Below are 71,376 nucleotides of genomic sequence, written 5' to 3'. Positions count from 1 at the left end.
TGTGTTGGTGCGCTTTTGCCCGGTGTTTTCCCGCCAATTGTATTATGGAACAAACATTTGCACGTAGCCTACTGCCTGTGCTCATTGCTGCGCTTATAACGTGAATAAATAAATTTATCAACATTTTAAGCTAATCGTTCAGATCTATTGCATCAGCCTTATTGCTTTTATCGTCCCACAACTGTCCCAGAGTCTGTTTGGAATAGGCCATTTCTTTCTCGCACAAAACGACAAGCTGACCAATAGAATGTCAACTTTTCTACTATAGGGGATATTAGATTGACATAGGCTAGTGATTTTGCTGTTCGTTACTCGTCTTGTTGGCTGAGGAAAAGTACATGTGGCAGTTATTCTATCATCAAAGTGCGCATCGGAATTCGGTAAGAAGGACACACACCGTTGCATCCTTGAGTTGCATGTTCTGTTAAGATGAATAACCATAATGTAAATGTGATTTCTGTCATTCTGAGCACCGTGGGTGCGACCCTAATTGGGTTATGGGTCCAGTAAATTCCTCAAATGCCCATTAAATTAAAATGCTGCCGGAAACCCTGATATGATATATAAATACTAGGGCTGCCTAACGTAATTGCAACATTTACAATGAGTAGGCTATACATACAGCTGCACGGACTCCGCTTCATGTAGACATGAGTTATATTAGCTATGATTTCATAACTCCAAAGACTACGCTTATTATTTAAAATCGATGCCTTTGTTTCATTGCAGAAAAGAAAGTTGCTAGTTACTAGTAATGGTGTGGGTGAACATATGGTTTATTAAATTAGTCAGTATATATTTCATACCAGTGACCTATTTATCTTTTAGTTAATTTCATGTCTATTTTGCCATTTCAGAGATGCAGTCGCAGGTAAATCACAACTTCCACCCAGAGAGTGAGGTGAACATCAACAAGCTGGTGAACATCAAGCTGACTGCATCCTACACATACCTCTCCCTGGTATGATCTATATAATATGTATATACAAAATATTAAGAACACCTGCTCTTTCCATGACAGACTGACCAGGTGAATCCAGGTGAAAGCGATGATCCCTTATTGATGTCACTGGCTATTTTCTCCTCTGTGCTCCTGCATGTTATAAAAACATGTGATCTGTTGATGTTACTGACCTGTTTTTATCCAATGTGTATTTCATGTTTTATTTCTCTGTTCTCTCCTAGGGGATGTATTTCGACAGGGACGACGTGGCTTTGCCCAGCTTCTCTAGTTTTTTCCTGGAGTGCTCTGTGAAGGAGAGGGTGCAAGCAGAGAAATTGCTGGAATACCAGAATATGAGAGGTGGTCGCGTTCTCCTTCAGACCATCGCTGTAAGTCACTATTTCTCCCCGGTTAACTACAAAACATGCTCACTCCTATTTTGCTTTTAAGGCCTTTGTACCTGAGACTGGCAGCTGAATTTACTGTCCTGGAATTGCCCTCTCCCTCACTATCATAATTTACCCATGTATAGGGCCCTAAAAAATCAGTTAAATGTTTGGCCTGATTCAGTTTTTTCCCAAATTCCGCTTTTCTCCATTTTTGTTTTCCCAGGACCATTTTTTCAATTTTTGTTTTCAAGTTTGATCTCAAAATCAAAAAATGTTTTATAGAACATCCAGTTTTGTTGTTTTTCTAAGTCTACAACAATGCTTAAATCACATCAGGAGACCACTTTTGAGATCTGAGAAAAATGTAAGAAATGTAGTTACCCAGGTAGGCATTGGCCTTGCTCTGGCACCCCAATGGTGGAACAAGCTCCCTCACGACGCTAGGACAGCGGAGTCACTCACCACCTTCCGGAGACACTTGAAACCCCACCTCTTTAAGGAATACCTGGGATAGGATAAAGTAATCCTTCTACCCCCCCCCCCAAAAAAAAAAAAAAATCACAAAAAATAAACATTTTGTAAAGTGGTTATCCCACTGGCTATAAGGTGAATGCACCAATTTGTAAGTCGCTCTGGATAAGAGCGTCTGCTAAATGACGTAAATGCAATGCCCACCAGCCAGAGACCATTGTTTGGTTACCAGTGTTTCTGTAGTGCTCATGTGATTGCAGGGTTTGCAGAACAAATGACCACGGGATTAATGAAAATAATCATGATATCCTTCTGCCAGGTAGGCATTGGCAACTTTGTAGTTAACATTTAATTGATAAGGTTTTTGGGAAAGCCTTTCCATCCACCAGCAGACAATTAGCGTTATCGCTAATGGCTATGAAAAGCGTAGACTAGGCATATGCTCGCACCGCACACAACACACAGAATCACATGCTTTCTGTTCATGTCTTATTAACCGAATGAGTCCCACCGTGACGCTGGCACGATTTTGACTTCTAACCCCTTTTAAACATCTTCTGCATCCATTGGTACCAACCATTAGTTCGTGTAAATAACGGGGGCTGAGCTAGAGCGGTGTTTGTAAAACAAGGGTGGATCCCGAAGGGGCCCAGGGCCAGGTATTTTTACAAAAACGTCTACAGAGTCCGAATGGTTTATTCTTTTAGTAGTTTGTAGCTATCTATGAAAAACTGAGACTGTCACAAACACGCACATGTAACATGTTTTGCTCTGACGTTCACAAGCTACACAAGAAACGTTAGAAGATCATAGGAAATCCAAGGACATAGTGTCTATAATACTGTAATAAGCTCACTTAGTTGCTGTCACAAACTCCACACAGTTGTCACTGACTAGTTGGATATTCATTTTCCAGTGAGCAAACAATTTCAATACATACAGCACTCATATAAATTCATTTTTTTCGTGTTTTTGCTTTGGCGGACCTTGTTTTTTTAAATTGACATTTGTCAATTAAAACTCATGAATGCAAATGTTTGTCATTGTTTTGTGTTCTACTTGTAGCCCAGGTTGTCCTGAAAATAAATGTTAAAACACTTCATTGTGAGGCTCCCGAGTGGCGCAGTGGTCTAAGGCACTGCATCTTGGTGCTTGAGGCGTCACTACAGACCCCCTGGTTCGATTCCAGGCTGTATCACAACCGGCCGTGATTGGGAGTCCCATAGGGCGGCGCACAATTGGCCCAGCGTCGTCCGGGTTTGGCCGGTGTAGGCCGTCATTGTAAATAACTTTTTTCTTAACTGACTTGCCTAGTTAAATAAAGGTAAAATAAAAAATATACCGGTATAAGGGCTGGACATGCAAATAAATGAAAGTCAGATAAATCAAAAGCCAATTTTGCTGGGGTCTAGGGACTGATAGGGTTAACTTGGGCAAATTTAATGAATTATTATATATACATTTAGTTGATTTCCTACTAAGTTCAATACATTTTTGAATATTGTCGAATTCCCTCAATGCAAATTTCACGCTCTAATGTTCCAAGCCCTCTTCTTATCAGGGGAGCCATTTCCAGTGCGTTGTCAGGCATTGCCAACAGGGAGATCTCGTTAAATATGGATAGAATTCGTTAAAATTACTAAATGGCATTCACAGAATTTAAACGCTACAGCAATGCTCTTGTGAAAATTTAGAAATTTGAAAACTAGTGTTTCAGCATGTATTATAACCACTACAAAGATGATGCTAGATAGCTAGCTTCTTCAAAAGACTTGACTGGTTAGCTAGCTAGCAGCAGAGCCTTCTGGCTAATATCATAGACTTTGTCTAACATTGTTTTACAAAGAAATAGGTCTATGTACTTGTCATGTTAGTTGAAGCTAACATTAGTTTACAAAATGATTGTTTGCTAAGGTGTATATTCGGTTGGCTTTGCTATCTAGCAAGCTGAGATCTTATTGCTCAAGTTGGTAATCCCGTTGTTTTGAAAACCGCTTGCTAGCCCTCGTCCAGTACATAACATGCAAATATCTAATGTTATCCTAGCTAGCTTAGTGTTACTTCTCTGTAGGGCTTTTCCTGACCCAAAAATATATTGGTTGTACGAAAGTAGTCTGTTCTTTCGACCAATCGATTGGTCTACATTTTAAAACGTGTATTTTTCCATATACAGTGCATTCGGAAAGTATTCAGACCCCTTCCCTTTTTCCACATTTTGTTACGTTAAAGCCTTATTCTAAAATGGATTCAATCAAAATGTCCTCAATCTACACACAATACCCCATAATGACAAAGCCAAAACCGTTTTTTAGAAATGTGTGCAAATGTATAAAAATAAATAAATACCTTATTAACATAATTATTCAGACCCTTTGCTATGAGACTCGAAATTTAGTTCAGGTGCATCCTGTTTCCAATTATCATCCTTGAGATGTTTCTACAACTTGAAGTCCACCTGTGGTAAATTAAATTGATTGGACATGATTTGGAAAGGCACACACCTGTCTATATAAGGTCCCACAGTTGACAGTACATGTCAGAACAAAAACCAAACCATGAGGTCGAAGGAATTGTCCGTAGAGCTCCGAGACAGGATTGTGTTGAGGCACAGATCTGGGGAAGGGTTTCAAAACATTTCTGCAGCATTGAAGGTCCCCAAGAACACAGTGGCCTCCATCATTCTTAAATGGAAGAAGTTTGAACCACCAAGACTCTTCCTATAGCTGTCCGCCCGGCCAAACTGAGCAATCGGGGGAGAAGGGCCTTGGTCAGGGAGGTGACCAAGAACCCGATGGTCACTGACAGAGCTCCAGGGTTCCTCTGTGGCGATGGGAGAATCTTTCAAAAGGACAACCATCTTTGCAGCATTTTACCAATCAGGCCTTTATGGTAGATTGGCCAGACGGAAGCCACTCCTCAGTAAAAGGCACATGACAGCCCACTTGGAGTTTGCCAAAAGGCAGCTAAAGGACTCTCAGACCATGAGAAACAAGATTCTTTGGTCTGATGAAACCAAGATTGAACTCTTTGGCCTGAATGCAAAGCGTCACATCTGGAGGAAACCTGGCACCATCCCTACGGTGAAGCATGGTGGTGGCAGAATCATGTTGTGGGGATGTTTTTCAGCAGCAGGGACTGGGAGACTAGTCAGGATCTAGGGAAAGATGAACGGAGCAAAGTATAGAGAGATCCTTGATGAAAACCTGCTCAAGAGCGCTCAGGACCTCAGACTGGGGCAAAGGTTCACCTTCTAACAGGACAATGACCCTAAGCACACAGCCAAGACAACACAGGAGTGGCTTCGGGACAAGTCTCTGAATGTCCTTGAGTGGCCCAGCCAGAGCCCGGACTTGAACCTGATCGAACACCTCTGGAGAGACCTGAAAATAGCTGTGCAGCGACTGGATTTCTGCATGTATGTCAATACCACAGGAGTCCTCTTACATTTTGGGAACTTTAGTCCTGTTGATCAGTGCATCCCGAATGGAGGCAGCAAACAAGGTACCAGGCCAGCTGGGATTTACAACCTGATAGCAATATTTTTGGGACTATCAAGAAATGTATTGAGCTGCATCCATCTATTCTGCCAACAATGCCTTAATGTATGTAATGGAATGTTGAGTCAAATATAACCTATTTTTAAAACCTCTTAAAAAGTGGAATGGAATGTGGGAGGCGCTAGAATGCATTGACTGTATTCCGTTTTAATGTTTGGATTCCGTTATTCCGTCAGCGTGTTCCTCAACGCGGATTTGTCAGGGCCCCTACATGCAGTTGTGATACCCAAGTCACTGTGCCTGTTTGACTACATTGCAGGAGAACTGTGAAGAATCACTAATATACAAATAACTTTGCTTGATGCATCCCAAATAACTACTCTGTGATCTAGATTAGCGGTTCTGGGCCTTGCCTTGCTCAAACTGATTCCTTGAAATGCGCTGTCTGTCTCTCTGTTTCAGAAACCCAGCAGGGAGGACTGGCGAAGTGGCCTGGAGGCCATCACCTTCTCCCTGGAGTTTCAGAAAACCCTCAACACGTCCCTCCTCGAGGTGCACCGTGGTGCCAATACTCACACTGACCCCCCATGTAAGTCCATGATAATTATCCCATTGTGATTAACTGCTGTGCATATTTTAATGGATGTTTACAGTGTTATTAGATCAGATGTATATGATAGCTATGTATAACTGAAGCTCATAACAGCTATGTTGGTCTGTTAGTGATTTGAACAGATCAAATATGGAGAAGGAGGAACAGATCGAATGTTGAAGGAATACCTGCAGGATGCATCTACCACTATGATATCAATGCTGTGCTGTGTCTGTTGCAACCGGGCATTACAATACAATCTTACTTTTAATTTACTTCCTCATTAGCTGTCTGACTTCCTAGAGCAGCACTTCCTGTCCGACAGCCACGACACCATCAAGAAGCTGGGCGACCATCTGGGCAGCCTGACCCGCCTCACTTCCTCTGAGACCCATGGCTCCATGGGAGAATACCTGTTTGACAAACACACCCTGTAAGACCCACAGCAAGAAGAGAGCACAGCTTTCAAACAGGGACTGGAGTCTTGTGCTGGGCAGAACGTCCTTTCTAACTGTGCATGCATTTCCGTTACAAGTAGCACTAAAGTGTGATTTAGCAACAGAACCACATACCTCTTTTACAGTACGTACAGAGAACAATGCAAGATAATGGAACAGTTGAATACCTCAATAACACCCGTTTACCACTTCTGATGTGAACAGTGGTTACCACTGACAAAAGGTGTAATGGGTTCGCACTAAAAAAAAAATCACATAATTTAGAACATCAAATAGTACGCTTTATTTTCACTGCATCAGGGATAGCGTACACAGACGTTTCGGCTTTACATCCTTAAGTGTGTAGGTACAGTTTTCTTTTAATTCAAAACAGCATTTTTAAAGAACAAACGATGTGCAGCAGGTGCTTCTAATCAGGGTTGCCACTCATCTGCCAATCAGGGATGTGGCTTTTCTGGCCTACTTGTATACAAATGAGTCACAAAGAAATACAGAATTATAGGGTATGGGAGCGGGCATGAAGGGCAACTCACAAATCAACCGCCCCAGGTGTCTGTTCACCTAAACAACCCTGGTGCTATAAGTCAACTTGGTTTCTGCCGTAGTTGATCAAGCATTCCAGCAATATATATGCTTCATTGTGTTGTGCATTCCTACATATTTATGAATCAATGCTGTGTTACACCTAGTTTCATTTTTAAAAAGCAGCATATCATTAAATATGTTCTGAAGGATTTAATCTAGTTTAATTTGAATAAAAGTAACACTACTGGTATAGATGGCGTTGTCTTATTTTGGGGGGTCCTGGTATTCCTGGGTCACTGTCGAGCGAAGGTTTGTTTTACTTGCGACTGCCATACAGCCTGTGGTAGATTGTTATAAAAAAATGTTTAAGTATAACCGCAAAGAAAATATACACTACCAGTCAAAAGTTTGGACACACTTACTCATTCAAGGGTTTTTCTTTATTTTTACAATTTTTGACATTAGAGAATAATAGTGAAGACATCAAAACTATGAAATAACACATGGAATCATGTAGTAACCAAAAAAGTGTTAAACAAATCAAAATATATTTGAGATTCTTCAAATAGCCTCCCTTTGCCTTGATGACAGCTTTGCACACTCTTGGCATTCTCTCAACCAGCTTCATGAGGTAGTCACCTGGAATGCATTTCAATTAACAGGTGTGCCTTCTTAAAAGTTAATTTGTGGAATTTATTTCCTTCTTAATGCGTTTGAGCCAATCAGTTGTGTTGTGACAAGGTAGGGGTGGTATACAGAAGATAGCCCTATTTGGTAAAATACCAAGTCCATATTAGGGCAAGAACAGCTCAAATAAGCAAAGAGAAACGTCCATCATTACTTTAAGACATGAAGGGCAGTCAATATGGAACATTTCGATTTCAGTCACAAAAACCATCAAGCGCTATGATGAAACTGGCTGTCATGAGGACCGCCACAGGAATGGAAGACCGAGAGTTACCTCTGCTGCAGAGGATAAGTTCATTAGAGTTACCAGCCTCAGAAATCGCAGCCCAAATAAATGCTTCACAGATTTCAAGTAACAGACACATCTCAACATCAACTGTTCAGAGGAGACTGTGTGAATCAGGCCTTCATGGTCGAGTTGCTGCAAAGAAACCACTACTAAAGGACACCAATAATAGGAAAAGACTTGCTTGGGCCAAGAAACACGAGCAATGGACATTAGACCGGTGGAGAGATTTTTGGTTCCAACCGCCGTGTCTTTGTGAGACGTGGTGTGGGTGAACGGATGATCTCTGCATGTGTATTTCCTATCGTGAAGCATGGAGGAGGTGGTGTTATGGTGTGGGGGTGCTTTGCTGGTGACACTGTGATTCATTTAGAATTCAAGGCACACTTAACCAGCATGGCTACCACAGCATTCTGCAGTGATACGCCATCCCATCTGGTTTGGGCTTAGTGGGACTATCATTTGTTTTTCAACAGGACATTGACCCAACACACCTCCAGGCTGTGTGAGGGCTAGTGTAAGGGCTATTTTACCAAGAAGGAGAGTGATGGAGTGCTGCATCAGATGACCTGGCCTGCACAATCCCCCGACCTCTATCCCAATTGAGATGGTTTGGGATGAGTCGGAACGCAGAGTGAAGAAAAAGCAGCCAACAAGTGCTAATATATGTGGGAACTCCTTCAAGACTGTTGGAAAAGCATTCCAAGTGAAGCTGGTTGAGAGAATGGCAAGAGTGCCAACACTTTTTTGGTTACGACATGATTCCATATGTGTTATTTCATAGTTTTGATGTCTTCACTATTATTCTACAATGTAGAAAATAGTAAAAATAAAGAAAAACCCTGGAATGAATAGGTTTGTCCAAACATTTGACTGGTACTGTAGGTCTGGAAAATCGTGAGTCAAAACCTATTCAGCACAATTTTTGACAAGAAGATCACCTTAAGTTCCACCTATGCACTAATCTCGTTCCCAGCTAATTCTGCCCAAATGCCCGAAAGGTCTGGTGGACCAACGTGTCAAACTTGGCCTTCGTTAGCCAATAAAAAGATTGTGAGGATCTACCCGACGCATAGGCAGTGAGGGGATTCTATTAATGCCCCCGGTGAACAGAGTTAGCGTTGATTGTATTCTATTTCGAACCGGGCTGCCTCCCGGGCGTGAGTCAAGTGCCTGTTCTGGCTGACAGCAGTCGTCCCAAAACAAAAGTGACGTAGGAATCTGTGTTTTCACATGCAAAAGTGATCGCTTTCTGCCTCCCTAATGAAAACTATTTTGAAAATTCAAACATGTTTTATGGAAAAGAGATGTTTCTGAATGATGCACCATGCTGCATTGTTGACGATGGTCTTGTCCCTTGCATCAACCAATGGTTGCGTGCCACATAATCGACTGTGCCGTCGGGCACCACATTGCTATAACATGTTGTTAGCTGATACGTAAAATACAAATCCAAACGTTGTAACATCTGGCATGCGTCAGCAACGTCTGAGCAGGGGAACACGACCAATATGAACGAGCGGCGCTCATTACAGTTCGATTTGAGCAGGGCGCGCCTCCCTCATTGGCTTCGCCTGGTCACGTGACAGGCCATAGCCCGGTTCAACCCAGGGCAGCTTAATAGAACTCCGTCATTGGCTTAATCTACCAACCAATCATCTCCCACAACACCTTCCCCCTAAAACACAATTACACGGGGAGGAGACATCAGTGTGAAATGAGCGTTAATTTACATACACTGCATTTCGTATGCCAGTTTAATACGCCATGCAAGTGACTCGGCAAGTAGCCTTGTAGTTGAACTTTTGTAGGCTTTTAATGGCAAAAACTTAATAAAAGGCATCTGGCAGAAGTAAATTCAAACACAAACATAATTGTGTATATCTTATGAGGGCATTTTCATGAATTTGAAATAATCTTGAAGCCCATTCAAAAGACCAGGGACATAAACACTGAAATATGACGTAGGAGCGTATAACTTGCATGGCGTATTGTCATGACAAGCCATATGTTTTTTTGCGTAGAGCTTCCTATTGGTCATTTCTGATATTTTCCAAGTGGGGAACTGAGCTCATTTTCCTACAACGAGTTTTCAAGTCAGAAATGACCCTCCCCCGTACATGTCTTGTGCACCTCTGTTTACGTTCCTCCTGTATGCCCGTTGTGAGGGAGCACCTCGTCTGTCGTATTTTCGGCACAGTATTGGCTCTCTCCCGAAATAAACTCCCAAGTCTCGCCACTACTTTTGTAGTGCCTTGTTAAAAGTGTGCAACACTTTTCACAGACTGATTTAGCGAGATCATCCACCTCAGCGATGGGACCAGTTATCTCCTTTAGTGCCCTATAGTATAATCGTATCAGGCCGACGTCTTGGCAACAATAAAGAGATGGCGTTTGTACTTCTTATGGGATAGTTTTCACCAAAAGGGTGACACACATCGACCACAGATTTTACAGGTGTATCAGGCTTTTTTCTTCTCGGGAAGCCATTAGCTAGCTGGAAGGTATTGTTTTTTTCTCCCTTTGAGGTCAGGAGGAATGTTTTTGCTAGCACACAACAAGTTCTTGCCCAGGTCCTGCCTCCATTTGGAGCCACGCCTCGCATTCGTGTGATTAGCTCAAATTAAATGATGGCCAATAGGGCTCCGACGGGCCGCGCCCATCTTCCCACAGTTATGGTTCCGTAACTGACACCCCACTCAGTTTTAGCATACACATTTCTGCAACATGCTGGTAGGGTCGATTTTTCTAGGAGGTATTTGTCTGTCTGAAAAACAGCACAGCTAACTAGACAGTCTGGCTGTTGACAAGGTCGTAACTTCAGGTTCAGGCTAGCTTGCGCGGTCGAGGAAGGTTGTGTTTGGAGAAGGTTACAAGAGTAGGTGGGATAAATCGTTGAAAAACAAACAAACTTTACTCTGTGGCGGTGGTTCGGCACGGCTGTGCTGTGAATGGGTCAGAGATGGTAGGATATAGTGATGGAGAAGAAAGTGAAGCAAGTATGGAACATAGCGGTACAAATAAAGGAGGGAGTAAGAAAGAGAAAAAGAAAGCGGGAGAGAACGGGAGTAGGGGTATGAAGGGGAGCGAGAGGTCTATGGAGGCAGAAAAGGAAGTTTGAGGAGCGCAACTTAGCTTCCAACGCTAGCGGAAGTTCGGAGGTAGAATGTGCAGAGGAAGGGCAAGATAAGATGCAAGGGGAGCATGGAGGTGAGGAGGAGCATAAAGTGATTCTGAAGTTTAGGGAGGAAGGTGGAGTTGGGGCGATGAGTCCGATTAGGTTGACGGCTGTGATAAAATAGTTGATTGGGGAAGTTGTCAATGCTAAAGTGTTAAGAGATGGGAGCTTGTTGGTGTTCTGTAAGGACATGGCGCAGAGGGAAAAAGCTCTGAGTGAAGCAAATAGGGAAGTGTAAGGTCGAGCAGCTGGACTGATCAAGCAGGGAATCAGTGGATTAAAGGGGTGATAACAGGATGGTCTGTGAGTGTTAGCACTAAAGAGGTAAGGGACAATTTGAGAGGAGGCGTTCTAGTGAATGTACAAAGATTGCAAGCAACAAGGGGTGGAGTTAGGGTAGATAGCACGTCTATTCTGTTACATTTCAAGGACCGGGTACAGCCAAATAAAGTAACAATAGGATATATTAGTTATTATGTGAGGGCTTATGTACAGAAGCCTTTAAGATGTTATAAATGCCAGAGGTTTGGGCATGTGGCACCAGTCTGTAAAGAGAAAAGAGGTGTGCCAGGTGTGGAGGGGAGCATGAGTATGGGAAGTGTGGAGATGGTGTACAACCAAAGTGCTTCAACTGTGGGGGTGCTCATAGTGTGGCATATAGTGTGTGTGAGGCTATGAAGCAGGCAGTGGAGGTGCAACAAGTGAGAGTGGAGAGAAGGGTGTCATATGCTGAGGCAGTGAGGTTGGTCCAGGTCCAGGGAGATACAGGTTCAAGGGAGAGATGGGTAGGAGCATCTAGACCGGGGATTACGGGGCAGGTGGGCAGCGATATGGTATAGAAAGAAAAGAGAAAGCTGGTGACGTTCAAAGCAGGAACTATCAGTAGCACTGATAAAGTAGTCTAAAACAGAGGATTAAGCTAATAGTGAAAGCTGCTGGGAGACATTTGAGTATGACAGGGTTGACATGGGAAGAGGTTCGTGATGACCTCAATCAGCCGATGGTGGAGTCATGTACAGTTGAAGTCGGAAGTTTACATACACCTTAGCCAAATACATTTAAACTAAGTTTTTCACAATTCCTGACATTTAATCCTAGTGAAAATACCCTGTTTTAGGTCAGTTAGGATCACCACTTTATTTTAAGAATGTGAAATGTCAGAATAATACTAGAGAGTGATTTATTTAAGCTTTTATTTATTTCATCACATTTCCAGTGGGTCAGAAGTTTACATACACTCAATTAGTATTTGGTAGCATTGCCTTTAAATTGTTTAACTTGGGTCAAACGTTTCGGGTAGCCTTCCACAAGCTTCCCACAATAAGTTGGGTGAATTTTGGCACATTCCTCCTGGCAGAGCTGGTGTAACTGAGTAAGGTTTGAAGGCCTCCTTGATCGCACACGCTTTTTCAGTTCTGCCCACAAATTTGCTATAGGTTTGAGGTCATGGCTTTATGATGGCCACTCCAATACCTTGACATTGTTGTCCTTAAGCCATTTTGCCACAACATTGGAAGTATGCTTGGGGTCACTGTCCATTTGGAAGACCCATTTGCGACCAAGCTTTAACTTCCTGACTGATGTCTTGAGATGTTGCTTCATATATCCACATAATTTTCCTTCCTCATGATGCCATCTATTCTGTGAAGTGCACCAGTCCCTCCTGCAGCAAAGCACCCCCACAGCATGATGCTGCCACCCCCGTGTTTCACGGTTGGGATGGTGTTCTTCTGCTTGCAAGCAACCCCCTTTTTTCCTCCAAACATAACGATGGTCATTATGGCAAACAGTTATATTTTTGTTTCATCAGACCAGAGGACATTTCTCCAAAAAGTACGATCTTTGTCCCAATGTGCAGTTGCAAACCGTAGTCTGGCTTTTTTATGGCGGTTTTAAGGCAGTGGCTTCTTCCTTGCTGAGCGGCCTTTCAGGTTATGTCGATATAGGACTTGTTTTACTGTGGATATAGATACTTTAGTACCTGTTTCCTCCAGCATCTTCACAAGGTCCTTTGCTGTTGTTCTGAGATTGATTTGCACTTTTCGCACCAAAGTACGTTCATCTCTAGGAGACTGAACGCGTCTCCTTCCTGAGCGTATGACGGCTGCATGGTCCCATGGTGTTTATACTTGCATACTATTGTTTGTACAGATGAACGTGGTACCTTCAGGCATTTGGAAATTGCTCCCAAGGATGAACCAGACTTGGTTCTGAACCAGACTTGTGGAGGTCGACGGATAGTTCTCCTTACTATGGCCTGGGCCTGCTTATACTGAATCAGATGTTGGAAGTTATGCGTCCTTTTCAGTACTCTAAATGCCCTGTTCCTACTCCTCACCATTGCCCCACATTCCTCCATCCACCATGGGACTGCTTTCCTCCTCCTCCCTGAACTCTTAGGTATAGCCTCAGTAGCTGCCCCCACTAACGCTGTTCTCACCCAGTTATTCATACTATCCACATCCCCTCTTATATCCACCCAAGCCATCACCTGCTCACTCAGCTCCTGAAACTGATCCCACTTTGCCCTTCCAAACACCCACCTGCCTACTCCATCCACTGACACCTCCTCCTCCCTCCAGCATACTGTGCATACTATGGGGTAATGATCACTCCCTACTTTCGACTCCTCTCATACCTCCCACACACATTTCCTGCCATCGCACTAGATACCAAAGTGAGGTCCAGGGCAGACTCTTTCCCTGTGGCTACATCAATCCTGGTCCCTCTGCCATCATTCAGGCACACCAGATCTTTATTTTCTATCAAATTTTTCATCACTTGGCCATTTCCATCCACCCATTTCCACCCCCAAAGCGTGTTGTGGGTGTTAAAATACCCACACCACATTACCTTACTTCTTTCCTGGCCCTCCACCCTCTCCAGCACTTCCATGTCCAATATCTGACACGGATTATAGTAGTTCACAACCACTAGCACCCCTCCTCTCAGCCACACCTCCACCATCACATATTCCTGTTCAATACCTTTGCCTATCATCTTGTAGGGAATTCCTTGCTTTATGAAGGTGGCACACCCCCCCTACCCCTATATCTCGGTCCCTACAAACCACTACATATCCCTGTATGATAAACTCCACAGTCGGTTTGAGCCATGTTTCCTGCACACAAATCACATCAGGCTTAGCTAGCATATCAACAATGAACTGCTTGAACTCCTGCCCATTAGCCAACATGCTTCAAGCATTCCATTGTAGAACTACCACCATAACTAAGATCCAGTAATACAGTTGAAGTCGGAAGTTTACATACACTTAGGTTGGAGTCATTAAAACACACCTTTCAACCACTCCACAAATGTATTGTTAACAAACTATAGTTTTACATTTACATTTACATTTTAGTCATTTAGCAGACGCTCTTATCCAGAGCGACTTACAGTTAGTGAGTGCATACATTATTTTTTTATACTGGTCCCCCATGGGAATCAAACCCACAACCCTGGCATTGCAAACGCCATGCTCTACCAACTGAGCTACACCCCTGCCGGCCATTCCCTCCCTTACCCTGGACGACGCTGGGCCAATTGTGCGCCGCCCCATTGGTCTCCCGGTCGCGGCCGGTTACGACAGAGCCTGGATTCGAACCAGGATCTCTAGTGACACAGCTTACACTGCGCTGCAGTGCCTTAGACCACTGCGCCACTCGGGGACTTTTGGCAAGTCGGTTAAGACATCTACTTTGTACATGACACAAGTAATTTTTCCAACAATTGTTTACAGACAGATTATTTCACTTATAATTCACTGTATCACAATTCCAGTGGGTCAGAAGTTTACATACACTAAGTTGACTGTGCCTTTAAACAGCTTGGGAAATTCCAGAAAATGATGTAATGGCTTTAGAAGCTTCTGATAGGCTAATTGACATCATTTGAGTCAATTGGAGGTGTACCTGTGGATGTATTTCAAGGCCTACCTTCAAACTCAGTGCCTCTTTGCTTGACATCATTGGAAAATCAAAAGAAATCAGCCAAGACCTCAGGAAAAAAATTGTAGACCTCCACATGTCTGGTTCATCCTTCGGAGCAATTTCCAAACGCCTGAAGGTACCACATTCATCTGTACAAACAATAGTACGCAAGTATAAACACCATGGGACCACGCAGCCGTCATACCGCTCAGGAAGGAGACGCGTTCTGTCTCCTAGAGATGAGAGGAGAAATGTCCTCTGGTCTGATGAAACAAAAATATAACTGTTTGGCCATAATGACCATCGTTATGTTTGGAGGAAAAAGGTGGTGCTTGCAAGCCGAAGAACACCATCCCAACCGTGAAGCACAGGGGTGGCAGCATCATTCTGTGGGGGTGCTTTGCTGTAGGAGGGACTGGTGCACTTCACAGAATAGATGGCCTCATGAGGAATGAAAATTATGTGGATATATTGAAGCAACATCTCAAGACATCAGTCAGGAAGTTAAAGCTTGGTCGCAAATGGCTCTTCCAAATGGACAATGACCCCAAGCATACGTCCAATGTTGTGGCAAAATGGCTTAAGGACAACAAAGTCAAGGTATTGGAGTGGCCATCACAAAGCCTTGACCTCAATCCTATAGAACATTTGATGGGCAGAACTGAAAAAGTATGTGCGAGCAAGGAGGCCTACAAACCTGACTCAGTTACACCAGCTCTGTCAGGAGGAATGTGCCAAAATTCACCCAACTTATTGTGGGAAGCTTGTGGAAGGCTACCCGAAACGTTTGACCCAAGTTAAACAATTTAAAGGCAATGCTACCAAAGACTAATTGAGTGTATGTAAACTTCTGACCCACTGGGAATGTGATGAAAGAAATAAAAGCTTAAATAAATCATTCTCTCTACTATTATTCTGACATTTCACATTCTTAAAATAACGTGGTGATCCTAACTGACCTAAGACAGGGAATTTGTACTAGGATTAAATGTCAGGAAATGTGAAAAACTGAGTTTAAATGTATTTGGCTAAGGTGTATGTAAACTTCTGACTTCAACTGTATGTAAGATTATGGAACGTATGATTACGGAAAGGCTAATTTACTTCCTGGAGAGCAGAGGGCTAGTATCGTCACATCAGAGTGAGTTCAGGAAGGGTAGGGTAGGGGAACTATGGATCCAGTAATCTGCTTAGAAGCAGAGGTCAGGAAGGCTCAGGTGAACAAGGAGACTGTTGTAGCTGTCTTTTTTATGTGGAGAAGGCGTATGATAGGATGTGGAAGGAGGGGTTGTTAATCAAGCTTGATAATATGGGGGTAGGAGGAAGAACGTACAACTTCCTGTTTGGAAGGTCTATCCAGGTGAGGGTGGGGAAGTCTTTATCAGGCAGCTACTTGGTGGATAACGATACACCACAGGGGAGCGTGATTAGTCCTTTGTTGTTCTCAATCATGATCAATGATGTTTACTCTCATGTACTGCCGGATATAGGGAGGTCGTTATTTGCAGATGATGGGGCCTTATGGAAGAGGGGAAGAAATGTGCCATACATAGTCAGGAAGGTACAGGAAGCAATTGATGAGGTAGAGCAGTGGCCATTAATGTGGGGATTCAGGTTCTCTGTAGAGAAAACTCAAACAGTGTTCTTTACCAGGAGGAAGGTGGGAGATTAGGTATGCTTGAGGTTATATGGGAGAAACTTGGAGAGGGTGTGGGCCTTCAGGTTCCTTGGGGTATGCTTTGACACTAGACTGACCTGGGCAGAACACATTGAGAGTGGTGGGAAAGTGTAAGAAGGTGGTAAATGTGATGCGCTGTCTGACTTGGAAGGAGTGGGGGGCTGGGCGTTCCTCATTGAAGACCATGTATGTTGCATTGATCTCATCTGTAATAGACTATGGCAGTATAGCATATTGTTCGGCAGCCCGGACCTCACTGGAAAGGCTAGATGTCATACAGGGGCAAGGACTCAGAATATGTAGTGGGGCGTTTTGGACATCCCCAGTGGCTGCATTACAGGTGGAGATGGGGGATATGCCATTGCAGATTAGGAGACAGCAGCTGGCAATGAATTATTGGGTCAACCTACAAGGACATGGGGTGTCTCATCCTGCGAAAGGGATTCTACAGGCATGCTGGGAACATGAGCGAAAGAACACAAGCTTTGGGTGGGTGGGTAATACCCAGGCGAAGGAGATGGGACTGTATGGAAGGGAGTTTAGTCCAACGGTAGTTATTCCTGTAAATCCACCATGGCTACTCCCGCCTCCAGAAGTGTTGGAGAGACTACAGAAAGATAGGGAGGGTGTTGATCCAGCTGATTTCTTTAAGAGACATCTGGAAACTGTGTATCAGGATTTTGTGGCCATTTACACAGATGGTTCAAAGATCCAAGGACAGGACGTACTGGGTCAGCATTTGAAGTGCAGTAATGTGGAGTGGAAGTCAGGAAACGTATTACAGATCATCTGGCTGTATATACGGCAGAGCTGATGGCCATACTGTTGGCATTGCAGTGGGTGGAGGAAGTCAAACAAGACAGGGTAGTTATTTCCTCTGATTCATGTGCAGAGTTAATGAGTCTCCAGTCCTTTAGCTCACGTAGCAGACAATACCTGCTTTATGATGAGCTACAAACCCATGGCAGGATTAAACAGATGGGTATTCAGATAAGATTTACTTGGGTCCCAGCCCATGTGGGGGTGGAGGGGAACGAGGCAGTAGATGAACAGGCTAAACGAGCACTTAGTAGTGGGGATGTTGAAGTTTCAATGAGCAAGGCAGAGGCAAAAATATTGATATATACAGTGATGGCAGGAGCAGTGGAATAGAGATAATAAGGGAAGGCATTTATTTCAAGTACAGAGGAAAGTCAGGGAGGACGGCAGGAAGGGACAGAAGATCCAAAATCCAAGATGGCATAGCAGTGCGTCGTGTATTATGTTGTGTCCTCGTGTAAATAGCCAGTTTTTTTGTTGTCTTTTTTCATATATATTTCTCTCTCACTTTCCATCCTTAACTAAATATACTTTCCTGCAACCCGCCTCACCCAATGTGGAACAGATTCTATTATTTCTTCATACCTTTTATCAAGAACCCACGGCTGAAACTAGCCAGCTAACTAGCTACTTGCTATTAGCTATTGCTATTAGCCACCGTTAGCGGTCTTCACCACTGTCCGTGGCCTGCACTACCTACCAGCCAGCTTTAGCCTGGACAATTATCGGCCAGTCTGCACAGCGTGCTATCGACCCAGAGCATTTAGGATTTTCTGCCGGAATCACTGAATCTAGAATCTCCAGTTGAAAATAGCTAGCCAGCTAACTAGATAACTAGCTACTTGCTATTAGCCACTGTTGGCGGTTTTCACCCAGAACATCAGATTTTCTGCCGGAATAACTGAATCACTGGACATCAACTAGCTCACCGGATCGCAACTAGCTAGCCGCAACCGAATGGATGTTGCTGTAGGCTAATCACCACTGCCCCCGAAGCAAGCACCAGTTAGCCTTGAGCTAGCCTCGAGCCAGGCCCATATCCCGGCTATCTACCTCTTTGTCTACCGGACGGGAGTAGCCAGCTAACTAGCTACTTGCTATTAGCTACCGTTAGCGGTTTTTCCCCATTGTCCGTGGCCTGCACTACCTACCAGCCAGCTCTAGCCTGGACTATTATCGGCCAGTCTGCACTGTCTGCACAGCGCGTTATCGACCCAGAACATATCGGATTTTCTGCCGGAATCACTGAATCACTGGACCTTTAACACTGGATCATCGCAACTAGCTAGCTGCAACCAAATGGATGTTGTTGTTGGCTAATCAGCCTTGAGCTAGCCTCGAGTCAGGCACATCTCCCGGCTATCTACCTCTCTGTCAACCGGACGGGACCTCCTAGAGTCGACACGGAGCCCCGCGGATCCATCACGACTGGTCTGCCGACGTAATCGTCTGTGGTTTCAACAGGCTTCCCGTTGCGACGACCACGAAGATCCATCTGCTAGCCCCAGACCGCTAGCACACGCAAACAACAGCCGTACTTCCTGCTCGCTGTGCTGTAGCACCAATTCGAACTGCTCTCGGACTCACATATTGCTGTTCACTGGACCTTATGATCACTCAGCTGCACAGCTGATGCCTGCTGGACTGTTCCTTTACACGGTACCCTGTCCTGTTTATCTGTTTAGCCTCAGCCCAAACTTTCATCGCCATTACCAGTTGTTGTCTTAGCTCTCTCTAATAACACCTGTGATTGCTTTATGCCTCTCTCCTATGTCAATATGCCTTGCCTATTGCTGTTCCAGTTAGTTCTTATTATAAAATTTCACTGTAGAACCCCAAGTCCCTCTCAAACTGCCTCAAATAGCTCCTTTGTTCCACCCCCCATACACACCGAGACCGGCTCAATCAGTGCCTCCAGTGATGCTATCTCTTTCAATGTTGCCCATCGCTTAGGTTTACCTCCACTGTACTCATATCCTTCCATATTATAAAAGCGTCTGCTAAATGGCTTATTATTATTATTATTATATCCCTGAATCTATTCTACAATGCCCGGAAATCTGCCCCCTTTATTCTCTGTACCCAACGCACTAGAAGACCAGTTCTTAAAGCCTTTAGCCGTATCCTTATTCTAGTCCTCCTCTGTTCCTCTGGTGATGTAGAGGCTAACCCAGGCCCTGCAGCCCCCAGTATCACTCCTACTCCCCAGGAGCTATCATTTGTTGACTTCTGTAACCATAAAAGCCTTAGTTTTCTGCACGTTAACATCAGAAGCCTCCTTCCTAACTTTTAGTTATTCACTGCGTTAGCACACTCCGCCAACCCTGATGTTCTAGCAGTGTATGAATCCTGGCTTAGGAAGGCCACCAAAAATTCAGAAATGTCCATACCCAACTACAACTTTTTCCGTCTAGATAGAACTGCCAAAGGGGGTGGAGTTGCAATCTACTGTAGAGAGCCTGCAGAGCTCTATCATACTATCCAGGTCTGTGCCCAAACAGTTTGAGCTCCTACTTCTAAAAATCCACCTTTCCAGAAATAAGTCTCTCACTGTTGCCGCTTGCTACAGCCCCCCCTCAGCCCCAGCTGTGCCCTGGACACCATATGTGAATTGATTGCTCCCCATCTATCCTCAGATTTCGTACTGCTTGGTGACCTAAACTGGGATATGCTTAACACCCCGGCCATCCACAATCCAAACTAGATGCCCTCAATCTCACACAAATTATCAAGGAACCTACCAGGTACAACCCTAAATCCGTAAACATGGGCACCCTCATAGATATCATCCTGACTAACTTACCCTCTAAATACACCTCCGCTGTCTTCAACTAGGATCTCAGCGATCACTGCCTTATTGCCTGTGTCCGTAACGGGTCCGAGGTCAAACGACCACCCCTCATCACTGTCAAACGCTCCCTAAAACACTTTAGAGAGCAGGCCTTCCTCATTGACCTGGCCCAGGTATCCTGGATGGATATCGATCTCATTCCGTCAGTAGAGGATGCCTGGTTGTTCTTTAAAAGTGCTTTCCTCTCAATCTTAAATAAGCATGCCCCATTCAAAAAATTCAGAACTAAGAACAGATATAGCCCCTGGTTCTCCTCAGACTTGACTGCCCTTGACCAGCACAAAAACATCCTGTGGCGTACTGCATTAGCATCGAATAGCCCCCGCGATATGCAACTTTTCAGGGAAGTTAGGAACCAATTTACACAAGCAGTTAGGAAAGCAAAGGCTAGCTTTTTCAAACAGAAATGTGCATCCTGTAGCACTAACTCCAAAAAGTTTTGGGACACTGTAAAGTCCATGGAGAATAAGAGCACCTCCTCCCAGCTGCCCACTGCAATGAGGCTGGGAAACACTATCACCACCGATAAATCTACAATAATCAAGAATTTCAACAAGCATTTTGCTACGGCTGGCCATGCTTTCCACCTGGCTACCACTACCCCAGCCACCAGCTCTGCACATTCCGCTGCAACTTGCCCATGCCCCCCCGCTTCTCCTTCACACAAATTCAGACAGCTGATGTTCTGAAAGAGCTGCAAAATCTGGACCCCTACAAATCATCTGGGCTAGACAATCTGGACCCTTTCTTTCTAAAAATAGCTGCCGAAATTGTCGCAACCCCTATTACTAGCCTGTTCAACATCTCTTTCGGAACGTCTGAGATCCCCAGAGATTGGAAAGCTGCCGCGGTCATCCCCCTCTTCAAAGGGGGGTGACACTCTAGATCCAAACTGTTACAGACCTATATCCATCCTGCCCTGCCTTTCGAAAGTATTTGAAAGCCAAGTTAACCAACAGATCACTGACCATTTTGAATAACACCGTACCTTCTCCGCTATGCAATCCGGTTTCCGAGCTGGTCATGCGTGCACCTCAGCCACGCTCAAGGTCCTAAACGATATTATAACCGCGATCGATAATAGACAGGACTGTGCAGCCGTCTTCATCGACCTGGCCAAGGCATTCGACTCTGTCAACCACCGCATTCTTATTGGCAGACTAAATAGCCTTGCTTTCTCAAATGACTGCCTCGCCTGGTTCACCAACTACTTCTCAGATAGAGTTCAATGTGTCAAATCGGAGGGCCTGTTGTCTGGACCTATGACAGTCTATGGGGGTGCCACAGGGTTCAATTCTTGGGCCAACTCTTTTCTCCGTGTATATCAATGATGTCGCTCTTGCTGCTGGTGACTTTCAGATCCACCTCTACGCAGACGACACCATTTTGTATACATCTGGCCATTCATTGGACACTGTGTTAACAAACCTCCAAACGAGCTTCAATGCCATACAACACTCCTTCCGTAGCCTCCAACTGCTCTTAAACACTAGTAAAACTAAATGCATGCTCTTCAATCGAACGCTGCTGGCACCCGCCCACCCGACTAGAATCACTACTCTCCACGGGTCTGACCTAGAGTATGTGGACAACTACAAATACCTAGGTGTCTGGTTAGACTGTAAACTCTCCTTCCAGACTCACATTAAGCATCTCCAATCCAAAGTTAAATATAGAATCTGCTTCCTATTTCGCAAAACAAAGCCTCCTTCACTCATGCTGCCAAACATGCCCTCGTAAAACTGACTATCTTACCGATCCTTGACTTCGGCGATGTCATTTACAAAATAGCCTCCAACACTCTACTCAGCAAATTGGATGTAGTCTATCACAGTGCCATCCGTTTTGTCACCAAAGCCCCATATACTACCCACCACTGTGACCTGTACGCTCTTGTTGGCTGGTCCTCACTACATATTCGTCGCCAAACCCACTGGCTCCAGGCCATCTATAAATCACTGCTAGGCAAATCCCTGCCTTATCTTAGCTCATTGGTCACCATAGCAACACCCACCCGTAGTATGCGCTCCAGCGGGTATATCTCACTGGTCATCCCCAAAGCCAACACCACCTTTGGCCGCCATTCCTTCCAGTTCTCTGCTGCCAATGACTGGAACGAACTGCAAAAATCTCTGAAGCTGGAGACTCTTATCTCCCTCACTAACTTTAAGTGTCAGTTGTCAGAGCACCTTACTGATCACTGCACCTGTACACAGCCCATCTGAAATTAGCCCACCCAACTACCTCATCCCCATATTGTTATTTGCTCATTTGCACCCCAGTATCTCTATTTGCACATCATCTCTTGCACATCTATCATTCCAGTGTTAATACTAATTGTAATAATTTTTCACTATGGCCTATTTATTGCCTTACCTCCATAACTTGCTACATTTGCACACACTGTATATTTATTTTCTGTTGTATTTTTGACTTTGTTTTGTTTTACCCCATATGTAACTCTGTGTTGTTTTTATCGCACTGCTTTGCTTTATCTTGGCCAGGTCGTAGTTGTAAATGAGAACTTGTTCTCAACTGGCTTACCTGGTTAAATAAAGGTGAAATAAAAAATAAATAAAAAGAAGAGAGGAGGCTATTTTTACAAGATTAAGGGTGGGACACAGCCAGTTGAATAAAACATTAAATGTGATAGGAAAGCATCCAACAGGAAAGTGTGATTATTGTCAGGAAACAGAGACCGTGGAGCATGTATTGCTACAGTGTGGGCAGTATCAGAGGGAAAGAGAGAGGATGAGATCTAGTATGAGGGAGAAGGGGATACAGGCAATTAGTTTAAAGAGTATATTGAGTAAAACGTCATTAGATATAGTCTCAAATATTTTGTTATTTTTTAAGAGAAACGGGGCTGGCAGGTAGGATTTAGTTTCTCCCTGTCTCTGGCCCACACTCCAGTACAGTAGGTGGCGGTAATGCACCATAACGTTGGATGCCAACCGCCGATAAACCTCACTGAAGACAAAGAAGAACACGCTGGTAATCGGAGGCTGCATCCCAATATGGCGACCGGGGTGTGTCGTAAGGAAAGTAGTAGGCGTGTGGAAAGGAGTGGGTGTGTCGAAAGCGCTCTGCTGTAGGTTAGGCAGTTTTTATTGAGTGGTGTTGTTTTTCTTCAATTTCTTACCTGGCAACTACCGTACATTGAGCTACCATACCGCGAGAGTTTGTACTTCTGTTTTTAAGCGAGAGGATGAATCTTGAGTCAAATTTCACTGTTAGTTTTACACAAATAATTGTACATTTTCTGTTATAAAACTGACGATTGTTTGTTTTGATTAAAAGTATTTATGATGGGTGTACTGTTGCTTCATGCGTTGTATGCGTATGCTTACTGTGACTGTCACCCTGATATTGGCTACTAGGTAGCTATTTCCCACGCCGTTGCCGGACAGTAGTGCTTGTCAAGCGTGAGCGAAGGGCACAGTGTCCTGGTGTTGTTGCCTTTCATGCCCTCCCCATTGAGTAGTAGACTGTATGGATCAAGGTGACTATCACCTTGGTTACCAATATTAGTTATTTATTGTGTAGGCTGCTATCCTACTTGAAATAAAATCATGTGAGAGAAAAATAAATGGCCACGTTAGCTACCGCCAGCGACACGACCCTGATACCCAGTAAGAAGCACTTCAAGTCGGCAGGCACGTCTATACAACACCAGTGCACTGGTCACCGGCTTATTTCGTCGTGCAGCCCAATCAGCCACGCCAAACTGTCTTGAGTGGCAACAAACCTGCCCAATTGTCTGATTCGCTTTCCATACACCCACTCCTTTCGACACACCCACTCGCCCATACTCCAGTTGCCATATTGGGCTGCAGCTACCCACTTGGAGAATCGTGGTTCCAAACATTGAATAGGTACAAAGATCTCCGGGGTGAACCATTCATTCAAAAGATTAGAAATGGATTTTAAAAAACTGTGAAAGATTTAAAAAGAGTCAAGGGTACAAGACTGTGGGCAAAAAAACTACTCATCCCATACAGCAGGGTTCTTCAATTCCGGTCCTGGAGGGCCGAAACACCTCTGTTTTTCATCCTCTCATTCTAATCAGGGGCTAATTCAGACCTGGGACACCAGGTGAGTGCAATTAACTACCAGGTAGAAATAAAAAACAGAAGTGTTTCGGCCCTCCAGGACCAGAATTGAAGAACCCTGCCGTACAGCATTGCAGTCTGTATTGTCCAATCACAGAGCAGATACAAGTCACGTAACCACTGGACTAGTTCCTTTGAAATTTTGAGAAACATGGTGGTTGGTGGTTAGGCGAGGTGTTGCATTTCCAATTTCTGTCAGCTAGCTAATTAAGTAATAATGCCTGAGAAGCCGGTGTTTGGAGGATATATTGCCACGGGTGTTGTTAGGCCCGAGACGAACAACACAGCCATGGTCCAGTATTTTGTCCCAGACTGTAACCACAGACATGTCACAGGGGCTATAAAGCTGAAGCATCCGTTTAGAACGTTTTCTCACCACAGAATATGGTAGTCGAGGGTAGTGGGAGAGGATGGAACTAGGTGAAACTGTGCCGACATTCTGCTAATTTTCTCAACAATGAAACATCTGATCTCAATATATGTTTCTGTTCCCAAAACTAGAATCTGTTACGAACACAGTGCATTAAGTTTTATAGACTTGCTGCCTTGCCAAAGTAAAATAAAATACAAGAAAAACATTGTTTAGAAGGAGTGCAAGGTCGAATTGCGTTTCAGAGAGGAGGCGTTCCCTAACAGAAATATGCTACAACGTGCCAATAGGATCTTGCTAGCTCATGCTTGGCTTTGCCCACCTCCATGCTTGTTAAGCCCACTATGCTTAATTTGCTCCCACTGTAAACGACACTGATTAACTATCTTGGGTTAGTTATAAATATCTTTGCTGTAACCATCGCTCCGGAGTCCATGACTGCACTGCATTTTACAGTTTTTACACGTTTAGTGTAGCCAATATCAGGGTGACACAGTAAGCACACGCATACAAGCAAATGTTCACCCAACATTATTATTACTTAATTCCAAACTCTTGCGGTAGTTCCGTGTCATGGTAACTTGTCGCTTAGAACCGAACTAGAGAGGAAGAGGCAAAGCGAGAGGTTTTAGTCCACCCAAAATCTGTCCACGCCCAGCAAAAAATGTAATTGATAATTTGCTACCTGAGGCTTATTTGATCGAATAGAAGTTTTGTAATAGTTAGGTTGTTACAAATGAAGAAGAAGAAAATTGACTTCTTTAAAATGGAGATAGCCTCAATGGCGCTGCCTATGCGGTCACATACTCTTTAATGGAACAGATACAAAGATGAGTCCTCTATCTATGTCTATGGCCTGTTGTTCACACACTTATCTGCCCTCTCATTGGACCTGATCTCGCCTCCTCCCGCCTGCCTTCCATCTTTGAGGACATGTATTTCCATTGTTAGAGCGGCCACTCGAATATCTTGTCAATATAATAGACAATCTTTGACCGAACAGACCATAGACTGGTCTGTTTCTGTGGCGGCAGAAACGCTAAGGCTCATGGTTAGTGTAGTTCTTGGTGCTCCTTGAAACCAGGAACGTATGGTAAAAACAAGCAGTGGCGATTTTATCATGTAAATCTTGGTGGGGCAAACTCAAATCATTTTTTAAAATGCATGCCAGCAAAGCCACTATACAACACCTGATAACCAGGTAGCGAATCGCATTTCTGCATGTCTGGCAGACATATCAGTGTGGATGTCGGATCACCACCTCAAGCTGAACCTCGGCAAGACGGAGCTGCTCTTCCTCCCATGATCTCGCCATCACGGTTGACAACTCCATTGTGTCCTCCTCCCAGAGTGCAAAGAACCTTGGCGTGACCCTGGACAACACCCTGTCGTTCTCCGCTAACATCAAAGCGGTGACCCAATCCTGCAGGTTCATGCTCTAGAGGCTTACCTAGAAAGACTCACACCTGTAATTGCTGCCAAAGGTGATTATAACATGTATTGACTCAGGGGTGTGAATACTTATGCAAATTAGATATTTCTGTATGTTGTGTAGATGGGTGAGAAAAAATATATTTAATCCATTTTGAATTCAGGCTGTAACACAACAAAATGTGGATTAAGTCAAGGGGTATGAATACATTCTGAAGGCACTGTATCTGCACATATGTGACGTATTACGCAATTCTCTGGGAACACTTTTGGCTCGTGAGTGCTACTTTCAGAACTACTGGCAAAAAAGTATACAAAAGTACAGAAGAATCTCTAATGTTTAACTATTTTTTTTTCTCTGAAAAATATAGTATTTTATAAATTAAATAATGTTGCATATTGCATTTACAACACAACAGTACAACAACAAATCAAAATACCCCCAAAATAACTTGAAACATATGTTTTAAATGCAATATATTTTTATTACTATTCTAAAGAAATTAAATTACAAACAGAAAATGGAAGTATTCAAAGGTGGCAGTCTCCATGTGATCTCATTTGGAGATGTAATATCTGCAGCTTTTATTCAATATCACTTGGTTTAAGAAGTAGTCCTCAGTCTTAATTGACGCAAACCTCAGTGAGCCCAGACTGTGTGTAGCAGGGCTTCTCGGTTGCCTCGTAGTTGGATGCCTCAGCATTGTCAGATACAACTTTGGCTAGCTTGGTGTCGAATGGGTTCAATGCCACCTGGATGGCAGGCTCAGAGTCAGGCACAAGGAAGTTATCTGGGATGCTAGGCAGAGGCGGCTCACACTCTCTCAGGCTGACAGCACTCTTTCCAGGTCTCTTTTCCGACTCAGATTTGTCCTTAGTGGAGATGAACTCCTTTGACTTCTGCAACTCTTTTGCAGAATCGTCAGAAATGGGGGCACACTGTGGTGTGGATGATGCTTGTTTCAAACCAAACCGTGAAGAGATGCTCTCCCGAACTCTGGATGCCAGTGTCTGTGGTTCAGCGGTGGCTGGTTCCCTTTTCTTCAACCTGGCAGTGGCAATAGCATCAGATCGCCTTCTAGCCTCCTTGGAGATTCTCACAGCATCATAGAGAACCACTATTACGATGAAGCCATAGAAAACGAGCCCCAAAATCAGGTTCACCTTCACAAGTGGCTCGGAGTAAGAAGGGTCAGTCAATATGTTGACTCTGGGTTTGATCTTCAGGGTGCTCTTCTGAGCTTTTGGAGCTGGAGCCTGAAGATTTTCTTTGAAGACGTTGTTGTCACCTTGCAATGCTTTTTGCTTGTAATCCTGTAGATAAGGAATAAGTTTCTCCACAATCATCTGTGGGACTTTAGCTTTACCTGGGAAAGTATCATCTTTCATCCTCTGAAGTTGTTCCAGCATCTGGTCCACTTGCACCATTTTGGTCCATTTTGCAACATTGGGGATGTCCTGAACAGGGTGGTCCTTCACTGGCATCAAAGGCCTGTGCTCTGGAACAGAAATCAGGGGCTCTACAAGCTCTGAGGGCTCTTTAGAATTTTTTGAGGAATATCCTTTTGTCAACTGGCCCACGTTACCTGGAGAAGAATCGTCTTTCACCCGTAAACTCTCAAGTTGTTCCAGCAATGACTTAAAATTGGTCTCTTTTGTAGCATCAGGGTTGTTCTGAACAGAGTGGTCCTTCACTGGCATCAACGGCTTGTGCTCTGGAACAGAAATCAGGGGCTCTACAAAGTCCGGGGGGTCTTTGACATTTTTTGAGGAATATCCTTTTGTCAACTGGCCCACATTACCTGGAGAAGAATAGTCTTTCACCCGTAAACTATCAACTTGTTCTTTTGTAGCATCAGGGTTGTTCAGAATAGGGTGGTCCTTCACTGGCATCAAAGTCTTGTGCTCTGAAGACACCAACACATTTGCAGCAACAGGCGAAAGGAGACAGAAAATAACAACCAACAATAACATCTTCATGTTGCACAGCCCACCCTTCTGGGAGAGCTGTGCCATTTTGATTAAAGAAATCGTCTTTCAAAAGTAGGCAGTACAAATTACAAGTCAAACTACTAGTTGGCTAGCTGTGCTTTGTAAAAGTGAATTGGGTTTACTGTTCACTGTCAAACATACACAAGATATGGACCCAACATGATGTAATAGAAGAATCTGATTATAACATCACGAGTTCCAGAATGTTGTAACCTGCTCCTCATTGTATTCATTAATTCAGATAATTCATTAATTTTTCTCTTTGGTTACATTTGGCAATTAGTTTGACGTGCAGTCCCTGTCCCTAAACTGCTTTCTCCTACGACTTTGGCAAATGCCCCCGTGACCTACAGCTCCTCATATATTATTATTATTATTATTATTATATACTACCAGGTCATGGTAGTATCTACACTGGTGCTGGTGCTTGCGATGACCCAGCTAATTATGAGCTTTCTGACCCAGGGAGTGAGACACTTTTTGGCCTTCCTCATGGCCCGCACTGCCCCCCTGGAAACCAAATGTTTAAAGACATGGCACTTTGGTGACTAAGAAAGTATGTTTTAAACCTCTCACTTTGGGCTGGATGCTTCAATGTCTAGTTCATACATGCATAATCTGAGGGAAGAATTACTTTTCAGAGAGAGAGAGAGAGAGAGAGAGAGAGAGAGAGAGAGAGAGAGAGAGAGAGAGAGAGAGAGAGAGAGAGGACTTGTTGCACATACAGTGCCTTCAGAAAGTATTCACACCCCTGACTTTTGCCACATTTTGTTGTGTTACAACCTGAATTTAAAATTTATTAAATTGAGATGTTGTGTCACTGGCCTACACACAATACCTCATAATGTCAAAGTGGAATTATGTTTTTCAAATTTTTTACAAATTAATAACAAATGAAAAGTTGAAATGTCTTGAGTCACTAAGTATTCAACCCCTTTGTTATGGCAAGCCTAAATAAGTTCAGGAGTAAACGTTTGCTTAACAAGCCACATAATAAGTTGCATGGACTCTGTGTGCAATACTAGTGTTTAACATGATTTTTTGAATTACTACCTCATCTCTGTACCCAACACATACAATTATCAGTAAGGTACCTCAGTCGAGCAGTGAATTTCAAACACAGATTCAACCACAAAGACCAGGGAGGTTTTCCAATGCCTCGCAAAGAAGGGCACCTATTGGTAGATGGGTAAAAATTGAAAAAGCAGACATTGAATATCCTTTTGAGCGTGGTGAAGTTATCAATGACACTTTGGATGGTGTATCAATACACCCAGTCACTACAAAGATACAGGCGTCCTTCCTAACTCAGTTGCTGGAGAGGAAGGAAACCGCTGAGGGATTTCACCATGAGGCCAATGGTGACTTAAAAACAGTTACAGAGTTTAATGGCTGTGATGGAGGATGGATCAACAACATTGTAGTTACTCCACAATACTAACCTAATTGACAGATTGAAAAGAAGGAAGCCTGACAGAATAAAAAATATTCCAAAACATACATCCTGTTTGCAACAAGGCACTAAAGTAATACTGCAAAAAATGTGGCAAAGCAATTCACTTTTTGTCCTGAATACAAAGCGTTATATTTGGGGGAAATCCAATACAACAAATTACTGAGTACCACTCTTCATATTTTCAAGCATAGTGAAGCGTTATATTTGGGGGAAATCCAATACAACAAATTACTGAGTACCACTCTTCATATTTTCAAGCATAGTGGTGGCTGCATCATGTTATGTGTATGCTTGTAATCGTTAAGGACTGGGGAGTTTTGCAGGATAAAAAAGAAAGGGAATGGAGCTAAGCACAGGCAAGATCCTAGACAAAAACCTGGTTCAGTCTGCTTTCCACCAGACACTGGGAGATTAATTCACCTTTCAGCAGGACAATAACCTACAACACAAAGCCAAATCTACACTGGAGTTTCTTACCAAGAAGACAGTGAATGTTCCTGAGTGGCCGAGTTACAGTTTTGACTTAAATCTGCTTGAAAACCTATGGCAAGGAACGGTGTTTCCTCCGACACATTGGTGCGGCTGGCTTCCGGGTTAAGTGGGCGGGTGTTAAGGAGCGCGGTTTGGTGGGTCACGTTTCGGAGGACACATTACTCGACCGTCGCCTCTCCCGAGCCCGTTGGGGAGTTGCAGCAATGAGACAAGATTGTAATTGGATCGCAATTGGATATCACGAAATTGGGGAGAAAAAGGGGGTAATTTTTTTTACAAATAAAATAAGAAATATGGCAAGACTTAAATGGTTGTCTAGCAATGATCAACAATCAATTTGACAGAGCATGAAGATTTTTTAAAATAATAATGTGCAAATATCATACAATCGAGGTGTGCAAAGCTCTTAGAGGCTTACCTAGAAAGACTCACACCTGTAATTGCTGCCAAAGGTGATTATATATAATAATATAATATAATATGCCATTTAGCAGACGCTTTTATCCAAAGCGACTTACAGTCGTGCGTGCATACATTTTTGTGTATGGGTGGTCCCGGGGATCGAACCCACTACCCTGGCGTTACAAGCGCCGTGCTCTACCAGCTGAGCTACAGAGGACCACTATAACATGTATTGACTCAGGGGTGTGAATACTTATGCAAATTAGATATTTCTGTATGTTGTGTAGATGGGTGAGAAAAAATCTATTTAATCCATTTTGAATTCAGGCTGTAACACAACAAAATGTGGATTAAGTCAAGGGGTATGAATACATTCTGAAGGCACTGTATCTGCACATATGTGACGTAGTTGTCACACCCTGGTTCTGGGGACTCTATATGTTGAGCCAGGGTGTGTAGATTCTATGTGTTTTGTGTTCTATGTTAATTATCTAGTTGTTCTATTTCTATGTTGGCCAGAGTGGTTCTCAATCAGAGGCAACGAGTGTCAGCTGTTGCTGGTTGTTTCTGATTGGGAACCACATTTAGACAGGCTGTTTTCCCACAGTAGTTGTGGGATCTTGTTCCGTGTTGGTTGTGTTATACCTAGGACGTCACGTTATCGTTTGTTGTTTTGTTTATCGTGTTATCACTATTGATAATAAAGTATGTTTGCATTTCACACTGCACCTTGGTCCTCCTCCTTCGACGATCGTGACAGAAGATCCCACCATACCAGGACCAAGCAGCGTGTCCAGGAACACACGCAGGAGGTAACTCTAGTGGATGTCCTCCTCGGTTGGGGGCAGATTACGGAGGAGGAGGCCGTCCGGTATCGGAAGGCTATGAAGGGGGAGACCCAGGCAGGAGAGGAGCAACGGCGTCAACAGTGTTGTCGGCGGACGGACGAGAGGCAACCCCAAAATATTTTTAGGAGGGGGGCACACGGCATGGGCGACGGGGCAGCAGGAGGCAGCTACAGGGCGTATTGGGAGGTTAGGTGAGGAGGCCACCAGGTTAAGGGGGGCTATTGGTCCAGAGGGAGCAGGAGTTAGTGGTTCAGAGGGAGGAGCTACTGGAGGCGATAAGGGAGAAGGAGAAAGTAGAGGCACGGCGAGAGGAACTGTGTAGGCAGCTGAGGGAGCGGAGGGTTATGAAGAAACCCAGTCCCGCTCCTCACACCAAGCAAGTGGTGTGTGTCACCAGTCCGGTCCGGCCCGTTCCTGCTCCCCGCACTAAGTTGATGGTGCGCGTCGCCAGCCCGGCCCGGCCTGTTCCTGCCCCTCGCACCAAGCCTACGGTGCGCGTCGCCAGCCCGGCCCGGCCTGTTCCTGCTCCTCGCACCAAGCCTACGGTGCGCGTCGCCAGCCCGGCCCGGCCTGTTCCTGCCCCTCGCACCAAGCCTACGGTGCGCGTCGCCAGCCCGGCCTGTTCCTGCTCCCCGCACCAAGCTAATGGTGCGCGTCGCCAGCCCGGCCCGGCCTGTTCCTGCCCCTCGCACCAAGCCTACGGTGCGCGTCGCCAGCCCGGCCCGGCCTGTTCCTGCTCCCCGCACCAAGCTAATGGTGCGCGTCTCCAGCCTGGTACGGCCCGTTCCTGCCCGTCGCACCAAGCCTAAGGTGCGCGTCGCCAGCCCGGCCCGGCCTGTTCCTGCTCCTCGCACCAAGCCTACGGTGCGCGTCGCCAGCCCGGCCCGGCCTGTTCCTGCTCCCCGCACCAAGCTAATGGTGCGCTTCGCCAGCCCGGCCCGGCCCTGCCCCTCGCACTAAGCCTACGGTGCGCGTCGCCAGCCCGGCCCGTTCCTGCTCCCCGCACCAAGCTAATGGTGCGCGTCGCCAGCCCGGCCCGGCCTGTTCCTGCCCCTCGCACCAAGCCTACGGTGCGCGTCGCCAGCTCGGCCCGGCCTGTTCCTGCTCCCCGCACCAAGCTAATGGTGCGCGTCGCCAGCCCGGCCCGGCCAGTTCCTGCTCCCCGCACCAAGCCTACGGTGCGCGTCGCCAGCCCGGCCCGGCCTGTTCCTGCCACTTGCACTAAGCCAGGGGTGCGAGTCGTCAGCCCGGTACGGCCTGTTCCTGCTCCACGCACGAAGCCAGGGGTGCGCATCGTCAGCCCGGTACGGCCCGTTACTGCTCCATGCACCAAGCCTGGGGTGCGCATCGTCAGCCCGGTCCGGCCCGTTCCTGCTCCACGCACCAAGCCAGGGGTGCGCGTCGTCAGTCCGGCACAACCCGTGCCTGGGTCACCGGTGCCTGGTCAGGTACCGGTCAGCTGCTCCACACCGGAGCCTAAGCAATCCGCTCCTACGATGTCCAGTCCAGCTCCAGCCAGCGGGGCCAGACCGGACCAGGGGCGCTACGGGGGGATTGTTGGAGGGTGGTGGTCAAGCCCGGAGCCGGAACCGCCTCCGAGGAGGAATGCCCACCCAGCCCTCCCCTGTTTTGTTTATTTTTAGGCGCGGTCGCAGTCCGCGCCTTTGGGGGGGGGGTACTGTCACACCCTGGTTCTGGGGACTCTATATGTTGAGCCAGGGTGTGTAGATTCTATGTGTTTTGTGTTCTATGTTAATTATCTAGTTGTTCTATTTCTATGTTGGCCAGAGTGGTTCTCAATCAGAGGCAACGAGTGTCAGCTGTTGCTGGTTGTCTCTGATTGGGAACCACATTTAGACAGGCTGTTTTCCCACAGTAGTTGTGGGATCTTGTTCCGTGTTGGTTGTATTATACCTAGGACGTCACGTTATCGTTTGTTGTTTTGTTTATCGTGTTATCACTATTGATAATAAAGTATGTTTGCATGTCACGCTGCACCTTGGTCCTCCTCCTTCGACGATCGTGACAGTAGTACGCAAATCTCGGGGAACACTTTTGGCTCGTGAGTGCTACTTTCAGAACTACTGGCAAAAAGTATAAAAAAGTACAGAAGAATCTCTTTAATGTTTAACTATTTTTTTTCTCTGAAAAATATATTATTTTATCAATTAAATAATGTTGCATATTGCATTTACAACACAACAGTACAACAACAAATCAAAATACCCCAAAAATAACTTGAAACATATGTTTTAAATGCAATATATTTTTATTACTATTCTAAAGACATTAAATTACAAACAGAAAATGGAAGTCTTCAAAGGTGGCAGTCTCCATGTGATCTCATTTGGAGATTTAATATCTGCAGCTTTTATTCAATATCACTTGGTTTAAGAAGTAGTCCTCAGTCTTAATTGACGCAAACCTCAGTGAGCCCAGACTGTGTGTAGCAGGGCTTCTCGGTTGCCTCGTAGTTGGATGCCTCAGCATTTTCAGATACAACTTTCGCTAGCTTAGTTTCGAATGGGTTCAATGCCACCTGGATGGCAGGCTCAGAGTCAGGCACAAGGAAGTTATCTGGGATGCTAGGCAGAGGCGGCTCACACTCTCTCAGGCTGACAGCACTCTTTCCAGGTCTCTTTTCCGACTCAGATTTGTCCTTAGTGGAGATGAACTCCTTTGACTTCTGCAACTCTTTTGCAGAATCGTCAGAAATGGGGGCACACTGTGGTGTGGATGATGCTTGTTTCAAACCAAACCGTGAAGAGATGCTCTCCCTGGATGCCAGTGTCTGTGGTTCAGCGGTGGCTGGTTCCCTCTTCTTCAACCTGGCAGTGGCAATAGCATCAGATCGCCTTCTAGCCTCCTTGGAGATTCTCACAGCATCATAGAGAACCACTATTACGATGAAGCCATAGAAAACGAGCCCCAAAATCAGGTTCACCTTCACAAGTGGCTCGGAGTAAGAAGGGTCAGTCAATATGTTGACTCTGGGTTTGATCTTCAGGGTGCTCTTCTGAGCTTTTGGAGCTGGAGCCTGAAGATTTTCTTTGAAGACGTTGTTGTCACCTTGCAATGCTTTTTGCTTGTAAGCCTGTAGATAAGGAATACGTTTCTCCACAATCATCTGTGGGACTTTAGCTTTACCTGGGAAAGTATCATCTTTCATCCTCTGAAGTTGTTCCAGCATCTGGTCCACTTGCACCATTTTGGTCCATTTTGCAACATTGGGGATGTCCTGAACAGGGTGGTCCTTCACTGGCATCAAAGGCTTGTGCTCTGGAACAGAAATCAGGGGCTCTACAAGCTCCGAGGGCTCTTTGACATTTTTTGAGGAATATCCTTTTGTCAACTGGCCCACGTTACCTGGAGAAGAATCGTCTTTCACCCGTAAACTCTCAAGTTGTTCCAGCAATGACTTAAAATTGGTCTCCTTTGTAGCATCAGGGTTGTTCTGAACAGAGTGGTCCTTCACTGGCATCAACGGCTTGTGCTCTGGAACAGAAATCAGGGGCTCTACAAAGTCCGGGGGGTCTTTGACATTTTTTGAGGAATATCCTTTTGTCAACTGGCCCACGTTACCTGGAGAAGAATCGTCTTTCACCCGTAAACTATCAACTTGTTCTTTTGTAGCATCAGGGTTGTTCAGAATAGGGTGGTCCTTCACTGGCATCAAAGTCATGTGCTCTGAAGACACCAACACATTTGCAGCAACAGGCGAAAGGAGACAGAAAATAACAGCCAACAATAACATCTTCATGTTGCACAGCCCACCCTTCTGGGAGAGCTGTGCCATTTTGATTAAAGAAATTGTCTTTCAAAAGTAGGCAGTACAAATTACAAGTCAAACTACTAGTTGGCTAGCTGTGCTTTGTAAAAGTGAATTGGTTTACTGTTCACTGTCAAACATACACAAGATATGGACCCAACATGATGTAATAGAAGAATCTGATTATAACATCACGAGTTCCAGAATGTTGTAACCTGCTCCTCATTGTATTCATTAATTCAGATAATTCATTAATTCATCTCTTTGGATACATTTGGCAATTAGTTTGACGTGCAGTCCCTGTCTCTAAACTGCTTTCTCCTACGACTTTGGCAAATGCCCCCGTGACCTACAGCTCCTCATATACTACCAGGTCATGGTAGTATCTACACTGGTGCTGGTGCTTGCGATGACCCAGCTAATTATGAGCTTTCTGACCCAGGGAGTGAGACACTTTTTGGCCTTCCTCATGGCCCGCACTGCCCCCCTGGAAACCAAATGTTTAAAGACATGGTACTTTGGTGGCTAAGAAAGTATTTTTAAACCTCTCACTTTGGGCTGGATGCTTCAATGTCTAGTTCATACATGCATAATCTGAGGGAAGAATTACTGTTGAGAGAGAGAGAGAGAGAGAGAGAGAGAGAGAGAGAGAGAGAGAGAGAGAGAGAGAGAGAGAGAGAGAGAGAGGGACTTGTTGCACATACAGTGCCTTCAGAAAGTATTCACACCCCTGACTTTTGCCACATTTTGTTGTGTTACAGCCTGAATTTAAAATGTATTAAATTGAGATTTTGTGTCACTGGCCTACACACAATACCTCATAATGTCAAAGTGGAATTATGTTTTTCAAATTTTTTACAAATTAATAACAAATGAAAAGTTGAAATGTCGTGAGTCACTAAGTATTCAACCCCTTTGTTATGGCAAGCCTAAATAAGTTCAGGAGTAAACGTTTGCTTAACAAGCCACATAATAAGTTGCATGGACTCTGTGTGCAATAATAGTGTTTAACATGATTTTTGAATTACTACCTCATCTCTGTACCCAACACATACAATTATCAGTAAGGTACCTCAGTCGAGCAGTGAATTTCAAACACAGATTCAACCACAAAGACCAGGGAGGTTTTCCAATGCCTCGCAAAGAAGGGCACCTATTGGTAGATGGGTAAAAATTGAAAAAGCAGACATTGAATATCCTTTTGAGCGTGGTGAATTATCAATGACACTTTGGATGGTGTATCAATACACCCAGTCACTACAAAGATACAGGCGTCCTTCCTAACTCAATTGCTGGAGAGGAAGGAAACCGCTCAGGGATTTCACCATGAGGCCAATGGTGACTTAAAAACAGTTACAGAGTTCAATGGCTGTGATGGAGGATGGATCAACAACATTGTAGTTACTCCACAATACTAACCTAATTGACAGATGATTGAAAAGAAGGAAGCCTGTACAGAATAAAAAATATTCCAAAACACACATCCTGTTTGCAACAAGGCACTAAAGTAATACTGCAAAAAATGTGGCAAAGCAATTCACTTTTTGTCCTGAATACAAAGCGTTATATTTGGGGGAAATCCAATACAACAAATTACTGAGTACCACTCTTCATATTTTCAAGCATAGTGAAGCGTTATATTTGGGGGAAATCCAATACAACAAATTCCTGAGTACCACTCTTCATATTTTCAAGCATAGTGGTGGCTGCATCATGTTATGTGTATGCTTGTAATCGTTAAGGACTGGGGAGTTTTGCAGGATAAAAAGAAAGGGAATGGAGCTAAGCACAGGCAAGATCCTAGACAAAAACCTGGTTCAGTCTGCTTTCCACCAGACACTGGGAGATTAATTCACCTTTCAGCAGGACAATAACCTACAACACAAGGCCAAATCTACACTGGAGTTTCTTACCAAGAAGTCAGTGAATGTTCCTGAGTGGCCGAGTTACAGTTTTGACTTAAATCTGCTTGAAAACCTATGGCAAGGAACGGTGTTTCCTCCGACACATTGGTGCGGCTGGCTTCCGGGTTAAGTGGGCGGGTGTTAAGGAGCGCGGTTTGGTGGGTCACGTTTCGGAGGACACCATTTTTATTTTATTTTTTAATTTTTTATTTCACCTTTATTTAACCAGGTAAGCCAGTTGAGAACAGGTTCTCATTTACAACTGCGACCTGGCCAAGATAAAGCAAAGCAGTGCAATAAAAACAACACAGAGTTACATATGGGGTAAAAAACATAAAGTCAAAAATACAACAGAAAAATATATATACAGTGTGTGCAAATGTAGCAAGTTATGGAGGTAAGGCAATAAATAGGCTATAGTGCAAAATAATTACAATAGTATTAACACTGGAATGCTAGATGTGCAAGAGATTATGTGCAAATAGAGATACTGGGGTGCAAAAGAGCTAAATAAATAACAATATAGGGATGAGGTAGTTGGGTGGGCTAATTTCAGATGGGCTGTGTACAGGTGCAGTGATCGGTAAGGTGCTCTGACAAATGATGCTTAAAGTTATTGAGGGAGATAAGAGTCTCCAGCTTCAGAGATTTTTGCAATTCGTTCCAGTCATTGGCAGCAGAGAACTGGAAGGAATGGCGGCCAAAGGAGGTGTTGGCTTTGGGAATGACCAGTGAGATATACCTGCTGGAGCGCAGACTACGGGTGGGTGCTGCTATGGTGACCAATGAGCTAAGATAAGGCGGGGATTTGCCTAGCAGTGATTTATAGATGGCCTGGAGCCAGTGGGTCTGACGACGAACATGTAGTGAGGACCAGCCAACAAGAGCGTACAGGTCACAGTGGTGGGTAGTGTATGGGGCTTTGGAGACAAAACGGATGGCACTGTGATTGACTACATCCAATTTGCTGAGTAGAGTGTTGGAGGCTATTTTGTAAATGACATCGCCGAAGTCAAGGATCGGTAGGATAGTCAGTTTTACGAGGGCATGTTTGGCAGCATGAGTGAAGGAGGCTTTGTTGCGAAATAGGAAGCCGATTCTAGATTTAACTTTGGATTGGAGATTCTTTATGTGAGTCTGGAAGTTGAGTTTACAGTCTAACCAGACACCTAGGTATTTGTAGTTGTCCACATACTCTAGTTCAGACCCGTCGAGAGTGGTGATTCTAGTCGGGTGGGCGGGTGCCAGCAGCGTTCGATTGAAAAGCATGCATTTAGTTTTACTAGTGTTTAAGAGCAGTTGGAGGCTACTGAAGGATTGTTGTATGGCATTGAAGCTCGTTTGGAGGTTTGTTAACACAGTGTCCAATGAAGGGCCAGATGTATACAAAATGGTGTCGTCTGCGTAGAGGTGGATCTGAGAGTCACCAGCAGCAAGAGCGACATCATTGATATACACGGAGAAAAGTGTCGGCCCAAGAATTGAACCCTGTGGCACCCCCATAGAGACTGCCATAGGTCCAGACAACAGGCCCTCCGATTTGACACACTGAACTCTATCTGAGAAGTAGTTGGTGAACCAGGCGAGGCAGTCATTTGAGAAACCAAGGCTATTTAGTCTGCTATATTTAGGCTACATTACTCGACCGTCGCCTCTCCCGAGCCCATTGGGGAGTTGCAGCAATGAGACAAGATTGTAATTGGATCGCAATTGGATATCACGAAATTGGGGAGAAAAAGGGGGTAATTTTTTTAAACAAATAAAATAAGAAATATGGCAAGACTTAAATGGTTGTCTAGCAATGATCAACAATCAATTTGACAGAGCTTGAAGATTTTTTTAAATAATAATGTGCAAATATCGTACAATCGAGGTGTGCAAAGCTCTTAGAGGCTTACCTAGAAAGACTCACACCTGTAATTGCTGCCAAATGTGATTATAACATGTATTGACTCAGGGGTGTGAATACTTATGCAAATTAGATATTTCTGTATGTTGTGTAGATAGTGAGAAAAAATCTATTTAATCCATTTTGAATTCAGGCTGTAACACAACAAAATGTGGATTAAGTCAAGGGGTATGAATACATTCTGAAGGCACTGTATCTGCACATATGTGACGTAGTACGCAATTCTCGGGGAACACTTTTGGCTCGTGAGTGCTACTTTCAGAACTACTGGCAAAAAAGTATACAAAAGTACAGAAGAATCTCTTTAATGTTTAATTATTTTTTTTCTCTGAAAAATATATTATTTTATCAATTAAATAATGTTGCATATTGCATTTACAACACAACAGTACAACAACAAATCAAAATACCCCAAAAATAACTTGAAACATATGTTTTAAATGCAATGTATTTTTATTACTATTCTAAAGACATTAAATTATAAACAAACAATGGAAGTCTTCAAAGGTGGCAGTCTCCATGTGATCTCATTTGGAGATTTAATATCTGCAGCTTTTATTCAATATCACTTGGTTTAAGAAGTAGTCCTCAGTCTTAATTGACGCAAACCTCAGTGAGCCAAGCAGTGGCAATAGCATCAGATCGCCTTCTAGCCTCCTTGGAGATTCTCACAGCCTCATAGAGAACCACTATTACGATGAAGCTATAGAAAACGGGCCCCAAAATCAGGTTCACCTTCACAAGTGGCTCGGAGTAAGAAGGGTCAGTCAATATGTTGACTCTGGGTTTGATCTTCAGGGTGCTCTTCAGCAATGACTTAAAATTGGTCTCTTTTGTAGCATCAGGGTTGTTCTGAACAGAGTGGTCCTTCACTGGCATCAACGGCTTGTGCTCTGGAACATAATTCAGGGGCAGGGACTCATCAAAGTCCGGGTGGTCTATGACATTTTTTGAGGAATATCCTTTTGTCAACAGGCCCACGTTACCTGGAGAAGAATCGTCTTTCACCCGTAAACTCGCAAGTTGTTCCAGCAATGACTTAAAATTGGTCTCTTTTGTAGCATCAGGGTTGTTCTGAACAGAGTGGTCCTTCACTGGCATCAATGGCTTGTGCTCTGGAACATAATTCAGGGGCAGGGACTCATCAAAGTCCGGGTGGTCTATGACATTTTTTGAGGAATATCCTTTTGTCAACTGGCCCACGTTACCTGGAGAAGAATCGTCTTTCACCCGTAAACTCGCAAGTTGTTCCAGCAATGACTTAAAATTGGTCTCTTTTGTAGCATCAGGGTTGTTCTGAACAGAGTGGTCCTTCACTGGCATCAATGGCTTGTGCTCTGGAACATAATTCAGGGGCAGGGACTCATCAAAGTCCGGGTGGTCTATGACATTTTTGAGGAATATCCTTTTGTCAACAGGCCCACGTTACCTGGAGAAGAATCGTCTTTCACCCGTAAACTCGCAAGTTGTTCCAGCAATGACTTAAAATTGGTCTCTTTTGTAGCATCAGGGTTGTTCTGAACAGAGTGGTCCTTCACTGGCATCAATGGCTTGTGCTCTGGAACATAATTCAGGGGCAGGGACTCATCAAAGTCCGGGTGGTCTATGACATTTTTTGAGGAATATCCTTTTGTCAACTGGCCCACGTTACCTGGAGAAGAATCGTCTTTCACCCGTAAACTCGCAAGTTGTTCCAGCAATGACTTAAAATTGGTCTCTTTTGTAGCATCAGGGTTGTTCTGAACAGAGTGGTCCTTCACTGGCATCAATGGCTTGTGCTCTGGAACATAATTCAGGGGCAGGGACTCATCAAAGTCCGGGTGGTCTATGACATTTTTTGAGGAATATCCTTTTGTCAACTGGCCCACGTTACCTGGAGAAGAATCGTCTTTCACCCGTAAACTCGCAAGTTGTTCCAGCAATGACTTAAAATTGGTCTCTTTTGTAGCATCAGGGTTGTTCAGAATAGGGTGGTCCTTCACTGGCATCAAAGTCTTGTGCTCTGAAGACACCAACACATTTGCAGCAACAAACGATAGGAGACAGAAAATAACAGCCAACAATAACATCTTCATGTTGCACAGCCCACCCTTCTGGGAGAGCTGTGCCATTTTGATTAAAGAAATCGTCTTTCAAAAGTAGGCAGTACAAATTACAAGTCAAACTACTAGTTGGCTAGCTGTGCTTTGTAAAAGTGAATTGGGTTTACTGTTCACTGTCAAACATACACAAGATATGGACCCAACATGATGTAATAGAAGAATCGATTATGACATCACAACTAGCAGAATGTTTATAGTGGGACTGTCATGAAACATAATATTATATGGACCCAGTATGTTACAAGAGTTCTAGAATGTTGACAGTGGACAATCAACAACTCTGTAACCTGCTCTTCATTTTATTCATTAATTCATTATAATTAATTAATTCATTTATTTATATGGATACATTTGGCAATATGTTTGATGCGCAGTCCCTGTCCCTTAACTGGGGCGGGTCTCACGTCCGACATGCTTTTTCAGACAACTTTGGCAAACGCCCCCGTGACCTACAGCTCCTCATATACTACCAGGTCATGGTAGTATCTACACTGGTGCTGGTGCTTGCGATGACCTAGCTCATTATGAGCTTTCTGACCCGGGGAGTGAGACACTTTTGGGCCTTGCTCGTGGCCCGCACCGCCCCCCTCAGGGAGAGGTTCTGCAGGCTTCTCTACCGCCTCACCGGCCGAAAGAGGAGAGGGAAAATGATGTGGGCTCCACAACTGTTTAGCAAAAAAATAAAATAATAATAATTGAGTTAATAAAGCCGCATACAAACATGGTCTCTTTTTTGCTTTCTTGAGTAAGGCAGCTCCAAAATGCAGGTGTTTCAGCCTAGCTCAGTGCTTTCTGTGGTGGTGGGGCAGCCAACGGAAAATATGGAGCGTAGGGGTTGGTAATGTTTTCTAGTTGCGCCTTGATTGGCTCAGTGTTCTGTCACTCATGGGGACACTACGTCACCGCAAACTCTACGGAGAGAGCTCGAAAATTCAAGCCCCTTGGGTGCTGCCATAGAGTTACATTAGAAGTGCCCATCCAGGCCTCCCGAGTAGCGCAGTGGTCTAAGGCACTGCATCGCAGTGCTAGCTGTGCCACTAGAGATCCTGGTTTGAGTCCAGGCTCTGTCGCAGCCGGCCGCGACCGGGAGACCCATGGGGCGGCGCACAATTGGCCCAGCGTCGTCCAGGTTAGGGGAGGGTTTGGCCGGCAGGGGTATTCTTGTCCCATCGCACACTAGCGACTCCTGTGGCGGGCCGGGCGCAGTGCATGCTGACACGGTCGCCAGGTGTATGCTGTTCCCTCCGACACATTGGTGCGACTGGCTTCCAGCTTCCTGAGGACGCACGGCTCTCGAACTTCGCCTCTCCCGAGTGCGTACGGGAGAGGCGAAGGGACAATTGGATACCACAAAAAAGGGGGTAAAATAATAAAATAAAATAAAAAGAAGATAAATTGGACAGATAAAATCACGTTATATCTACCGTAGCTTTGATTGGACTGATCATGTCAACATCATACTTTCAAAATCTTAGCTAGCAGTCATCATCATGAATCTACTGGCAAATCCTTTTCGATCCTTGTAATATGAAGATCAATTATGAACAGAAATGATAGACAAAACATTATTGGACATAAACAGTACACAACAAGTTGGAAATCACAGTTATAGTCCAATGAATGTATTGTTTAGAGTTGTGTTGTGTAGTGGTTTTGCTGGCATGCAACAAATATTTTCTATTTATTTTTTCCCCACCAAGATTTACATGCTAAAATCGCCACTGCATAAATAACCATACCGGTTTACATTCACATTAGCCAGGAGAAATCACAGATGCTTCCAATGCTTCACCAGGCCAATGCTTCACCAGGCCAGAGATCATTCAGGAGATGGACATGGACAGTCGACCCGCCTGAAGAACACCCTGATGCTGTTGCTGCTGTGAATACCACTCAGGCCAAAGTGAACAGCACCAAAGGCCAGTAAATAGAGAGCCGGCACCGCAAGTACAGGCACTGCTGAGGCCTGATAGTCAGTCAGGGGTGTGGATTGCTCTAAATGAGGACACATCGTTGAGCAACATGACATTATATATTATTGGGTAATCACAATTATGATTTTGCACTTGAGCAATACAAAATGTTTTACCTGTCATTGCAGTTTCCGTCGTTCTATTGAATTGAACGTTTAAAAATATCCAGATGATACAGTTTACAGCTGATAAGACGTCATGTTACAAGGCCCTACTCTGGGAAGTACTGGTAAATATAAAGGTAAATGGTGAACGACGATCAAGATACGGTGGCGCTCCACATAAGTGCTACTTACAGTACTACTACTACTAGCGTAGTAGGTGCATAAACGCTATTTGCAACACTGAGAGTACACAGTGCTTGTAAAAGCACTGTTTGTAAAATATAATGTGTTCTCAATGATTCACCTTTAAATAAATACCCTCCACTACATCCCTAGTCACTACATCCCTCCTGAGTGGCGCAGTGGTCTAAGGCACTGCATCGCAGTGCTAACTGTGCCACTAGAGATCCTGGTTCGAATCCAGGCTCTGTCGCAGCCGGCCGCGACCGGGAGACTCATGGGCGGCGCACAATTGGCCCAGCGTCGTCCAGGGTAGGGGAGGGAATGGCCGGCAGGGATGTAGCTCAGTTGATAGAGCATGGCGTTTGCAACGCCAGGGTTGTGGGTTTGATTCCCACGGGGGGCCAGTATAAAAAAATATGTATTCACTAACTGTAAGTCGCTCTGGATAAGAGCGTCTGCTAAATGACTAAAATGTAAAATGTAATGTAAATGTAGTCCTACAGTCATACAGTATAGAGGTAATTCACACTGAACACAGGAAAGAGGAACTTTGAAACAGGGACACTTCATTTCCAGTTGGACAACATCATGGAAGACATGGGGTCGCTCCCCACTCAATAATGGCTGGCTATTGTGAGGATAGACTTGTGCGGTCATAGCAAATATCTTGAATTATAAATGAGGGATAGAATTGGCTTAGGGGGTAGATTAATGGAGCCTTGCATGACCCTCTTTGGCGTGGTGTGTGCGTGTGTGTGTGTGTGTGTGTGTTCTAGCATTCTAGGAATGGGTTACTGAACAGTCTGAGGTCTATCAGTGAAAGTGAGTGAGTATGGAGGAGATGGATGCGTTTCCCATGGGGATGAGGCGGAGAAGCATCTAGGCCATTGATTTTCAATGTTCCCTGTGTTTTTAATGGGCACCACGACCAGGAGTAGATCAAGCCAACCAGACACACACACACACACCGACTACATAGCGCTTTTGAGTTTCATTTATCATTCTGTTGCTTTTAACTCTACCTACTCTCACTCACTTTTAGACTTGAGCATGAACCCAAGCTAGGTGTCCTTCTCTCTCATCTCATCTGGGCAGGCTTTCAAGAAGCCAACATCTGATAGAGGTCATAAAATCTCCTCATGAATTAATGAGAGCCTGTTGTGCCAATACCAGAGTGGGACTCCATTTCAATCTGAGAGAAATGCAACAGAGCATGGAGGTGGAGATCTACAGTCTATACTGTGTGGTTGTGTGTGTGAGAGAGAGAGAGAGAGAGAGAGAGAGAGAGAGAGAGAGAGAGAGAGAGAGAGAGAGAGAGAGAGAGAGAGAGAGAGAGAGAGAGAGAGAGAGAGAGAGAGAGAGAGAGAGAGAGAGAGAGAGAGAGAGAGAGAGAGAGAGAGAGAGAGAGAGAGAGAGAGAGAGAGAGAGAGTGTGAGTGTGAGTGAAAGAGACAGGGGGCAAGTGTTTGGTCATTGAGCGAGCGTGGGGATAAGTGTATGGTTAATTACTGCCACTGTTTCTGTCAGCAAGCAGGCGACTAGCTCGGGCTCCAGTGGAGTGGCTGGCCACTCTAGCCTCCCCTCCTTGTGTCTGTCTCCTTCACTTCCCAACCCCTAGTCTCTCTGCTTGACTTCTCCTCTCCTCTCATCTCTGTCTTTACTTAGTCTCCCTCCTCCTCTCCACTCCTCCACTCTTCTCCTCTCTACTTCTCTGCTACTCCTCCACTCTGAATTCTCTTCCGCGATTCCTCCTCCTTTCCTCGGTCTTCACGTCACTACTCCTCCTCTTCCTCCTCTACTCTATTCCTCAACTCCACTAGTCCCCGCCCTATCAGCTACACCCAGCCCACAGCTGCCTCTCTGGCTAATGAGCTATGAGAGGGATAGGGGGGGAGAGAGTGAAAGAGACAACGAGAGAGAGCGAGAGCAGGACAGGGGAGCTATCCTCATTAATTAATTTTCGACCTCACTCATTGTTAACACTCACTGCTTTTGTTCATCTGCTCACCTGCTGCCATGCAAAGCTAACACATTAGCGTGACAGGCTAGCACATCTATCCACTTCCATTCACATTTGCCTGGCTGGCTGTCTCTCACACATGCCTGTGTGTGAGCACACACACACAAAACAAAGAATATATTGCTAACAAACAGTGCAGGGATAGAATTAAACACTCCTGGGTATTGCAGGTAGGATGTCTATACCTCACAGGGTCACACACACAAACATGATCTCACAAATCCTGTTTATCTTTCAAATCCTATTGTTATGATACCTAACAATACACACACAAAGAGGCAAAGCGCTTCCTAGCAGAAAATAGCAGAAACAATGCTCCACACACACACACACATGCACACACACACATGCACACACACACACACTGCCCTGTCTACATGCGCCGAGTCGCTAACCCTCATTTAGCCAGTTAGCAACAAAAGACAGGTGCCAGGGGACTGATGCTATTGTAGTGTGAGTGGGAGCAAATACACCTGTCCAATGAGATATACCCAGATTAGAACCTGCCTCTTCCGAACAACAAACAATTTATACAACTAATTGGAGGCTAGGTAGGGTCAGAGGTGGGTCATATAGTACCTTCCTTCTGTATAGGTGGGAGAAATCCACTTAGCCACATCTGCTTTCACTTTCACCAAGTCGGCCTCTCATCTGTTTCCCATTGATTTGTTTTGTATAGGCGGCTCCCTAGGGCCCCCAAAGAAATGTCTGGAGTTGCCAGGGCCATCTTCTGAAGTTGTGATTTAAACCAATTGAGGCCATTTTCTTTTAGGCTTGGGGCAAGTATAGTTCAGTATAGGATCACTGGTAGGAGAAAACATTGAGACAGTTGTCTGAGATAACTTGTTATCCACAACAGTGTTTTAAAAGCCAGCCGAATAGCACCTGGGTGGTTGAAATGGTTGTTGTTGAAATGCAGTTAGACATTTCAGCAACACCCATTTCAGTGAGCTCTCTAACTGCATTTTAACAACAACCATTACCACCAAGCAGTATCTAAACAAGCACACACGCTTCTTGCTCTTAAGGCTTTAGCTGGTCTGTCTGTCTTCATTGTCAACGTCTTGTCACTCTAGTGAGTGTGAAAACATGTTTAGAGGCGTTGTTGTTACATAAGAGGAAAAAGATGGGACAGTCACAGGGACTAGTGCCACGTTCAGGTGCTAGTCGGAACTTCCTATTTCACAGTTGTGATGTTGGAAATACAACTTCCCTTCATTCATGTGCTTTTTGGTCGGAACAATTCTTCAACCAATAAGATTTTAGCTAGCTTGATAAAGCTTGCTAACATTGCTAATAATACAGTTAGATAGCTTGCTTAACATTGACAATATGGTCAGACTAGCTACATTATCCATATTGATAAGGTTGTAATTGTCAAAAACAGATTTGTTGTCATCTTTTGGTTGAAAAGGTCAGTGGTGAAACTTCACAATGTGGGTAACAAAATGTTATCTGATCTGACTTGGAGGGTCATCCCAGCTAACTATTCTATGGAGAGAGAACGTTTTTGTAATGTTACCCGTCTTTCAATGAGAAACTCATTTTAATGAAATCAGACAAGTGTGTAACTGTTGCCAAATAATGACATTAACACATATTGCTAAGAATGGGACAGTAGGATAACTGCTCTAGCGGGTCTCGAACCCAGGCCACTAGCACCAATGACAAACAACCTAACCACTGTCCCAATAAGGGATATCTCTACAGTATGTGCTTATTGGACCAGTATAGTTAGGCCCTGTCCAGAAGAAACCCTAACCCCTCCTCCCTAGGCACTTGTGTAGATCTGAAACAACTTGATAGGTGTAAGCAATAGAGTGAATGCACTTTGAAGTAAATCTCAGCTCTGTTAAAAGTACACTCAAGAAAATTCACTGAACAAAAATATAAATGCAACATATAAAGTGATGGTTCCATGTTTCATGAGCTGGAGAAAAAATAAACAGAAATGTTCCATACGCACAAAAAGCTTATTTCTCTCAAATGTTGTGCACTCATTTGTTTACATCCCTGTTAGTGAGCATTTCTCCTTTGCCAAGATAATCCATCCACCTGACAGGTGTGACAAATCAAGAAGCTGATTAAACAGCATGATCATTACACAGGTGCACCTTGCGCTGTGGACAATAAAAGGCCACTTTAAAATGTGCAGTTGTTTCACACAACACAATGCCACAGATGTCTCAAGTTGTGAGGGGGCGTGCAATTGGCATGCTGACTGCAAGAATGTCCATCAGAGCTGTTGCCAGATAATTTAATGTTCATTTCTCTATCATAAGCGTAGTTTTAGAGAATTTGGCAGTACGTCCAACCGGCCTCACAACCGCAGACCACGTGTAACCACGCCAGCCCAGGACCTCCACATCCGGCTTCTTCACCTGCAGGATCGTCTGAGGAGGGGTGAGGGTGCTGATTAGTATTTATGTCTGTAATAAAGCTATTTTGTGGGGGGAAACTAATTCTGATTCGCTGGGTCTGGCTCCCCAGTGGGTGGGCCTATGCCCAACCATGGCTGCACCCCTGCCCAGTCATGTGAAATCCATTGATTAGGGCCTAATGAATTTCTTTCAATTGACTGATTTCCTTATATGAACTGTAACTCAGTAAAATCTTTGAAATTGTTGCATGTTGCGTTTATATTTTTGCTCTGTATATTTTATTGATCATAGTGATTCAGGACTATCATTAAAACAGGTTAATTTGCCCCACCAACATTGGACAACTATACAGAAAGCCATTAAATTGCTGAAATAAGTAAATAAAATCAATGAGAGAATAGTCAGATTAATTACTGATACCTTACACAGACATGTTGGCGTAACATGAATATCAGAATATCATGAACCGAGAGGTTGTGAGTCCAAATCCCAGGTGAGGTCATGTTGAATAATAATTACTGATTAATTGAACAAGCACAATGTAATCATGTATGTCAAAGTGTGTCAAATATGTAAATTGAAAAAACACTGTCTTAAAAGCACTGTGTGTGTGAGTATCCCTAACCTTGCCAACAGACAAAGAGCTGTGAATGGATCAGTGGTTCACCTATCAGGGCCTTGATTGGCTTGGCAACAGTAACATGATGTGTAATGATTTTTTTGGGGGGGACACAAACGTTTTGGACACATTCCCATGAAACATATATTATGTTCTGAGAACATGGCAACTATATTCTGTGTAGGTTTGGTGGGACATTGATGGAATATTATTTTAACCCTCCCAAAACTGGACAAATTAATTTTCTTGAAACGCTCCCATAAAACATGTCTATGACATTAATATCTTATATTCTGAGAACATGGCAACCATGTTCTGTGTATGTTTGGTAGGACGTTAATGGAATATTCTCCTAACCCACAGAAAACTGGACACATTGATGTTCTTGCAACGTTCGCATGAAACGTGTCTAGAACATTAATACCTTCAGTTCTGAGAACATGGTTACCCGTTCTGGGTAAGTTCTATTTTACATTAAGGGAATGGTCTCTTGGAAAAATTCCTTGCACATCAAGGGAACATTCCTATGAAAACGTTAGTTAATGACCTAATGAGACTCTTAAGGGAACGTTCTCTAAATTTGTGGGAACGTTTGTTGTTAGCTGGGATTCAAGTGAAATTTCCCACTGGGAACTAGGCTTTCTGATAACTCCGATTGCACGTGAAAGCGGCAATCCCTCAAAAAGACAAATTGGTGCAATAAAATACCAGGTCAACTGTGCAGGAGGCCTAAAGGCTAGACATTCAATATGTACTCAACTGTCAAAGGAAGTAACAAAAAATGTCCAAGAAAGGTAGCCTCCCTCGAAAATATGTAATTTCTGTGCGTAGTTTTGTGGGCAAAAACCACAAATTGCTGTGCGTAATTTGTTGGGAAAATCCAGAATTATAATCCGAATAAATATAATTAATTTGAACGTGCCTGGATTTTGTTGAATGCTCAAAACTGTCCCATCTTTGCCAATTTCTTCACCTTGAACGGAGCCTCCCAGACTAAAAGAGACTTGGCTCACTGCCCACATTACTTGTGCAAGTTGTGACATCTTCGAGTCCAAGTGTCAACATTTATTTATTAAATTAGTCCCGCTTGAAGCCACAGTCCTTACCTGATGTGTCCCACATGTTCAGCTCAATCCTCTGTTTCTCGATCTCGAAACTGGCCGTGTAGTTCTCGAAGACAGTAGGGACATAATTCTGAAAAGAAACATTTCAAATGGCACAATGAAAACCTATATCTGCCCAATGATTCAAAATGATACCATGTTCCATTCCTACTCATCTCGGCGGATAAAGTCTGGTCTAGACCTATTCCTCTATCACATATCACATGTAGGCTATGTGCATATGGCATGCACCAGATGAATTCTGAGCCAATTCTAAAACACACATGACCAGCTAGAATGTATAGGGCTAAGGCAAAATTTGTGTCATTAATTAAAAAGATGTGCCATAGATTGAGGCTATTGATCCTAGGCTATAGACAGGATCTCAAGCCTAAAAACTTTAGAATCCTTTAATTGTTATAACATAATTTATGGAGAAGGCTGACAAATATTTTTAAAAATTAAAATAATGACTTATTTATTACAATCGGTCAAACTTCGTAATACAACCGCCATAACTTACCTCTGGGTACGAGTCTTTGGCGAAGACATGAAGTAATGCCGTTTTATTATATGAGGAACTGCTCGCAATCCACTCAATGGCCTTTGGACACTGTGAATGATGACCCACTGACGGGAGAGGTTGTGTTTTCTCTAGCAGGAGGTAAGCTTGGCTTCTTATATGGTGTTGAGTAAAGCTTAAACCATGTATTTACATTGTAGGTAGGTATTGTAGTTAGGTATTATAGGTAGTTTACTCAGGTAGTTATTGTAGGTAATTATTGTAGGTAAGGACTGTATTCGGCGGACCCCGGCGAAGCACGAGGCTAGCTTACCCACTACTTGGACCAACAAAGCTAGCTAGCTAGCGGGTAGCTACCGGTAACTTTTAGCAACTTTTAGCAACTGTGGTTAGCTGTTTCCAATGTTATTTCACGCTTAAGAGTGCCTGTAATTGAGCCAGCTAGCTGCCACCTTCAGCTGTTTTTCTAACCTCATTATCATTAACGTTAGGTGGTTGGTAGCTGCTGTACTTAATTTCGGCTACTGATTGCAGTCTGCCAGTTTGGCTTTATACATAGCTTGGGCTTTGTCGAGTAAGGCTTAAACTATGTATTTAGATTGTAGTTAGGTACTATAGGTAGGCATCGTGGGCTGTATATTATTAAGTAGTATAGGTAGGCATCGTGGGCTGTTGTGGATAGCTGTTGTGTAGTTATTGTAGGTTACTTTTGTATTCGGCGGTGCCCGGTGTAGCACGAAGCTAGCTAGCTAACTCACCTCCTGGATTAGCTGGCGAGTTGCTATTAGCAACGGTTGCAACTAAAAACAATATCCTTTTAAACAGCTACATTCGTTCGCAGCGACGCCGTTTTTCAAACAAAGTCAACACAGTAGCCATTGCTAGCCAGCCAACACTACCAGCTGGCTGTACTGTGGTAGCTAAATACAATATCTTTGTGCTAGCTACCCAACGTTTAATCATTGCTGCGTTATGAAAGGTAAGCTTGGCTTCTTATATGGTGTTGAGTTAAGCTTAAACCATGTATTTAGATTGTAGGTAGGTATTGTAGTTTGGTATTATAGGTAGCTTACTCAGGTAGTTATTGAAGGTTATTGTAGGTAATTATTGTAGGTAAGGACTGTATTCGGTGGACCCCGGCGAAGCACGAGGCTAGCTTACCCACTACTTGGACCAACAAAGCTAGCTAGCTAGCGGGTAGCTACTGGTAACTTTTTGCAACTGTGGTTAATCGTTTCCAATGTTATTTCATGCTTAAGAGTACCTGTGATTGAGCCAGCTAGCTGCTACCATTCAGCTGTTTTTCTAACCTCATCCGAGGCATTAACGTTAGGTGGTTGGTAGCTGCTGTACTTAATTACAGCTACTGATAACAGTCTGCTGTAGTTTACAACAATTCTAATTTCTAAAGTGGAAGTTGGGAGAGTTTTACTCGGGTGGTTCAGTGAAACAATTATAGTTTCTGAGGTGGAAGTTGGGAGAGTTATATATATTATTTTTTTTTTGGTGAGGGAGGCCTGCTCTCTCCTTTCCCTGATGTTTAGCTCATTTCATTCCGATCTCCTCTGCATTATTGTAGCCATCTGCTGCAGCCTGTCAACTATGCCTCTGCCTATCCCTGTTCTCTCCTCTCCGCACAGGCTACACAAACGCCTCACACCGCGTGGCTGCTGCCTCTCTAACCTGGTGGTCCCTGCACGCACCACACACCTGGAGTTCCAGGTCTCAGGCAGCCTCTGGAACTGCCGTTCTGCCGCCAACAAGGCTGACTTCATCCCAGCCTATGCTACCCTCCAGTCCCTCGACTTCCTGGCGCTGACGGAAACATGGATTACCACTGAAAACACTGCTACTCCTACTGCTCTCTCCTCGTCTGACCATGTGTTCTCGCATACTGTCACGAACCGGCTCAAGTTCGTAACAAAAGGGAGACACGTGGAGACAAGGAGTACTCAAAGTATATATTTATTAATTAAAGTAACTAACTGAAATAACAATGGGGTGTGTAATCAGTAATCAGTAGTGTAAGTGAGTGTTTGCTTGCATAAATGTAATATAGAAAAGTGTTGATAAGTGCCAAAGCAAACAACCCAAAAAGGCCACAAAAATATCACAACCAAAATCAAAGTATCTGCCTGGAGAGAGTCTCCCTAATGAATGTGGAAGAGGTCCATTTATCCTGGGACACACCCGGCCCAGGTGTTTCCCATGTAGCTGACGACCCTCCCAACTCCGCCCACCGGCATCCTAACAAGGAAACAAGAACAAAGAGAGAATACGGCAGACAGAGTGGGAGGGTCGTCACACCCCCCCATAAGACCGGGGACCAACAAGGACCCCGGACCAACGTACTCAGCCCCTGCGTCCCAAACCGACAAATTATACATGTTCACACCTCCACTTGCCCCACCCATCATCCTCCTCTCCAGACCTCAGCAACCTTTACACAGGAAGCAACCTTTAAGAGGAAAGAAGAACACAAGACTAGGAGGGGACAAACAGGAAGGATAGAACATGACAAAATCAAACAATGGTCGGTCACATCAATATTCATGAACAGGGCGCACGTCACCCTGCCCAACCACCTTTCCAAGGTATACAACAGTCGCCTGAGCAAACTCACATTCAGCCAAATTCATCGTGAGGCGACCCGCAGCCAGACGTCCGAACAAGGCCTGAATACGGGACAGATGCTCCTCCCAAGCATCTGCATATATCACTACATCGTCCAGATAAACAGCGCAACCGGCCAGACCAGAGACAACCCTGTTCATAAATCGCTGAAAAGTGGCAGGCGTATTACGCAGTCCGAAACTCATAACCGAATACGAGTACAGACCAAAAGGTGTAATAAAGGCAGAGATTTCACGTGCCCTACTCATCAGTGGCACCTGCCAATACCCCTTTAACAGGTCAAATTTGCTCACAAACGTAGCTGCGCCGACTTGACCAACGCAGTCCTCCATCCGAGGAAGAGGAAATGAATCCGGCCCAGTGACATCGTTTACCTTACGGTAGTCCGTACAAAATCTATTTGTTCCATCCGATTTACTGCCCAAGATACAGGGAGAAGCCCAACTGGAGAAAGAAGGATCTGCTATTTTACTCTCCAGCATGTACCTGACCTCAGCATCCAGACAACGCAGTTTCTCTGAAGAAACTCTATAGAACCGTTGACGAATGGGGTCAGCATCTCCAATGTCAATATCATGTTCTATTAAGTTTGTACGTGTAGGTGTATCCGAAAACAACCCTGGAAATCTCCGAATCAAACCAACCCTCTCTTTCCGCTCATCAACAGGTAGATGAGTAAGAAGGCTATCTACAATCTCCAGTGTCTCTGAATTTTTCAATCTACCCTGCAGTATGCAACCGTCAGGACCAGAAACATCTTCCTGCTCCTGCACAGACCTAGCATGACCAGAACTCAGGGAATAAACAATATCAGCCAAAAGAACAGCCTTAGTCGTGATAGACCGGAGAGGGTAGGCAACAGGAAACCTAGTGGTCTGACACATCACAGTCAACAAATAATTACTACCCTTTCTAGAACGAGGCAGAGGACCAACACAGTCAATAATCAAATACTCAAAAGGTTTACTGAGTACAGGAATAGGGAACAGTGGTACCGGCTTAATAGCTTGATTAGGTTTACCAGTTAATTGACAGGTGTGACAAGTTTTGATGAAATCAGAAACATCCCTCTTTAATCTTGGCCAAAAAAAATGTCGTAATATGCGATTGTAGGTTTTTCTCACACCCATATGCCCAGCAACGTCGTTGTGAGAAGTTGTCAGCACCAACTCACGAAGCCTAACTGGTACCACAACCTGACTAATCGCCTCCCCCAGAAAACAACTACCATGAGACATCCACTTCCTCATCAGGACCTCCTCTTGGAGAAAATAGCCCTGTGCGACATCTCCCAACTGTTCTACAGGCACAATTTGGTCCCGCAACTCTTCTAATGTAGGGTCAGCCCGTTGCGCCTCGATTAAATCGGAGCGGGATACGGATAACGGGATAACAGGGAAAACAGTAACAGACTTCTTTATGGTATTCTTGTTAGCCAGTTCCGTGACCAAGTCATCAGGGATCATAGAACGCGTCACTGCACACGCAGAAAACACCTCTGGGAAATTCTGCGCACTCTCATCAGGAATCCCTACAATTGAAGGCTTAGTAGAAACCGCTAAAGATGGAAACACGATAGGCCACACACGCTCCCCAGCCAAGTTATTTCCAAGGATCACGTCAACACCCTCAATAGGCAATGAAGGACGCACCCCCACAACAACCTCACCTTTCACCAGTCCACAATCCAACATCAGTTTATGCAATGGAACTGACAGAGTGTTCAAACCTATTCCCCTAATTAGAACACTATTCCCCGAATCAGTCTCCGCAGAGAAGGGTAACACAGATTCCAACACAAATGATTCAGAGGCACCTGTATCTCTTAGGATCTTTACTGGCACTAGGTTCTTACTTCCTACCATAGACACAAAACCCTCCGTAACAAAAGGTAAATACTCGGGATCAATATAGCCCTTCACATGGCTCTGGGCATGAGACAATGCGTCAGGAGTGAACTGATGTGGAACAGGCGCTGCTAACGCTATAGGCCTCGATTTACCATAAGCACCTGTACTGAATTTACCCCTAGACCTAAGAATCGGACATTCATTTTTCCAATGACCTAATTCTCGACAGTAGTGACACTCTTGACCAAAGTCAGTTTTACCACGGGTATCAGGCTCAACCCCAGTTGAATGAAACTCTGCCCGGGAACCGAAGTATCTCGGCAAGCGAGGCCCAAATCTCTGCAAACACCCCCACTCACTCCGAATACGGGGTTCTGCAAAAAAATGTGTGTGAGTCAACACATATTCATCTGCCAAAACCGCAGCTTCAGCGACAGTCTTTATTTTTCGTTCGTTAATGTACGTCGCTATACGATCAGGGATTGTGTCCTTAAATTGTTCTAACATAATCAGATCACACAGCCCTTGGAAAGTCATAACTGCAGAGGCAGAACACCAGCGATTGAACTGTGAAGATAATATTCGCGCAAACTCAACATGAGTCTGCTGATCATCCCTTTTAAAGTTCTAAATCGTTGGCGGTAAGCCTCAGGGACCAATTCATAACTCTGTAACACAGCCGTTTTAACCTTCTCATAACTAACACTGTCTGCTACGCTAAGAGCTGAATATGCTTCTTGCGCTTTACCAGTCAGCACACACTGCAACATCAAAGTGCGATCAGAATCAGGCCAACTCCTAGCGTCAGCAACACGCTCAAACAATGAAAAGAATGTCTCCGGGTCCTTTTCATTAAACTGGGGCAACAACCGTAAATTCCCAACAATATCAAATGTGTCTGGATTACGACCAAAAGAGGAACGACCCCCTAGGTAACTCTGGGTCACCTTCCCAGAGCAAACTCTCCCCTGAGAGCTTTCCTTCCCTAACCAACTCTAGTCGCTCTTGTTGCAGCTTGATTTTAGCACGCTCCATATCCTGTTTAAATTCCAATTCCCTTTCATATTTTACACGATCATGCTCCATTTTAGCTTGTTCATGCTCCATTTTAGCTCTTTGTCCATTTCGTTCATGCTCCATTTTAGCTTGTTCATGCTCCATTTTAGCTTGTTCATACTCCATTTTAGATCTTTGTCCATGCTCTAGCTGTAACAGAAGCAGTTCTTTCTGCTGTTCAAAAAGAAGACTACTATGACTAACCGATGGAACGGTCATTGTAACATATCGGGGAGACAACGTGTCCTCAGCAGAGGCTGCCCCAGTGGTAACATCCAGAATACCACTCTCCATCAAATTGGCCTTCAATATTAACCTAATAGAATTTTTTTAGACGTTTATCACTAATTTCAACCTTGTAGTGTTCAGCAACCTTCAACAGCTGTTCTTTAGTACATAATTCTAACAGTTCTTCTGATGGAAAGCGAATGAACTCGTCTACATTAGACGCCATAATCAGGGAAAAAAATTAAATATATATAGATCATAATAATCTTGCTCAACCCCTCTGCTGAGCACACCAGACACAAGAGAAATACAATCACACCGAGCACCACAGAAAAGAGCTGGGATATGGAGCTTCCCCAAAACCTACAATAACTCAACCCTAGTCTTCGTGCAGATTTGCGGTGGGTAATTACGCACTGTAGCCCGCTGGCAAGGAATTAAACCCCCAGCACGCTGGTAGATTTCCCAAGCCACGGATGTGCCCCCGAGACAACTGCTCAGTCCACTGACACCACACAAAAATAACAAACATTTAACCATGCCCACGTATCCCAAAACAAAACACGTCACTAAGCCTATCAGGGGAAAAAGCTATAGCTCCGGGTAGCAAATGTCACTACCCTACCCAATCTCCCACTGAGATACACAGCCGATTGTACTCACCTCAGACCGATGTCCCAACAGCGAGTAGAGCAAGAGTTTCCAGGCTGGGCAGGGACTGGAAACTAACCAATGTACTCTCTCCAACGCAGTACAAAACCCAAAGGCAACCAATACTGGCCTATCAAACTCAAACAAACTAACAAAATTTACAAAGAAAAACCCTACAGAATTGGACATTAACTCCACGTTCTCCCAAACACAACCAGTTCAAGATCCCGGACGAACCCCCACTTGTCACGAACCGGCTCAAGTTCGTAACAAAAGGGAGACACGTGGAGACAAGGAGTACTCAAAGTATATATTTATTAATTAAAGTAACTAACTGAAATAACAATGGGGTGTGTAATCAGTAATCAGTAGTGTAAGTGAGTGTTTGCTTGCATAAATGTAATATAGAAAAGTGTTGATAAGTGCCAAAGCAAACAACCCAAAAAGGCCACAAAAATATCACAACCAAAATCAAAGTATCTGCCTGGAGAGAGTCTCCCTAATGAATGTGGAAGAGGTCCATTTATCCTGGGACACACCCGGCCCAGGTGTTTCCCATGTAGCTGACGACCCTCCCAACTCCGCCCACCGGCATCCTAACAAGGAAACAAGAACAAAGAGAGAATACGGCAGACAGAGTGGGAGGGTCGTCACACATACCCCGAGAGCATCTGGTCAGAGGGGTGGTGGCACAGGAATCCTCATCTCTCCCAAGTGGTCATTCTCAATTTTTCCCCTAACCCATCTGTCTATCTCCTCATTTGAATTCCACGCTGTCACAGTCAGTAGCCCATTTAAGCTTAATATCCTTGTCATCTATCGCCCTCCAGGTTCCCTTGGAGAGTTCATCAATGAGCTTGACGCCTTGATAAGTTCCTTTCCTGAGGATGGCTCACCCTTCACAGTTTTGGGGGATTTCAACCTCCCACGTCTACATTTGACTCATTTCTCTCTGCCTCCTTCTTTCCACTCCTCTCCTCTTTTGACCTCACCCTCTCACCATCCCCCCCCCCACTCACAAGGCAGGCAATACGATTGACTTCATCTTTACTAGATGTTGCTCTTCTACTAATCTCACTGCAACTCCCCTCCATGTCTCCGACCACTACTTTGTATCCTTTTCTCTCTCGCTCTCCTCCAACACTACTCACTCTGCCCCTACACAGATGGTAACGCGCCGCCGCAACCTTCGCTCTCTCTCTCCCACTACTCTCTCCTCTTCCATCCTATCATCTCTTCCCTCTGCTCAAACCTTCTCCCTCCAATCTCCTGATTCTGCCTCCTCAATCCTCCTCTCCTCCCTTTCTGCATCCTTTGACTCCCTGTGTCCCCTATCCTCCCGGCCGGCTCGGTCCTCCCCTCCAGCTCTGTGGCTTGATGACTCATTGCGAGCTCACAGAACAGAGCTCCGGGCAGCTGAGCGGAAATGGAAGAAAACTAAACTCCCTGCCGACCTGGCATCTTTTCACTCCCTCCTCTCTACATTTTCTTCATCTGTTTCTGCTGCTAAGGCCACTTTCTACCACTCTAAATTCCAAGCATCTGCCTCTAACCCTAGGAAGCTCTTTGCCACATTCTCCTCACTGCTGAATCCTCCCCTCCCCCCTCCTCCCTCTCTGTGGATGACTTTGTCAACCACTTTGAAAAGAAGGTTGACGACATCCGATCCTCGTTTGTTAAGTCTAATGACACTGCTGGTCCTGCTCACACTGCCCTACCCTATGCTTTGACTTCTTTCTCCCCTCTCTCTCCAGATAAAATCTTGCGACTAGTGACTGCAGGCCGCCCAACAACCTGCCCGCTTGACCCCATCCCCTCCTCTCTTCTCCAGACCATCTCCGGTGACCTTCTCCCCTACCTCACCTCGCTGATCAACTCATCCTTGACCGCTGGCCATGTCCCTTCCGTCTTCAAGAGAGCGAGAGTTGCACCCCTTCTCAAAAAACCAACACTCGATCCCACTGATGTCAACAACTACAGACCAGTATCCCTTATTTCTTTTCTTTCCAAAACTATTGAGCGTGCCGTCTTTAGCCAACTCTCTTGCTATCTCTCTCAGAATGACCTTCTTGATCCAAACCAGTCAGGTTTCAGGACTGGTCATTCAACTGAGACTGCTCTTCTCTGTGTCACGGAGGCTCTCCGCACTGCTAAAGCTAACTCTCTCTCCTCTGCTCTTGTCCTTCTAGACCTGTCTGCTGCCTTTGATACAGTGAACCATCAGATCCTCCTCTCCACCCTCTCCGAGCTGGGCATCTCCGGCGCGGCTCACTCCTGGATTGCGTCCTACCTGACCGGTCGCTCCCTACCAAGTGGCGTGGCGAGAAGCTGTCTCCGCACCACGTGCTCTCACCACTGGTGTCCCCCAGGGCTCAGTTCTAGGCCCTCTCCTTTTCTCCCTATACACCAAGTCACTTGGCTCTGTCATATCCTCACATGGCCTCTCCTATCATTGCTACGCTGACGATACACAACTAATCTTCTCCTTTCCCCCTTCTGATAACCAGGTGGCGAATCGCATCTCTGCATGTCTGGCCGACATATCAGTATGGATGACGGATCACCACCTCAAGCTGAACCCTGGCAAGACGGAGCTGCTCTTCCTCCCGGGAAGGACTGCCCGTTCCATGATCTCGCCATCACAGTTGACAACTCCGTTGTGTCCTCCTCCCAGAGTGCGAAGAGCCTTGGCGTGACCCTGGACAACACCCTGTCGTTCTCCGCTAACATCAAGGCGGTGACCCGATCCTGCAGGTTCATGCTCTACAACATTCGGAGAGTACAACCCTGCCTTACACAGGAAGCGGCACAGGTCCTAATCCAGGCACTTGTCATCTCCCGTCTGGATTACTGCAACTCGCTGTTGGCTGGGCTCCCTGCCTGTGCCATTAAACCCCTACAACTCATCCAGAATGCCGCAGCCCGTCTGGTGTTCAACCTTCCCAAGTTCTCTCACGTCACCCCCCTCCTCCGCACACTCCACTGGCTTCCAGTTGAAGCTCGCATCCGTTACAAGACCATGGTGCTTGCCTATGGAGCAGTGAGGGGAACGGCACCTCCGTACCTTCAGGCTCTGATCAGTCCCTACACCCAGGCGAGGGCATTGCGTTCATCCACCTCTGGCCTGCTGGCTCCCCTTCCTCTGCGGAAGCATAGTTCCCGCTCAGCCCAATCAAAGCTGTTCGCTGCTCTGGCACCCCAATGGTGGAACAAGCTCCCTCACGACGCCAGGACAGCGGAGTCACTCACCACCTTCCGGAGACATTTGAAACCCCACCTCTTTAAGGAACACCTGGGATAGGATAAAGTAATCCTTCTACCCCCAAAAAAAAAAAAAAAAAAAGTATAATTGTAAAGTGGTTATCCCACTGGCTATAGGGTGAATGCACCAATTTGTAGTCGCTCTGGATAAGAGCGTCTGCTAAATGACGTAAATGTGCCCTTGAGCAAGGCACTTAACCCTAATTGCTCCTGTAAGTCGCTCTGGATAAGAGCGTCTGCTAAATGACTAAAATGTAATGTAAAATGTTTTGCCACATCGCGTGTCGCCGACCACCACGATTTTACAGCGGCTGCCCTTGCTCTCCATAGTGCGGTCTATTTGGTTATGATACGTCGCCTCCTTTTCATTTAGCTACACTCTATACACACAGAATAGTCCCAAAGTCAAAGTGTAGAAAGCAGATACCGGTGAGGTGAGATTTTCCTCCCTGTTTTCAGTTGTATTCCTCCGTGTGTATGCCTTCCGGAAGCTTTGACTGTCAGACTCAGAACTTGAATAACTCTTTAGCGCGGCTGCATAGCCTACTCCACAATGTGCCTGCTTGCCACGGCTGGATGCTGACAGAGTTTGAGTTTGTGTTTTCACTTTCCTCTTTAGATCCGCCCATCAGCCACTAACACCCAATGAGAAGGATCGAGGAGCTAATGTTTATTTGCATGCCAACTGTTTGGGATTATGTCATAATCATCCATCAACAACACCTTCGATCAAATCTGTAGAATAGTTTTTTCCCCCCTGTTTGTGAAATAAATCCCCCCTTTACAAGAACACATACCCCAATGCTATCTCTCGCTCTCTCTCTCAGACACACACACTCTCTTTCTCAGACACACACATGTATCTCTCTCACCTCTCTCTCTCATACTGTAATCTCCTGGCGATTTCTCTTTTTAAGAGTTGACTAAACCTTACCATACTTGGCAGTAGTGGTTGGTGCTCGTTGTGGTTAACACAAATGCCATGCCGTGAAAAAGGAGTGGCATACTGAATCCAGTAGAGGTTTAGTATTCTGTGATTATAAAATTAATATCTACACAATTATCTTCATCAGTGCTCCCTTCATGACACCTCTGGTCTACAGGGCAATCTCTCCAAACATCTGCAGAGATTTAGTTCCGTGTTCTGAGATCACGGTCAGACGCAACACATCTGCACTGGTCTTGCATTGATACAATGACCAGGTTTCTATCGCCATCTTCTGGTGAGAGAGGGCATACACGAATATTGAGCGTCCAACTCAAATCCTACTTTGTATTATATTATATATGCCATTTAGCAGACGGTTTCATCCAAAGCGATTTACAGTAGTACGTGCATACATTTTCATATGGGCCTATTACAGAACAGGACTGGACTGTCAGACTTGGACTGTCAGACTTGGGTCCCACATTGTAGCTTACACCATAGAGGCCAGGACATACATGAGTTAATTGTGTTTTGAGAAAAGGGATAAGAATACTTTCCATCTCGTGTAGACAGACATTGTAATATCACACTCGAGGAGAGGCGATAAGCTACATGGAGCTATTTTCTTCCAAAGGCCATTCTTTCCATTGACTTGTTGTTGCGCATCCTGCACAAAGAGAATGCCATGACATCCATTCAGCTGCAGGTGGCAGCACAAGACAATGCACAAAGCAATGTACACAATATTCACTACATGTATTCATCACTCCAGAGAACTCATTTCCAATGGCGGCGAGCTTTACAGCACTCCAGCCAACGCTTGGCATGGTGATCTTAGGCTTGTGTGCGGCTGCTCGGCCATGGAAACCCATTTCATGAAGCTCCAGAGGAACAGTTCTTGTTCTGATGTTGCTTCCAGAGGCAGTTTGGAACTCGGTAGTGAGTGTTGCAAACGAGGACAATTTCTGCGCTTCAGCACTCAGCGGTCGTGTTCTGTGAGCTTGTGTGGCCTACCACTTCACTGCTGAGCCTTTGTTGCCCCTAGACATTTCCACTTCACAATAACAGCACTTACAGTTGAACGGGGCAGCTCTAGCAGGGCAGAAATTTGCCGAACTGACTTGTTGGTAAGGTGGCATCCTATGACGGTGCCACGTTGAAAGTCGCTGAGCTGTTCAGTAAGGCCATTCTACTGTCAATGTTTGTCTATGGAGATTGCATGGCTGTGTGCTCGATTTTATACACCTGTCAGCAACGGGTGTGGCTGAAATAGCCGAAGCCACGACTTTGAAGGGGTGTCCACATACTTCTGTATATATAGTGTATGTTGTCGTCAATAAATACATTCAATAAATCCGATTTTATTTGCTAAAGTGCCAAACATCTGCATTCTGACATGTCACTCGTCATATTTTTCCGACTTCTAGGAATATTTTTACCCACAGGCGGTGGACACGGAGCTACAGCAGCACGCGGTGATTAACCTCTCCAAAAAAGAGCTCACTGACGCACAAGTCTCAGTCTTATCTACGGGCCTCTCTTTTGTACCTATATGTACAGACAAACCCTTTGATACGAAAGTAGATCTGTTTAAATTATTTGGCAAAATTAAACTTAAACATGTTTTTTCCCAAATACTGTTTCTGGCTTAGAAACCCAACAAAGAACTGTTACTCATTTTAAGCCCAAAAGCAAGCTTAATAATAAAGAGAAGTGATACTAGCAAGAGCAGTGTGAGGTTTTCTTATTTCTTCTCTCATGTTATTCAATTGTTACCATGCACCTGCAACAAAGACAGCGAGTGCCTTTTGAATTTTGACCCACTTAATCCCAAAACGTCTCCCAAGTTTTCACCATCATTGCAAACCCCTAGTTATGTTCTTGCTTTGACAAAGTCATTTCTGAAGATTATTGTTTATTTCGTGTGATTAATGATTAATTTATGTCTGTCCCTCATTTTAAGGTCAACCCTGTTATGTGAACTGAACTCTCGGTTTAATATGGTGAAACTATTCCTTTTTAAAATATATTTTCAAAATGAACATTGAACATATAATAGTCAAACCATAGTGTAAAAGCAGGTGAGCTGGTTCAACTCTTTTTGGCAATGTTCTGGTGTTTTGTGGTGGATTTTTTGCCCCTCAATCAGACCCCTACAAACCAGAGGAGATGGAAGTGAAAGATGGCAGCTCTCTATTAACTCAGGCATTTCCTGCCATGCCCCCTTGGCCACATCTTTATCACCCATATAGTGACTTCCTGTTTCACAGACTGGGACAACACAACAAATTTCATGACTGCCTTTGGCAGTTTTAGGACCCCTCAACTACGGGTTTCATTATGTCAATGGTTCCACACTGGTTCTAATTGTCTTTTTACAAAATGTCATTGAAAATGTGCCTGTTTCTGCAGTAGGCCTATTGTTGTTTCCAGAGAACCGAATGTCTTGAGATCAATAATAGATTGCAAAAGTAGACCAAAATGTCTAAGCTTGTTGAAAATTGGTCTTCTTGTTCTATCTCTAGGCTATATTTTGGTCATCATCCTTTCTATATCACTGTTGACATAGGCCTGTGAGCCCCATGCACCTTGATGGCAACGCCACCTGTTGCTAAGCGAGCTCTGACGACCTCTTTCTTTCGCTCCCCTCCTCTGACAAAAAATCCACTTTCCGGCATTTAACAGTGGCCACATCCCGTCTGACTGCGCACTGCTCTCCATTGCGAAGTAGAGGTCTGTCACTTTCCTGGCTAGGGTGTACGCACGAAAATCACCTCCTGGTTTAACCTGTTGTAATAGGCTATCTATATTTTTACAGTGGAATTGTGCACTGCAATAGGCTAGTTTACGAAAAATATATAATTGTACTGCAACTTCTTCGGTAAGGTATTTTTTTAGGCTATCAGGTAAACCTTAGAAACAGAACTATAATAAAAGAAAAGCGCATTGAGAAAAATTGGCTATTTTCGTGATCCCGATCATGTCTGGCGAAGAGGCACCGGTACAACAGCAGCAAGAACCCACAGAGGAGAAGACAGAGAACCCACCTACTGAGGAACCTCCATCGGAGGCAGCCCAAGAGGGTGACCCATCCCCCGCGGAAGAGCCAGTAGACGAGCCTGCGGCGGCGACCCCGGACAAAGCGCCTGTGGCTCCCGAGGAGGAAGTTTTCACCTATCGTGCTTTGTTCCTAACGGGCTATGGAGGCTATGACAAAGTGAAGCTCCAGATGAAAAAGGGAAAGCCAAGCCTGAAGAGCGCAGAGGTGCTGGTGCGGGTCAAGGCGTGTGGTCTGAACTTCGCAGAGTTGTTGGGGAGACAGGGGTTGTATGAGCTGCTGCCGTCGCCGCCCGTCACGCCCGGGATGGAATGCTCGGGCGTGATTGAAGCCTTAGGGGAAGAGGTGACGGATAGAAAAGTGAGTCTAAAAACATAACATCTTGTTTCTTTCAAGAAAACATTTCTCAATTTGTCCGTCATAGTTGACGTGTACCTATGATGAAAATTACAGGCCTCTCTCATCTTTTTAAGTGGGAGAACTTGCACAATTGGTGGCTGACTAAATACTTTTTCCCCCACTGTACATCCTGTTTGCAACAAGGCACTAAAGTAATACTGCAAAAAATGTGGCAAAGCAATTCACTTTTTGTCCTGAATACAAAGCGTTATATTTGGGGGAAATCCAATACAACAAATTACTGAGTACCACTCTTCATATTTTCAAGCATAGTGAAGCGTTATATTTGGGGGAAATCCAATACAACAAATTACTGAGTACCACTCTTCATATTTTCAAGCATAGTGGTGGCTGCATCATGTTATGTGTATGCTTGTAATCGTTAAGGACTGGGGAGTTTTGCAGGATAAAAAAGAAAGGGAATGGAGCTAAGCACAGGCAAGATCCTAGACAAAAACCTGGTTCAGTCTGCTTTCCACCAGACACTGGGAGATTAATTCACCTTTCAGCAGGACAATAACCTACAACACAAAGCCAAATCTACACTGGAGTTTCTTACCAAGAAGACAGTGAATGTTCCTGAGTGGCCGAGTTACAGTTTTGACTTAAATCTGCTTGAAAATCTATGGCAAGGAACAGTGTTTCCTCCGACACATTGAGGCGGCTGGCTTCCGGGTTAAGTGGGCGGGTGTTAAGGAGCACGGTTTGGTGGGTCACGTTTCGGAGGACACATTCCTCGACCGTCGCCTCTCCCGAGCCCGTTGGGGAGTTGCAGCAATGACACAAGATTGTAATTGGATCGCAATTGGATATCACGAAATTGGGGAGAAAAAGGGGGTAATTTTTTTTTACAAATAAGAAATATGGCAAGACTTAAATGGTTGTCTAGCAATGATCAACAATCAATTTGACAGAGCTTTAAGATTTTTTAAAATAATAATGTGCAAATATCGTACAATCGAGGTGTGCAAAGCTCTTAGAGGCTTACCTAGAAAGACTCACACCTGTAATTGCTGCCAAAGGTGATTATAACATGTATTGACTCAGGGGTGTGAATACTTATGCAAATGAGATATTTCTGTATGTTGTGTAGATGGGTGAGAAAAAATCTATTTAATCCATTTTGAATTCAGGCTGTAACACAACAAAATGTGGATTAAGTCAAGGGGTATGAATACATTCTGAAGGCACTGTATCTGCACATATGTGACGTAGTACGCAATTCATGGGGAACACTTTTGGCTCGTGAGTGCTACTTTCAGAACTACTGGAAAAAAAGTATACAAAAGTACAGAAGAATCTCTTTAATGTTTAACTATTTTTTTTCTCTGAAAAATATATTATTTTATCAATTAAATAATGTTGCATATTGCATTTACAACACAACAGTACAACAACAAATCAAAATACCCCAAAAATAACTTGAACCATATGTTTTAAATGCAATATATTTGTATTACTATTCTAAAGACATTAAATGACAAACAGAAAATGGAAGTCTTCAAAGGTGGCAGTCTCCATGTGATCTCATTTGGAGATTTAATATCTGCAGCTTTTATTCAATTTCACTTGGTTTAAGAAGTAGTCCTCAGTCTTAATTGACGCAAACCTCAGTGAGCCAAGACTGTGTGTAGCAGGACTTCTCGGTTACCTCGTAGTTGGATGCCTCAGCGGTGGCTGGTTCCCTTTTCTTCAACCTGGCAGTGGCAATAGCATCAGATCGCCTTCTAGCCTCCTTGGAGATTCTCACAGCCTCATAGAGAACCACTATTACGATGAAGCTATAGAAAACGGGCCCCAAAATCAGGTTCACCTTCACAAGTGGCTCGGAGTAAGAAGGGTCAGTCAATATGTTGACTCTGGGTTTGATCTTCAGGGTGCTTTTCAGCAATGACTTAAAATTGGTCTCTTTTGTAGCATCAGGGTTGTTCTGAACAGAGTGGTCCTTCACTGGCATCAACGGCTTGTGCTCTGGAACATAATTCAGGGGCAGGGACTCTACAAAGTCCGGGGGGTCTTTGACATTTTTTGAGGAATATACTTTTGTCAACTGGCACACGTTACCTGGAGAAGAATCGTCTTTCACCCGTAAACTCTCAAGTTGTTCCAGCAATGACTTAAAATTGGTCTCTTTTGTAGCATCAGGGTTGTTCAGAATAGGGTGGTCCTTCACTGGCATCAAAGTCTTGTGCTCTGAAGACACCAACACATTTGCAGCAACAGGCGAAAGGAGACAGAAAATAACAGCCAACAATAACATCTTCATGTTGCACAGCCCACCCTTCTGGGAGCTGTGCCATCCTGTTTGCAACAAGGCACTAAAGTAATACTGCAAAAAATGTGGCAAAGCAATTCACTTTTTGTCCTGAATACAAAGCGTTATATTTGGGGGAAATCCAATACAACAAATTACTGAGTACCACTCTTCATATTTTCAAGCATAGTGAAGCGTTATATTTGGGGGAAATCCAATACAACAAATTACTGAGTACCACTCTTCATATTTTCAAGCATAGTGGTGGCTGCATCATGTTATGTGTATGCTTGTAATCGTTAAGGACTGGGGAGTTTTGCAGGATAAAAAAGAAAGGGAATGGAGCTAAACACAGGCAAGATCCTAGACAAAAACCTGGTTCAGTCTGCTTTCCACCAGACACTGGGAGATTAATTCACCTTTCAGCAGGACAATAACCTACAACACAAAGCCAAATCTACACTGGAGTTTCTTACCAAGAAGTCAGTGAATGTTCCTGAGTGGCCGAGTTACAGTTTTGACTTAAATCTGCTTGAAAACCTATGGCAAGGAACGGTGTTTCCTCCGACACATTGGTGCGGCTGGCTTCCGGGTTAAGTGGGCGGGTGTTAAGGAGCGCGGTTTGGTGGGTCACGTTTCGGAGGACACATTCCTCGACCGTCGCCTCTCCCGAGCCCGTTGGGGAGTTGCAGCAATGAGACAAGATTGTAATTGGATCGCAATTGGATATCACGAAATTGGGGAGAAAAAGGGGGTAATTTTTTTAACAAATAAAATAAGAAATATGGCAAGACTTAAATGGTTGTCTAGCAATGATCAACAATCAATTTGACAGAGCTTGAAGATTTTTTAAAATAATAATGTGCAAATATCGTACAATCGAGGTGTGCAAAGCTCTTAGAGGCTTACCTAGAAAGACTCACACCTGTAATTGCTGCCAAAGGTCATTATAACCCACCCTTCTGGGAGAGCTGTGCCATTTTGATTAAAGAAATCGTCTTTCAAAAGTAGGCAGTACAAATTACAAGTCAAACTACTAGTTGGCTAGCTGTGCTTTGTAAAAGTGAATTGGGTTTACTGTTCACTGTCAAACATACACAAGATATGGACCCAAAATGATGTAATAGAAGAATCTGATTATAACATCACGTGTTCCAGAATGTTGTAACCTGCTCCTCATTGTATTCATTAATTCAGATAATTCATTAATTCATCTCTTTGGATACATTTGGCAATTAGTTTGACGTGCAGTCCCTGTCCCTAAACTGCTTTCTCCTACGACTTTGGCAAATTCCCCTGTGACCTACAGCTCCTCATATACTACCAGGTCATGGTAGTATCTACACTGGTGCTGGTGCTTGCGATGACCCCGCTAATTATGAGCTTTCTGACCCAGGGAGTGAGACACTTTTTGGCCTTCCTCATGGCCCGCACTGCCCCCCTGGAAACCAAATGTTTAAAGACATGGTACTTTGGTGACTAAGAAAGTATTTTTTAAACCTCTCACTTTGGGCTGGATGCTTCAATGTCTAGTTCATACATGCATAATCTGAGGGAAGAATTACTGTTCAGAGAGAGAGAGAGAGAGAGAGATGACTTGTTGCACATACAGTGCCTTCAGAAAGTATTCACACCCATGACTTTTGCCACATTTTGTTGTGTTACAGCCTGATTTTAAAATTTATTAAATTGAGATTTTGTGTCACTGGCCTACACACAATGCCTCATAATGTCAAAGTGGAATTATGTTTTTCAAAGTTTTTACAAATTAATAACAAATGAAAAGTTGAAATGTCTTGAGTCACTAAGTATTCAACCCCTTTGTTATGGCAAGCCTAAATAAGTTCAGGAGTAAACGTTTGCTTAACAAGCCACATAATAAGTTGCATGGACTCTGTGTGCAATAATAGTGTTTAACATGATTTTTGAATTACTACCTCATCTCTGTACCCAACACATACAATTATCAGTAAGGTACCTCAGTCGAGCAGTGAATTTCAAACACAGATTCAACCACAAAGACCAGGGAGGTTTTCCAATGCCTCGCAAAGAAGGGCACCTATTGGTAGATGGGTAAAAATTGAAAAAGCAGACATTGAATATCCTTTTGAGCGTGGTGAAGTTATCAATGACACTTTGGATGGTGTATCAATACACCCAGTCACTACAAAGATACAGGCGTCCTTCCTAACTCAGTTGCTGGAGAGGAAGGAAACCGCTCAGGGATTTCACCATGAGGCCAATGGTGACTTAAAAACAGTTACAGAGTTTAATGGCTGTGATGGAGGATGGATCAACAACATTGTAGTTACTCCACAATACTAACCTAATTGACAGATTGAAAAGAAGGAAGCCTGTACAGAATAAAAAATATTCCAAAACATACATCCTGTTTGCAACAAGGCACTAAAGTAATACTGCAAAAAATGTGGCAAAGCAATTCACTTTTTGTCCTGAATACAAAGCGTTATATTTGGGGGAAATCCAATACAACAAATTACTGAGTACCACTCTTCATATTTTCAAGCATAGTGGTGGCTGCATCATGTTATGTGTATGCTTGTAATCGTTAAGGACTGGGGAGTTTTGCAGGATAAAAAAGAAAGGGAATGGAGCTAAGCACAGGCAAGATCCTAAACAAAAACCTGGTTCAGTCTGCTTTCCACCAGACACTGGGAGATTAATTCACCTTTCAGCAGGACAATAACCTACAACACAAAGCCAAATCTACACTGGAGTTTCTTACCAAGAAGACAGTGAATGTTCCTGAGTGGCCGAGTTACAGTTTTGACTTAAATCTGCTTGAAAACCTATGGCAAGGAACGGTGTTTCCTCCGACACATTGGTGCGGCTGGCTTCCGGGTTAAGTGGGCGGGTGTTAAGGAGCGCGGTTTGGTGGGTCACGTTTCGGAGGACACATTACTCAACCGTCGCCTCTCCCGAGCCCGTTGGGGAGTTGCAGCAATGAGACAAGATTGTAATTGGATCGCAATTGGATATCACGAAATTGGGGAGAAAAAGGGGGTAATTTTTTTTACAAATAAAATAAGAAATATGGCAAGACTTAAATGGCTGTCTAGCAATGATCAACAATCAATTTGACAGAGCTTGAAGATTTTTTTAAATAATAATGCGCAAATATCGTACAATCGAGGTGTGCAAAGCTCTTAGAGCAGGGGTGTCAAACTCGTTTTAGCTCAGGGGCCACATGGAGGAAAATCTATTCCCAAGTGGGCCGGACCGGAAAAATCATGGTATATATAACTTAAAAACAACAACTTCAGATTGTTTTCTTTGTTTTAATACGATCAACATACAACATAAAGCTGGAGCCTGAGGACAGTGTGTCCAAAATAGTACAAGCACAACATCACTATTAATCATAAAACACGTCAAGTTTATTTGAAAATTCTAAAGAAAAAAAACACACAAACACACAATGCCTCAGTGATTAACAGAACTGTTTCACAGATCACAGAACTATATCAGGGTGTCATTTCTCAGGCAGAAATGTAGATAAAAATAATGAAATCCTGTTCCCAAAACAAGTGCAAGAACCACAGAGTCAAGAATAGGTTAAATATACAAATAAAATAAAATCAATTAAAAACAATAGCACATCAACATAAAAACATATAAACATAAAGCTGGAGCCTGAGGACAGTGTCCAAAAGCACAACATCACTATTAATCATAAAACACCTCAAGTTATTTGAAAGTTCTGAGGACAAAGAACACACAAACACACAATGCCACAGAAGTATATCACAGATCACAGAACTATATCAGGGTGTCATTTCTCAGGCAGAAATGTAGATAAAAGTAATGAAATCCTGTTCCCAAAACAAGTGCAAGAACCACAGAGTCAAGAATAGGTTAAATATACAAATAAAATAAAATCAATTAAAAACAATAGCACATCAACATAAAAACATATAAACATAAAGCTGGAGCCTGAGGACAGTGTCCAAAAGCACAACATCACTATTAATCATAAAACACCTCAAGTTATTTGAAAGTTCTGAGGACAAAGAACACACAAACACACAATGCCACAGAAGTATATCACAGATCACAGAACTATATCAGGGTGTCATTTCTCAGGCAGAAATGTAGATAAAAATAATGAAATCCTGTTCCCCAAACAAGTGCAAGAACCACAGAGTCAAGAATAGGTTAAATATACAAATAAAATAAAAACAATTAAAAACAATAGCACATCAACATAAAAACATATACATACATCTGAAAGCGTTGCTCAAACTCCCGTAACAGTCCCGTTATTTTATCTTTGAACCGCTTCATGTCTGCCACATGTTGGGTCGCACACACATTTTTCAGACAGGGGAAGTGAGCTGCATCACCACCGGCAAGTTGCGTCTCCCACAATGACAGCTTCAACTTGAAAGAACGTATGCTGTCATAATACCGCGTGACAACTTTTTGCGCCCTTGCAGCTGTTTGTTCAAGTTATTCAGGTGCTCTGTAACATCCACCATAAATGCAACGTCCGGCATCCATTCTGCGGAATGAAATTCTAACACTGGTTTGCCCTTTTCTTCCATGAACTGTTCAATTTCTTCTCGTAAATCAAAGAAATGCCTCAGCACAGCACCTCGGCTTAACCATCTTACCTCAGTGTGGTATGGCAGGCCATAGATGTGGTCTTTCTCTCTGAGAAGGCTGTCAAACTGACGGTGATTCAGGCTTCTGGATCGGATGAAATTAACAGTTTGGATGACCACCTTCATGACGTTATCCATCTTTAATGACTTGCAACACAAAGCCTCCTGGTGCAAAATACAGTGAAAAGTCAAAAATCACATCCTCCATTTGCAGATTGCACTTTCTCTCTGAACTTTGTCACAACGCCTGCTTTTTTCCCGATCATTGAGGGCGCACCATCTGTAGCCAGGCTGACAGCGCGGGACCAGTCCACTCCGACCCTGTCCAGCGCGCCGACGAGTGCGGTAAAAATATCAGCTGCTGTCGTTGTATCTGTCATCGGCACCAACTCCACGAACTCCTCGGTGACGGTCAATGTGTCATCAACTCTGCG

The 71,376-nt window shown here is 44.2% G+C and overlaps 4 protein-coding genes and 1 long non-coding RNA gene across 9 annotated transcripts; 1 reads left to right on the top strand and 4 right to left on the bottom strand.

Moving 5' to 3' along the window:
• Window positions 1-827: 827 nt before the first annotated feature.
• Window positions 828-7,125, top strand: LOC123484353 (ferritin, lower subunit-like). The gene is made up of 4 exons (XM_045214583.1): window positions 828-961; window positions 1,186-1,332; window positions 5,763-5,886; window positions 6,178-7,125. The coding sequence occupies exons 1-4, from the start codon at window positions 860-862 to the stop codon at window positions 6,327-6,329; spliced, it is 525 nt and encodes a 174-aa protein (XP_045070518.1). The 5' UTR covers window positions 828-859; the 3' UTR covers window positions 6,330-7,125.
• Window positions 7,126-26,750: 19,625 nt separating this feature from the next.
• Window positions 26,751-28,480, bottom strand: LOC123484356. 2 transcript variants are annotated; one of them, XM_045214593.1, is made up of 2 exons: window positions 28,022-28,480; window positions 26,751-27,934 (listed from the first exon to the last, which is right to left on the bottom strand). In XM_045214593.1, the coding sequence occupies exons 1-2, from the start codon at window positions 28,233-28,235 to the stop codon at window positions 26,844-26,846; spliced, it is 1,305 nt and encodes a 434-aa protein (XP_045070528.1). In that variant the 5' UTR covers window positions 28,236-28,480; the 3' UTR covers window positions 26,751-26,843. The 2 variants fall into 2 exon arrangements, with proteins under 2 accessions (XP_045070528.1, XP_045070527.1); XM_045214592.1 differs by having other exon boundaries at window positions 26,751-27,718; window positions 27,806-28,479.
• A 5,217-nt stretch (window positions 28,481-33,697) lies between these two features.
• Window positions 33,698-35,270, bottom strand: LOC123484357. Its single transcript, XM_045214594.1, has 2 exons — window positions 34,992-35,270; window positions 33,698-34,904 (listed from the first exon to the last, which is right to left on the bottom strand). The coding sequence occupies exons 1-2, from the start codon at window positions 35,203-35,205 to the stop codon at window positions 33,820-33,822; spliced, it is 1,299 nt and encodes a 432-aa protein (XP_045070529.1). The 5' UTR covers window positions 35,206-35,270; the 3' UTR covers window positions 33,698-33,819.
• A 4,155-nt stretch (window positions 35,271-39,425) lies between these two features.
• On the bottom strand, window positions 39,426-41,264 carry LOC123484355. Of its 4 annotated transcripts, none has more exons than XM_045214590.1 (3): window positions 40,421-41,264; window positions 40,200-40,328; window positions 39,426-40,106 (listed from the first exon to the last, which is right to left on the bottom strand). In XM_045214590.1, exons 1-3 carry the CDS (start codon window positions 41,100-41,102, stop codon window positions 39,586-39,588), a joined length of 1,332 nt encoding a protein of 443 aa, XP_045070525.1. In that variant the 5' UTR covers window positions 41,103-41,264; the 3' UTR covers window positions 39,426-39,585. The 4 variants fall into 4 exon arrangements, with proteins under 4 accessions (XP_045070525.1, XP_045070524.1, XP_045070526.1 ...); XM_045214589.1 differs by having other exon boundaries at window positions 39,426-40,328; window positions 40,421-40,549; window positions 40,643-41,264; XM_045214591.1 differs by having other exon boundaries at window positions 39,426-40,328; window positions 40,421-40,771; window positions 40,865-41,264.
• A 6,462-nt stretch (window positions 41,265-47,726) lies between these two features.
• On the bottom strand, window positions 47,727-50,043 carry LOC123484364. The gene is made up of 3 exons (XR_006658500.1): window positions 49,999-50,043; window positions 49,479-49,566; window positions 47,727-47,765 (listed from the first exon to the last, which is right to left on the bottom strand). It is a non-coding gene; the product is annotated as an uncharacterized LOC123484364 (long non-coding RNA).
• Window positions 50,044-71,376: the final 21,333 nt, after the last annotated feature.

Source organism: Coregonus clupeaformis, unplaced genomic scaffold (genome assembly GCF_020615455.1).
Source record: "Coregonus clupeaformis isolate EN_2021a unplaced genomic scaffold, ASM2061545v1 scaf0282, whole genome shotgun sequence".
Classification (NCBI taxonomy): Eukaryota; Metazoa; Chordata; class Actinopteri; order Salmoniformes; family Salmonidae; genus Coregonus; species Coregonus clupeaformis.
The sequence above is the reverse complement of the archived record's forward strand: the minus strand, read 5'-3'. Positions and strand labels throughout refer to the sequence as shown.

Coding starts and splice junctions, on each gene's coding strand:
- LOC123484355 (XM_045214588.1), bottom strand. CDS start 41,102: ATGGCACAGCTCTCCCAGAAGGGTGGGCTGTGCAACATGAAGATGTTA. Junction 40,329..40,420: donor GAAAGACGATTCTTCTCCAG/GTAACGTGGGCC, acceptor ATTATGTTCCAG/AGCACAAGCCATTGATGCCA.
- LOC123484356 (XM_045214593.1), bottom strand. CDS start 28,235: ATGGCACAGCTCTCCCAGAAGGGTGGGCTGTGCAACATGAAGATGTTA. Junction 27,935..28,021: donor GAAAGACTATTCTTCTCCAG/GTAATGTGGGCC, acceptor TTTCTGTTCCAG/AGCACAAGCCGTTGATGCCA.
- LOC123484357 (XM_045214594.1), bottom strand. CDS start 35,205: ATGGCACAGCTCTCCCAGAAGGGTGGGCTGTGCAACATGAAGATGTTA. Junction 34,905..34,991: donor GAAAGACGATTCTTCTCCAG/GTAACGTGGGCC, acceptor TTTCTGTTCCAG/AGCACAAGCCGTTGATGCCA.
- LOC123484353 (XM_045214583.1), top strand. CDS start 860: ATGCAGTCGCAGGTAAATCACAACTTCCACCCAGAGAGTGAGGTGAAC. Junction 962..1,185: donor CCTACACATACCTCTCCCTG/GTATGATCTATA, acceptor GTTCTCTCCTAG/GGGATGTATTTCGACAGGGA. Junction 1,333..5,762: donor TTCTCCTTCAGACCATCGCT/GTAAGTCACTAT, acceptor TCTCTGTTTCAG/AAACCCAGCAGGGAGGACTG.